At 35.8% G+C, this 72,089-nt stretch overlaps 2 protein-coding genes across 2 annotated transcripts; one reads left to right on the forward strand and one right to left on the reverse strand.

The window, feature by feature from the left end:
* The first annotated feature begins 16,534 nt into the window (after positions 1 to 16,534).
* LOC127074108 (uncharacterized) lies at positions 16,535 to 21,312 on the forward strand. Its single transcript, XM_051015399.1, has 8 exons — positions 16,535 to 16,774; positions 16,928 to 17,053; positions 17,722 to 17,820; positions 19,043 to 19,185; positions 19,663 to 19,771; positions 19,999 to 20,106; positions 20,504 to 20,644; positions 20,718 to 21,312. The coding sequence occupies exons 1-8, from the start codon at positions 16,703 to 16,705 to the stop codon at positions 21,156 to 21,158; spliced, it is 1,239 nt and encodes a 412-aa protein (XP_050871356.1). The 5' UTR covers positions 16,535 to 16,702; the 3' UTR covers positions 21,159 to 21,312.
* Positions 21,313 to 23,044: 1,732 nt separating this feature from the next.
* LOC127074110 (40S ribosomal protein S13) lies at positions 23,045 to 24,879 on the reverse strand. The gene is made up of 5 exons (XM_051015400.1): positions 24,744 to 24,879; positions 24,568 to 24,640; positions 24,320 to 24,458; positions 23,823 to 24,009; positions 23,045 to 23,286 (listed from the first exon to the last, which is right to left on the reverse strand). The coding sequence occupies exons 1-5, from the start codon at positions 24,764 to 24,766 to the stop codon at positions 23,253 to 23,255; spliced, it is 456 nt and encodes a 151-aa protein (XP_050871357.1). The 5' UTR covers positions 24,767 to 24,879; the 3' UTR covers positions 23,045 to 23,252.
* Positions 24,880 to 72,089: the final 47,210 nt, after the last annotated feature.

Raw genomic sequence — 72,089 nt, forward strand, 5'->3', positions numbered from 1 at the left:
AAATCAGGGTGTTCACTTGACTTCACTACAGAATCTCACATATACTAAAAGTACCAGCGTTAGAGAAAAGAGTTTGACAGAGAGAATGTATAAATCTGGAAACACCACCTTTATTTAAATGCAAAGTTTTCAAATTCCTTTTATGATTTTTTCCCAATTGCTTTCATATTTATTTTACCTGCATTTTCACTTTATTGTTGTTCATACAACACTTTTGTGTTTCATTACTGTTGAAGTTACTCTTTTTTTATCTTTCTACAACTATTTCGACCACGTCAAAATTAGCCTTTTCTCAACCAACACTACAAAAGTACAATTTTTTAGCACTATGTCATAGGATTCTCTAGTTGATCCTGCAAGTAACCTTTAAATAAGAGACTAGCGGTTATTTATCAAATTTCAGCATAGATACTTGGTGCCTATGTCTTACAGTCAAATTTTAACATACCTGATTCATAAAGGGTGGGTTACACCTAAGGCCCTCGGGCCTATGACACCTCTATATCCACCTAATTTTGATGTAAACGCTAGATGTAAGAATCATGCTAGATCACATGGGCATACTACTGACAACTATAAGGCCCTTAAATACAAGGTGCAAGAGTTGATTGATGCCAAATTATTGACTTTCAAAGAACAAGGTCCAAATGTGAAAAATAATCCATTGCCTAGACACCCTGGTCCCTTTGTCAATGTCATTGAAGAGCTTGCTGAAACTAGATTGATAAAAGAAGTAGGTAATGTAAAGACTTTTATACTGATCATCTGTGAAAAGTTGACTTAAGTGGGTTAATTCAAGAAGTTCATAGCGTCTATGAAGTATGTCTATCCTCTCCAGATGAATGGGAATAATTAAAAATATGTCTGTAAGAGTTGATGAATCAAGGGGTGGTGCAAATAAGTCATGCAAAAAGCGATGAGAGCATCGCCACACTTGAACCTCTTGATATCCCATACTCAGGACAAAAGGCTCAAGAATCTCCTCTAGTCATCTATTTTCTAGAATCGTTTCCTTTCGAAAGCATTAAGGTAGTACCTTGGAACTATAATGCTACAACATATGTGGGAGATAAGCCACGGATGCTAGAGCCTAATGTCACAAATATAGTTGACATCAGAGGTATGACTAGTAGTGGTAGAGTGTTCACTCCTGAACAACTACAAAAGAGGATTCCCGAGACTTATAGGGGCAAAAATGTCTCAAATTCGAACACAGAGACAAGGCATTCAAAGAAAGCAATACCTCAAGAGGAAGCCAAAGAATTTATGAGAATCATCAAAAAAAAGTGATTACAAGGTGGTGGATCGTCTAAGTCAGATACCTTCTAAAATCTCAATGTTATCCTTATTATTAAGGTCTGAGGCACAGAAAGATCCTTTATTGAAATTTTTGAATTAAGCTCATGTCACAAGGGACATAACCGTCGACCAGTTTGATGAGGTGGTAGCAAATATTAACGCCAATAGTTGTTTGGGTTTCAACAGTGAAGAATTACTTGCATAAGGGCAGACCTACAATAAGGCCTTGCATATATCGTGAAATTTCAAGACATCATCCTCTTGAGAGTCTTAGTGGGCCTTGGTTCATCTTTGAATGTCATGCCTAAAACAACTCTTATGAAGCTAAATGCTGAAAGGACCTTTATGAAGGCAAGCACATTAGTGATCAAAGCTTTCGATGGGTCAAGGAGAATGGTAATTGGAGAAGTTTATCTGCCAACAATGGTTGGACCTCATACATTCATGACTACTTTTCAAGTAAAGGACATACATCCTGGTTACAGATGTCTTTTGGGATGACCTTGGATCCATGCTACTGGAGCCGTTACCTCGACACTTCATCAAATGTTTAAATTTATAGTGGGTGATAAATTGATAATTGTCGATGACGAGAAAGAAATGTTGGTCAGTCACCTCTCGTCATTCAGATACATCGAAGCAGATGGAGAAACCCTGGATACACCCTTTTAAGCCTTGTAGATTGTCGTCGTTAGCTGAAAGCACGACATTCAGAAGACGGAGATGTCCCCCCATCTTGAGAAAATTTCTCAGCTATGATAAAAGAGGACAAAAACCGGCAGGTTGGGGATGTTTTTTAGAACTTCCCAATGACTAAGGATTAGGGTTCCAACCAATGACTAAGGAATCTCTAAAGACTAATCAGAGACATATTCACAGTATTCAAGAAACCTTTTATAGTGTTGGACTCAACTATGAGGGTCAAGTGGCTATGATTGAAAAGGTGAAAGAAGAGATACCCGACTTGGTGTGTCATTGTCTCCTAGATGCTACTCTTAATAATTGGAAAGTTGAGATTTTAGAGATCATTTCCGTTTTAAAGTAATTTACTATTTTTTAAATTTTTTTGCTCCGCCCAAGGCAAATGGATAGATATGTAAGGCACCCTTTTGTTTTAATGATTTTTTTTATCATGAATAAAATTGCATTTTTGTGTTCAATTGGGCTCATTTTCCAGTCTTCAAAATAAAAAGTGGAAATATTTGCTCCACTTTTCATTTTTTCTTCCATTTCCATCATTCCTAAAATGAAAAATCATCCTCATGCAGATTAATAACTAAACCCACTGAAAATAACACTACTATAATCCATTACGACTTTAAATTCCTGATTAACCAAGCAGAAAAAGATGGTGAGGACGATTCTGAGTTTCTTGAAGAGTTAGCCAAATTGTTGAAACAAGAGGATAAAATGATCCAACCTCATAAGGAACCAGTGGATGGTATCAACCTGGGAACTAAAAAGGACACAAAAGAGGTTAAGTTTGGAGCTTCTTTGGACAAGGTTGTGAAGAAAAGGTTGGTTGAATTACTACAAGAGTACGTGGACGTGTTTGCTTGGTCATACCAAGATATGCCAGGACTAGACACGAACATTGTCATGCACAAGTTGTCACTAAAGTCAGAATGCCTACCGGTGAAGCAGAAACTAAGAAGGACCGAACCCGACATGTCTCTCAAAATCAAAGAAGAGGTAGAAAAAAGTTCTACACATGTTTCTTGGTTGTTGCAAAGTATCCGCAGTGGCTTGCCAATATTGTGTTAGTCCTGAAGAAAAATGGCAAAGTAAGAATGTGTATGGATTACCGAGACCTAAATAGAGCGAGGCCTCAGGACGACTTACCTATACCTCACATGGACATATTGGTAGAAAATATTGCTCAATTCTTGGGTCTTTTCCTTCATGGATGGCTTCTCCGATTATAATCAGATCAAAATGGCTCCTTAAGACATGGAGAAAACCACATTCATCACCCATTGGGGCACCTTTTATTTCAAGGTAATTCATTTCAGATTGAAGAATGTTAGGGCAATATACCAGAGAGTGATGGTGACTCTCTTTCACGACATGATTCATAAAGAGATATAGGTCTACATCGATGACATGGTTGCCAAATCCCAAACAGAAGAAGATCAATTGGTCAATCTGCAAAACTTGTTTGATCGCATAAGAAAATTCAAACTGCATTTAAATCCTGCAAAGTGTACTTTTGGTGTCAGATTCGGAAAGTTACTGGGGTTCATAGTTAGATAAAGAGGAATTAAAGTCAATCCTGATAAGGTGAAAGCCATACAATACATGTCAGCTCCGAGAACTGAAAAAGTGGTTCGTGGCTTCTTGGGAAGATTGAATAACATTGCTAGATTCATCTCGCATTTTACAGCCACCTGTAAACCAATTTTCAGATTGTTGAGGAAAAGTTAAGCCATCAAGTGGAATGAAGATTGTCAAGGGGAATTCAATAATATCAAAGAATACTTACAAGAGCTATCGATCTTGGTACCCCTATTATAGGGAGACCCGTAGTTATGTATTTAATAGTACTCGATGGATCAATGGATTGTGTTTTGGGGCAACAAGATGAAAACGAAAGAAAAGAACATGCCATCTATTACTTGAGCAATAAGTTCATAAATTGTGAATCCAAATACTTATTACTTGATAAAAATTATTGTCCACTTGCACGGGCCGCCCGACGCCTAAGGTAGTACATGCAGACCCACACCATGTGGTTGATATCTATCATACTCTAAAATTTGCCCTACCATTTCATTCAATTCATCTAGATTATAGCCTCTTGGTTTCATCTGCATACATTTACTCAAATCACTCATTTTTAGTCAAGAGCATTCATCCATATGCATACAACCATTGATTTCATCATTCATTTGCATAAGGTAACATCATGGTTCAAAAAGTTCATGATTTCAACTATATTGTCTCAGCATTTGGGATATTAATAATTTGATCATATGACTATGATTGGTGCTCTTATTTTTGCCTATTGGAACACTATGTTGTGAACTCCAAATGGATGCTATTACTAAGGTTTTGTTGTGCTTACTTATGGATCAAGTCATTTTGGTATTATTACTTGGAAAAGAAGAAATTGAAGACATTCACATAAAAGTTAACTTTTGGTTAACAAAGTCAACCTTGGAAGGTTGACTTTTTGTTGACCAAGTCATGTTGATTTGACCATTACTACTTTCCTTTGCATTATGATTTCAATTGGCTATTGATTCTTACATGATTGAAAGAGGATTTTAGATTCAAAATTCAAAATTGCAAAAATGGAGGGAAGTCTTATCCATTACTTGAAAAACAGGTTATCCATACAAGTCATTACAAAATTCAATCACAAGTTGACTTCAAGTACAAGTTACCAAGCCATTGCATTTAGAATTAGAAAATTACCAAGAAAATTAATTTTTTAGTACAATTGACTTTTGGTCAACAATTGACCATTGACCTTTGACTGACTATGACTTCTAAACAATCCTCTCTAGACCTATTCTTATTTAAGCCTTCAAGTCTTCACCATATTTATGGCCAAATGGATTCAAGTGTAACCAAGCTCCTGTAAAAAAAACCATTCCCAACCTACAAAAGGGACTTGCATTAGACCTGCTAAGCCACCATAACATGCTAAAGCCATCCAACCTGCAAAACTAAAAGCATTCACCAATAATACATATATCATGGCACACATCATGCAAATTCAGCTCAAGATAGTGACATTTCATTTAAATTATGCAGCAGACCAGATATTCATCATTTCAAAAATTCAAGATCCACCACATGGCATACATCATGTTTCAAAGAAAAAAAGCACATACACAATGCAAGATCAATACAATGCCTACAATTCAGCTATGCACTAAGAACACCACATACAGTTTTGCACCTATCATCATCCTGCTCAATGCAAGCAAATAGAGGACATCGTAAACTATAACCTACTGCAGCCATAACAATTTAACATTCATTAATATGTACCACCAAATTGTTCATGCATTCACCATCATCCTTTGATTCATAAAACCATGCAATCATGATTATTCAATTTCAAGTATATATTCAGATGAAAATTTCATCAGGCATACACATCTACTATGAAATCCAAATTCAAGTTTATCAAATAGAGTTCACAAACATGCACAAAATGAAAACATAGTTCAATTCATGATTTGCATCCAAAGTTCAACTAAAAAAGCATCTAAAGCAAACATAGTGCAGTTCAGAGATTCATTACTAATTAGCTTTCATTCTCATCAACCTCATATGATAGTCAACACTCAAAACCTCAATTTGTTGACCCTTTTTTCTAAACTCAACATGTTTCACTACTAAACTTAACCCTCCCACAAGTTAACCTAACAACTAACTTTGCAACCATTCTAACAAACCTTAAACACTCTAACAAATTTCAAAACTAACTTGAACTAACTTTAAACCTCATTAACTAACACATAACAAACTTACAAGCATCTCATAACCGCATAATAAACCCTAAACCTGATTTGTAACTAGCTACTACACATTTGCCACCTGTCATATGCAATTACCAAACTGCCCTTGGATCCTATTTTCCCTCCAAACCCATTTTAAATCATAACTAACTCCTAAACCTAGAAACAAACACACTTTACATTACCTTTTTCTCTCATTAAAACTAGTTTAAAACAAACAAAACCCTTCTCAAATCTTATACTCTCAACAAACACAATTCACCACAAGTTCTTCAATCAATCCGCACCCTCCTTCAACTTTGATCCAATGGCTCTAACATTCAATCCTCAACTTATCCATCCATCCATTTTCTACCCTTGATAACTTGAGACCTAGGATTACTATCCAAGGGCTATAATTCACCATCCATAACTAACTCTTAATAGAATTTCCCTCTCACTTTGCACTTAACCTCACCGATAAAAACCTTACTTCATTACCTTCATTCAAAAGAAAAAAGAAAAAAAAAACTTCAATCACCCTATTGTTACCATGCCAAAATCCATCAAAAACCTCTCAAACTCACTCTAAAGCTCTCATTCCAGATTGATTATAGCTTCACATTGAAGCTCTGGATCAATTCAGCAATAACCTCCACAATATAACCCTAATTAGGTTTTCTCATCATCCTCATCACTAAGCTTCTATGAATCTCTCAATTACTCAACTCTCGACATCACTACCTATCCTATTCAATCTGCAACACCACAGCAATCTCAACAACAACCGCACTACAACATTCAACAAAAAATTAAAAAAGAAATGAAAAAGAAGAAGAAGACTGGAGTTGGGAATTAAACAAGTATCTTACGTAAATTTGCATATTCCTCTAGGTTTCTATTAACGTCTTCCTCAACTTCTACTTCGACCAGGGCCAATCTCTGCCCTATTGGTAAGCCTTGGCCTCCATTCTTCATCTTTCTTGCAAACTTCTGATACCATGTGGTAGAGCTTGCTTGTATGAAAATGAGAACCTTAAGGTTGTTGCTCAATTTATTGTATCAATGTGATTTAAGTTCTTTTTGAAGAATTTTTAGGGTTTTAGTGTGTGGGGAAATTAAAGGGTTTTAATTAGGTGTTGAGAGGATTGGATGTTAGGGATGACCAGAGGAGGTCGAGAGGTGTGTAGTGATGGTTGAAATTATGATTTGGGTGGAGCCCAGCTGCCTTCGGTGCGGCAGGGAAATTTCTGGTGACTAAAAGCTAGGTAAATATCTTCATTAGTTAGTGGCGTAAGTGTCGTCATTCATTCTATAAAAATCGTAACAATGAGTTATAAGTGCACTTTAAACATACAAATTATTTAAACTAAAAAATAATGCAAATAAACAAGAACACTCTTAGACAACGATTCTGATGAACGTTTGTACTAAAGCTTCTGACTGTGGCTCTGATTGAAGAGCCTCTGAAGGTGTGTCAAGCCTTCAAGATTCTGTGCTCTCAAGTTCTAAAGACTCTAAAGAACAAGATCTGAAGACCAGGTTCTGAGGAATTGTGTCAAGACTCTCATTCTCTCATGATCCTTTTTGTTATTTATCCAATATATAATATATTATATGAAAAAATATCAGCAATGTCGACTTCATGTAAGTTTCATTGTATTCTATTATGGACATAATTTATCGAAATATCTTTATTTTCATGAGTTTCAAGTACCTGATAAATCTCTTCTGAAGATAAAAAATTTATTATGTGTGAAGATTCTTTTAGATTTTCTATATCCTCACTTGGGCTATCTTTATTCTTAGCTCCTTTTCTTGTTCGGGGATTTTTATCTTTGTAATCGATTGGTTTGCCACGCTTCATGCATGGTTGAGACTCATTAGATTGTCCAATAGGGATATCTATTTTTATTGGAGCATTTGCAAGTGGTATATATGATTTAGTCACACTTTTTGGATCAGTGGATGCATATGATAATTGATTTGCTAAGTTTTGCAAGTGAATTATCTTTTGAACTTGTAATTCACATTGTTTTGTCGAGGATCAAGATGAGATAATGATAATTCGTTCCAACTGATCTCTTTTTTCAGCTTCTTATTCTCTCCCCCTAATGTTGGAAAATTTGATTCATCAAAATGACAATCAGTAAAATAAGTTGTGAATAAATCTTCGTTGTTGGTTCAAGGTACTTTACAATAGATGGTGATTCATATCCAACATATATTCACATCCTCCTTTGAGGACATATCTTAGTGTGTTGTGGTAGAGAAATTTGAACATACACCACACATCCAAAAATTCTTAGATGGGAAATATTAGGTTCTTTACCAAAAACTAATTGTAAAGGGGAAGGGTGTGATAACCCGTTGGCCTGACACGAATCAATGTTCCAGCATGCATAATTGCATGTCCCCAAGCACAAATTGGGAGTTTGCTTCTCATAATAAGTGATCTTGCAATTAATTGTATACGTTTAGTAAATGATTCTGCAAGTTCATTTTGTGTATGAACATGTGCTACTGGATCATCAATGTCAATTTGAATAGACATACAATATTCATTAAATGCTTGAGATGAAAATTTTGCATCATTATCAAGACGTATTTTCTTGACATGATAATCTGGGAATTGAGCTCTTATTCAAATTAGTTGAGCTGACAATCTCACAAATGCATGATTGTGAGTTGACAATAAACAAACATGTGATCATTTAGTTGATGCATCAACTAAGACCATAGAATATTTAAATGATCCACATGATGGGTGTATTGGCCCACAAATATCACCATGTGTACGCTCTAAAAAATTAATAAACGCATTTCCAATTTTTGTTTGTGATGGTTGAATTATCAGTTTTCCTTGTGAGCAATAGTTGCATGAGAACTTATTTGATTAAATAATTTCTTGGCTCTATAATTGTTGACCACATGAATTTTCAATTATTTTTTTCACATTATATAACCGGGATGACCCAACCGGTCATGCCAAATTACAAATTTATTATTATTTGTAAACTTCTGATTTACAATGACATGTGCTTCAATTATACTAATATAAGTGTAATACAAGCCCGAGGAAAAAGTCGGTAACTTTTCCATTACACATTTTCAGGACAAATTTTTGTGTGTAATACAAAGATATTTGATACCTCCATCATCTTTTGTTTCAATATGGTATCCATCTAGGCGAATATCTTTGAAACTTAATAAATTTTTATTAGATTTAGAGGAACATAATGCATTCCCGATATGTAATATTGTTTCTCCACATAACAACAATACACTAGCTCTTTCGAAAAATTCAATTATTGTTGAGGTGTTAGATATAATGCTGACATCAGTTTTTCGCTTCATTAGAAAAGATAAATATTTTTTATCTTTGAAAATTGAATGAGTAGTTGCACTATCAGCTAGGTAAATATATTCATTAGTGGCGCAAGTATCGTCATTCATTCTATAAAAATTGTAACAATAAGTTATAAGTGCACTTTAAACATACAAATTATTTAAACTAAAAAATAATGCAAATAAACAAGAAAACACATTTTATTATCATTGGAAATTAAAATTCAAAAACATTGGAATTTAAAAAACATCTCTATCTACTTTAAAAAAATTGAAAATTAAAATTCAAAAACATTCATAAAATATATTATAATAGCTAAAATAATTAGAGAAATTCTATAACTTCTATTTCTTGACACTTCCATCTCCAATAAGGTGGTCAACTTTTCCATCTGGATCAGCAAAGAAATCATCAATCTCTAAGTGAGTAACATCCATATTTTCATAATCTGGATCGTCATCTTCATTAGCAAAATGTGTCTCAATCTTTATATTTGTATTTTTTTAGTGATTTTTGATTAAGATCAACAAGGTATTTTTGTGTACGACAAGTGTGACTCCAATGACCTTTTTCCCCACAACGATGACAGATATATTTTATTTTTGTTACTCTGACCATCTTTTTCATTCTTTTTCGTATATTTTCACTTCTGGTGAAAATATACGTTCTTATGATTACCATTGCGACTGTGATCAAAACTAAGACCACGTGCATAATTATGGCCATGACCACGACCGCGACCATGCGCACGACCACGATTTTTCACATAGTGGCAGTATCTTGTTACATTCACTTTTGAGAATGAAGTTGTACCAATGGGACGAGCCTCGTGATTTTTCATCAAGAGCTCATTATTTTGTTTAGCCGCAATGAGATAAGATATCAAGTCAGAATATTTATTGAACCTTTATTTCTCGATATTATTGTTGTAGGAGTACACTGGATGCATGTAAAGTGGAAAATAGTTTTTTCTAACATATCTTCATAAGTTATTTCTCTGCAAATAATGTTAGCTTAAAAGTTATTATAAACATTGTATCATTATAATCGTTTACACTTTTAAAATCTTGCAAGCGTAAATGCATCTAATCATAACGAAATTTTGGTAGGATGACTGTTTTTTGATGATCATATCTCTCTTTTAAATTTTCCCCACAAAATATATGAGTCAGTTACAGTGAGATACTCATTTTTAAGGTCCTCGAGAAGGCGATGACGAAGAAATATCATGGCTTTTGCCTTTTATTGATTAGATGGTGTGTTTCCTTTTTTAATAATATTATCGTGACCTTATGTGTTTAGATGAATTTCATCATCTAAAGTCCAAGGAAAATAATTATTTTTCGAAATGTCAAGAGCCTTAAAGTTAAACTTTGTAGGATTTGACATACTTAATTCTATCATAAATTTAAAATTAAAAAAAATAGATAAATATTAAATATAAAATATTAAAATATTAAAATTCAAATAATTTATAATGATTCAAATTAAGCAACAATTGATATCGTGATATCGTAACAAATTGACTTAAAACACTATATGACACCCAAGATATAATAATTTAGAACAACTCATCCTAGATTCAAAAATAATTAATTCTATGATCCCATAATAAATTATATATGACAATATCAAATAATATATTCAATTTTATTGTAATAATATGATTTAAAATGAATTCAATTAGTCTATCATACTATCATATTATACGTGATCAAACATGAATCTAATTTTTACATTTATAAACAGAAAATGGTTAAATAGTTATAAAATATTATTATCTCTTATAAACCCCGATTTAAAATTTCAATCAATATGAGTACTTTATTCTCTAATTTTATGGATTTTATAATGCAAATAAGCATCACACACAAAAGGTTATATACCATTAATAGGATTCATGTATTTGCAAATAGTCATAATAGTCATAATATGTATTTAATGTTTTTGATAATAATTTGTTTTTGATATTCTTCAAAGGTGTTTGATAAGTTCTTCAGAAATTATATGAATAATTTATTTTGTTATTATTCAGGATGTTTGATTATTCATACAATCCTTCTGAAATGCATAAAAATCATCATTAATTTTATTTTTCATTTTCTAATCAATATATCTATAAATAATCAATAGAAAACCTATAATATAAAAAAAATACTTTCTAAGTTTTAGAGTTTTGTGCTAATAAGATATTATGAAATAAGGAGAAAGAAGATAAAATAGAAGAGAGAGAAACAAGAATAATTTGTCTATATTATTTTATTGGTGTAATTTTCTACAATAAAATTGATCTTATTTATAAGACACCGTATAAACAATTTAATAAATACAATTTATTATAAAAAGAATGAGATTATTGGGAGACAAAATATCCAATTATTTATAACAGTTTTTTAAATAACCATATTTTTCAAAAATAATACGAAAATAACCATTATTTCAAAGTATTTACCAATATAACCACTTTTCCAAAAAAATGAACCAATGTGTCATTTGCGTTGGCGCATGCAATGATTCAGTTGAACAAAGGCGCCCCTAGGAGTAGCGCATGCATGTCTAATTCGCCACATACAACGGCACGTGCATAATCCAATAAGTGGATGCGCCAATGCATGTGGCTACTGCTCCCTTTGCACGTCTATAAATACAACATCATCATCCCATCATTTTTCACACATCTCCTTACTATCTCCTTCCATTTTTCTTCAATCTACTTCCATTTTTATTTAAAATATCTTCATATATGTGTCCTTATATTCACAAGAGAAATGTCAATTTAATTTTTCGATAGTGCAGCCTTCGATGAAGATTCGACTTTGGAATTAGGATACGTTTGAACATCTTAACATGACCTTGCATCGTTGGTTTGATGGAGAAATTATAGAGGGTGAAAAGAACAGAAGAATTCAAAGTTTTATGACTTTATAAATGGAGGATAGTAAGTTGGAAGGATCATGTCGAACCTTTGAACATGTCACTATAACATGGGAGCAGGGCATACGAAAGGTTTGGAACTTTTTGCAGTCACACCAACCTCTATCTAGTTCCACTCGATAGTGTCCCATCGGCCTGCCTTCATTGTGACCATTGACTCAGCAACATTATACCGACATTTAGTACGGTCAAACACGGTGACCACATGTGTGTTAGCTTTGGCAACTTCCTCTTTAATGAATTTCATTGAAGCATCACTGAATAGCTGCCTAGATTGTAACACTGAACTCCATTTGGAACATCTGATCTCAAACAGCACCCCTAGCCTAAAATTGGTTGCTCTCACTAAAGCGGTTATTGGGAGGTTTCAAATGCCTTTGAAGACAGAGTTCATTGATTCCATGAGATTTGTTGCCATGCGGCCCCATCGTTGGCCATTGTTATATGCCCTAGTCCACTTCTCTAATGGAATATTGTTGATCCACCTTACTGCGTCTACATTTGACAATTTGATGTCTTTGTGGTAGTGTTTGAAGGAAGGTTCTGTTAATGCATACCCTGCGTTGATAACCTTCTTCCGCAGCGTTTTGTCTTTGATCTCCCACATGAAATTTTGAGCGATATGTCTAATGTAGTAGACATGCGCCGAAGAAGGATCCTGCCAGCCGTTATCAATGTTCTTATAGGAACTCACAATTGATGGGTGTCTGTATGAGATCAAACATAAGTTAGGCCGAGGAGCAACGTGTAATCGTATATTTTTTAGAAAAAAACTTCATCCCCCATCAGTCTCCCCTTCAACTAGTGCAAAAGCGATTGGAAAAATGTTGTTGTTGCCATCTTGCGTCACTGCCATGAGTAGCGTTTTTTTTATATTTCTCGTACAACTATGTTCCGTCAATTTGTATAATAGGTTTACAGAAAGCAAAACCTTTGATGCATGGTTCATACGCCCAAAAGAGTCGGTGGAATATGCCATTACCACTAACACAAGTCCTGTCTGGGGTTTACGTCGGTAATGTTTCCAAATTGACAATATTCCCTGGAGCATAATTTTTAAGTGCCACCAAGTATTTCGAAGTTCTTTCTATGACTCCTCCCAATTGTCGAACACTTTTTCAACTGCCTTAGTCCTAGCTATACATGCCTTCTTGTATGATGGAGTATAATTGTATTGTGTAACAATATGCGAGATTATTATACTCACCTTTAACGATGAATTATCGTTAATGACATAAAAATTTCATCGCATATTAACTGAGAGTTGAGTTTGTGATGGTCTTGCATCGGGTTGGTGATTAAGCAAGTGTGAACTGGACCCGTAGAACCTATCTCCCAAGAATCACTCCTCTTTCGGTAAGATGATGACAACCAGAATAGGCAGAACTCATTACGATAATAGATCTTATACCTCATTTCATTAGTTTGATCAACCCTATGATCAGCTGATAATTCCATGTGATACTTATTAATGGCTCTGACACAGTCTTCTTTTGTTCGAAATTTATCTCCTTCTTTCAATGATCCTTGAATTTGCACATAAGGATTGTGAAATATATCTAGCGAAGGTTCGTCTGCACCCAAATTCAATCTTGCCATGTGTTGAGGTGGACAATAGACATGACTAGCTGGAAATGGCTCTTGCTGGTGGTCGACAGTTTCATCATTCACCATTTCATCAACCAATATCTCATCTTCTTCTTCTTCTTCCTCGTCAATAACATCTACTTCAGCTTGTTCGTCGTCATCAGTTTCACAAAACACTTATGATGGATCAACAAATTGAGACAATTGATTTTGTTCATTTAATATATATAACTCAATATCATTGAACCCAAATTGTTCATGACTGGGAAACATATTACGAACATCGTCATTATCTCGAATCTTCAGCTGATAAAACTTAACTTGGTTGTTTGTAAATACTGATGTTTATCAGTATTTCCATCAAACACACTCAACCTATCTACATTGTATGCAACATACACTCAACCTACCTACTTTGTCAGTAACAGATACTCAAACGCATTCAACAAAATGTCTCTACTAACCATGGATGATGAACATCGAGGAACAATTGACAATATTGCAGCATTTGTAAGCTATTATTTAACTTCCCTAACACTATTATTTATTACTTATTCTTACTTATTTCTTAATTATCTTTTGTTAGGACCCAAAGAGATTTTGATGTCGTGTACATGAATGTGTACCACACGACCCTTTGATAGAACCGTGTTTATGAGCATGCGTTTTGGTAATCTACTCAACATAGTCTCATACGCAGTTGATTAGAAATTTATTCTTACTTTGATAGAAAGATGTAGACCCGAGACCCACATATTTCACCTTCCATTCGGTGAATGTACTGTCACACTTAAGGATGTTTACATGTTGTTGGGTCTATCTACCGATGGTAAGGCCGTAAATGGTAGAGTTAACCAAGATAACTCTATATGCAAGGAATTGTTGGGTGCCCCTTTGTGTGAAGACACAACTACGGGACAAACTTTGGGTCAACCTAGGGGCTAAGGTATTAATTTAAAATATCTTAAACAATATTATTCAAGTATAACATTAAACGAAGAATCGACTGAGTATGAAAAGATAATTAAAGCTCGTTGTTATATTATGATTCTATTTGATAATTTTTTATTTCCTGAAAGTACTGGTAATACGGTAAATATTATGTATTTGTCGTTGTTACGAAACATAAATAGAGTAGGCACATATAGTTGGGGTTCAGCTGTTTTGTCTCATCTATATAGTTCGTTGTGTAAAAATATAAAAAAAACTTTTACGTTTTATTCTTACGCCTATTTGCTACAAGCATGGGGTTGGTCGAGAATGTCGTCACTCGCCCCGTTCAATGAGAAGCCATTCACATTCCCCTACGCAACAAAGTAAGTTTATCTTAAGTCTTCTAATTTGTTAGACTTTATACTACAAGTGACTTTAACTAATATATTTTCAATCTTTTCGATCTAGGTGGTCAGTTCTGCGGATGAACTATAACAGGTGTTCCAAACACGTTGTAGTAGTCTATCGCAATCTTTTAGACCACATTGGATCAGACAATGTATTACTACTAAACAACTCTACTTTTGATTTTAAAAAATTATCAAACTGCATATCCTCTAATCATGTCAATTTTTTATACAGTTTATCTGGAGGTCGTATCTGGGTCTTGACCATCAGGTTAATGACAATGATGTTGCAGTTTGGACAGCAAAAACACCAATCATCAGGTTCACTACTGTGGATATGCACCAGAGTGACCGTGTGAAACTGCAGTTCGGGATGCAACAACAAATTCTAAAACCTCCGACGTGTTTGAGAGATTGACATCAACAAAGAGTCGATGGGCAATGGGATTATTCTGATTTGAGAGACTTTGCTAAAGAGATGTGTCGTCATTGGAGGAATCGACGTCAGCATATCTTAAACGAACCAATCATAAATGATGCTAGACCAACTCAACATTATATGACTTGGTTTAGGTCGGTTACAACGCCACAGTTTGTGTCTGAGTCAAGGTTTTTTATTGATCTACGCCAACGAGCTTCGTCATCATACACCTAACAACAAATCCCCGCCCAACAACCCACCCCACACCATTACCAAACCCAAGAACAATGTCAACCCATCTAAACCCAACGACCAACCTTACACCATCACTATAACATGTACACCTAACCACCAAACACCCAACCTCACAACCAATTCATACCACACACCCAAACTCAAAACCAGGAACCAAACCCTTACCACCAACAACCATACGCAACCACCACATATGTCTATAGCCCTGATAATTCATATGATTCCACCTCATCCCACCATAGCCCTCCATCAATGAACACTCAAAAATCTCACTACCATAGCACTCAACCATTGTTTGACTTTCTTACACCACATGAACCATTGCTTCGTTTCCAAAACGATTCAATGTCCCAATTCGGACAATCATATAGTCCACAAACAACCCAACCATAACGACCCAACTACGACAATATTGACACTGAACTCAATTACGGCAGCGCCTGGCGGCAATCCCCCAGCTATTGGAGAGAAATGATGACAAATTTGTCAAATACCGATGGACCTTCCGCGGGACCTTCACATCAGTCATTATTGCATCATGTCAACACTCAAAAACCTCAAACACCTCAGGAAAATCGTGTGAGACCTCGAAGGAAGGCTAACGCACTGGGATGTGAAACATGGGGCGTTTCGATTGGGCATGTGTCAAACTAAATGACGCATATTTTAGAAAAATATATATTCATTTATTTTAAAGTTGTTATACTTATTTTATTTTTTAAAATATGTTATTTTAGTATTATTTTCGAAAAACATTGTTATTTTAAAAAAAAAATCTTCATGACATTGAATACTAAAAAAATTGTCATCAGTAAATAGTAAATAATGAGGGTAAATAATACTAGTTGTGTGCAGTAAGTGGCTTAATAACCGTAAACAAGTTTAATTTTATAGGAGAATTGCCGCATTTGACTGGATCAGATCAAATAAAATGGTATGATTAAATCATTATTTACATCATCCTCTTGCTGTTGTGTGCTAAATTGATACAATCAAAAAAGGATCGGGGATGGAATCGATGGCATAACAAACTAAGAATCAAAATCCGAATCAAACTAGCTCAACCATGAAAGGCGTCTTTTCGGCGCCCGGTGATTACGTTCACTTCAAATCCCAAGTTCCTCTTCACAAAATCCCTGTACGTTTTTCTCCTTACTACTGTTTATGCATTCATAGTTAATTAGATCCAGTTCAATTTTGTACTGTGTTGATTGAATCGTTTCACTGGTTTTAGGAATTGGGGAAAGGGTTTATTGATTTAGGATAATTCTTGTTTGATGATTTTGTGTAGATTGGAACTAAGCAGTGGCGTTATTATGATTTTGGTCCAAAAGCTGTGCCTCCACTTATATGTCTTCCCGGAACTGCTGGAACTGCAGATGTCTACTATAAGCAGATTATGTCATTATCTATGAAGGTATTGCTACTTTTCACATCCTTTATCACTTTCAATACTATTTATTTTTCATCAAGTGAAGTGAAAGAACTACTTTATTGTATGTGGAAGTTGAAAATTTGTAGTAGTAGTATTGAAATTGCCGTTTTACATGTGTAATCGGTGTTGAAGTTAGTTAATAGATTATTTGCTGCTTGAAAGAGTTACATTACTTTGTTTTCTAATTTTGACTATACAACCATTACATACATGTAAATGGGTCATGAAATTTGCATTATTTTCTAATTATTACCATACAACATAGAGGAGTGGTTAAGATTTGATTTGAGTTAATGATTGAAATTAAAACCTAGTATGTGGTCTTTTGTAGTGGCCGCGTGATCATTTTAGTCTTGACCATCCATGTATGGTCGAGTTTTGCTCCCGTCACTCTTTGATAAAAATAGGTCTCTCACTTTATATGAAAGATATTTATTGTGATGTATATTGAATTGTGCATTAGTAGTACGTTATGTGTAATGTCCTTTATAATAAATAGCACTGCGCGACAAAATATGCATGCCGTATACTGCCTGCTAACACGAGTTAACTAGAGTTCAGTTTATTTGTTGGTTGTATAGCTGTATATGCTTTCAATGATTATCGTGCAATGCAACTCTAGGAGTTTCTAAATTGTTCATTACATGCAGGGCTACCGTGTCATATCTGTAGATATACCTCGTGTATGGCATCATGCTGAGTGGATTCAAGCATTTGAAAAGTTCTTGGATGCTATTGATGTACACCATGTATGATCTTCTTAAACTTCTATTACGCATTGTACTACAAATTGTTTACTTATCAAACTGATACTTAGCATTCTCTATTATCTTTCATGTGTAGATTCTTACTAAATATTATCTCACATAGAGGCTAAGTATATAAATTTTTGGCTTTCGGAGCCATTGTGCTTGATATGGTATCAAACACTCATACAAGTACTCTTTTTGTTGAACAAATGGAGCATTTCATTTAATGAAAAATCTCTTTATTTCGTGTTTGCAGCCAGTTTAAAGAGTTATTTAAACTTCTCTTGAGCTTTTAACAAATTTTCAGTTTTGTGCATCCTCTGTGTTCAAATATTAGGGGAAAAGATATTTTTACTGTGCACTTTTATGATTTTGCAAGGAGCTTTAACATGTTATAACTTTGGATATTGAGTGGGAGTGACTCCGGGACATTTTAAAGATTTCTCAACATGCTATAGAAGTTAAATTGTCCAAACAACCGAAGCCCAAGTGAAAGTCTAACCTTAATCAACTGACAGTCTTGGAGTGTTAGCCCGAGTATGGAATTGTACACTGAAGTTGGGAGTTCGGTTTTAAGAGTTTCCCGGAGTCCGCTACTTAAAATTGTTTTTACAAATGAGCTTGTTATAATTAATTTAATTGACTAGTTCTTTCTCTCTAAATTTTTTAAGCCAAGTCATTTTGCATTATATTTCAAGATCCAGTATGTGAACCTAAAGATATTGCCATCCCTACTAAATTGCAGGCTAGCCTACTTTATTTAAAGCTCTAGTTGTTATTTGAGCTACTAGTTAGTTGTCAGTTAAAATTTATAGAATGATTTTTTTTATGACCTTAGGTAGTTTTTTATAGAAGTCCGAATATCCCCACTTCCTACTGCAAGTGTTTCCGTGAGGATATAGCGCTTTTCTGGAAATGTGTTTTATTTGTTAAGACTTGAGTTCTAGTCCTTCAATTTCATATTTCATTACTAAACTAAAATATTGAATGGTTAATCTCTTTTGCAAGTTAGTTCTATGAATGGTTGGAATTATTTCTTACATAATGTAAGTTAGCTAACCATACATGATTTTAATAGCTTTAACAACAAACTTTCTTCTTGCTTTGTACACTAAGTCCAAATATCTGTCTACGTAAAATATCGTTACAAATTGTTTTGGTAACATGGGTTCAAGTCCAACAGCTCAAGAAAAATTTAGTAAACTGGTTTAATCTGTCACAGATACATCTTTATGGAACATCACTTGGTGGCTTCTTGGCACAACTCTTTGCTCAGCATCGTCCAAGACGAGTTCGGTCATTGGTTTTATCAAATTCATTTTTGGAGACACAAAGTTTCTCTGCTGCAATGCCATGGGCACCAATGTACTTGTCTCAAATTCTGTTGTAGAGTAATGATAGAAATATAGACTTAAAATGAGAAAATTGTCTGTGGTTGTGTCATTTCCATTTATGAAAGATAAACTTAGATGTGTACTGACCTGGTATAATTTTTTGTGAAGAAATGCTTCTTCGATTACATTCCTTACACAAATAGTATTTTATATGAGATATTGTTATAGGCACAATCACATTAATCACAAGAAAATTAGAATAGTATATTTAAATGACGGATTTATTCATGTGGCAGAAGGCAAATGACTCGTAGAAAAATCCGTCATTTTAATTCGGCATATTGCCTCGTAGAGTCAATAGAATATTTAAGAGTCATTTGTCTTCTGCCACATAAATAAATCTGCCGTATAAATATATTATTTCTCATTATTCATCCTGATAGCTCTTCATTAGATCTGTTATGTCCTCCAACTATTAATTGGTCCAGTTTAACTGTTGCATTTACAGTGTTAGTTGGACTCCTTCTTTTTTGTTGAAGCGGTATGTCTTAACAGGAATTCGTGATGGTCCCCATGAACCATTTATTGCGGATTCAGTTGACTTTGTTGTTTCTCAGGTACTCATTGTCTTTGCATAATCTCATGCTTATTAATAGTCTGCCACCGTAGCATTTTTGTATGCTACCAGTTTTCATGCTTTAAGACAACAAAAAGAGTTTACATATGATAAACAAGTGCATTTCTTTAACATACATTTCCTTATCCTGTATCTGATGAACTTTTATATTTGTGTCTTAAATAACTTGACTGATTTACAATATTCTGTAACGTGTGGCCTATTCAGGTAGAAACCCTCTCTAGAGAAGACTTGGCTTCCAGAATGTCGCTGACAACAGATGATGCTTCAGTGGGACCCCTTCTTCTTTCAGATTCATTTATCACTATAATGGATGTATGTCATCTTAGTATAAACTTGCTTATTTCTCTATCATGAAGATCACCACCTTATGAAAATAATTTCTTTTTTGCATGGTACCATTTCAATCTTAGCTATTCTGTTTCTAGATTAATTTGCTGCCTTATTGCCTTCGTGCACCTAGTACAAGCTCTGTGTTCTTTAATGCCTCCCTCTAACTGATATATTGCATTCTATTAGCAGATGTTTCTAAAATTCTCCATAAATAATTTTGTCTATGGCTTCGTCATGAAAATGTGTAGTGTTATAATTATTATGTATGATTGTTTTCTAGTTTGCCATTTTATTATGACACAATTAGTACGGTGTGAGATATTTTATAAATCCACTTTCATCGCTTATAAATCCAATTGTCTTGCATGTTTTCTTGAAGACTAATGACTACTGCGCAATTCCTCTACAACTTAAAGAACAAGTGAGCGAAAGATATCCTGAGGCAAGGCTCGCGTCTTTGAAAACAGGTGGAGATTTTCCGTTCCTTTCACGACCAGATGAAGTCAACTTACATCTTCAGGTATCCATTTTTATATTTGGAATTTATTATGCTCGGAAATTTATGTTTTAACTATTGTCTATTGTCATGATAGTTGCACCTTAGACGAGTTGGGGTGGAGGCTCGGCCAGATTTGGTTCACAGTATTCCTAAAGGTGATATTGGAGGAAGTCCTAGCAAAGAGAATGATGGTGATGAGTCTGACAAGTCACCTAAGGATGATACGGATAAGGATGATAGGGGAGGATCAGAAAATCCATCTTCCGAAAGTGAGATCAGTCCTGCCCCAGAAAGCTCAGAATCCCATAATTTAGACAACCAGCCAGTTGAAAGTTCAGAAGGTTGCAACTTGGATAATGAAATCAACTTGTACGTCTTTCCTGGTGGATTCTTGAAGGAAAAACATGTTGTGCCTCGAGAAACATCTGTACATTTCGCGTGGGAATACATAGTACTATCTCATGTTCTTCGCTACATCAGTTCACTGTACATTATTATCTTGAACTATTCTTTTGAATTTAGGCAAGTTGTGTAAGTTGGACGTCTTTTGGATATATTGTGTTTTTGTGTATCATGGAAACCTAGTGTAGTGTGTGAAAGAAAGTTGTTAAGGTCGTTCTTATAGTGGACAAGATTTCAGAATTCTTGGTGAAGTTAATTTATTTGAAATTTGAAAGGTTGGATGTGAACGGTTAAATCATCAAATTTTATACTGCATGTTTTAAGCTTTTGCTTAACGTTTGAGCTTGAGCTTGGACTTGAGAGTTTAAACACCCCACTTACTTTAAATGAATGTAAACAATGCTTTGAAGGGATTACATGTGCTCAAACTCAACTAATATGTCACGTCATAGTTTTGCCAACTGAAAAACTTAATGGAACGATCATTTAGACGGATACATTACAATTTCATAAATGTATTTTTCAATTTGTAAAATTTTAAAATCATTTTGAAATACATTGGACAAATTTGTCAATTCACTCGAATAATTAATGAACCTAGTCTAACGTCTTGGAACAACAGCTATTGTAAAATTCAATCTCAATGCTCCACAAACTTGGTAACATCAGTATGAAGCAATTGTACTTAGAACTTTGTCCAGAAAAATAGCTTATATTATCATATATCAACCACAATTTAGGGCCAGTTTGTTTTATTTTTAAAAAAAAGATTTTTTTTTTAACTTTAAATATGAATTTTATAAATAAAAAATTCTAAAAGTTTTTTTCACTTATTTTTTACTAGTCAAAAAATTATTTTTATGAAAAACTACCTAAATAGCTTCAAATTTAAATAATTTATTAAAAATTAATATCAAACAAAATATATAATAAAAAGATAAAATACTTAAAGTAACATTTTATAAAAAAAACTATTTAAATTAATTTTTATTTGTAATTTTTTTTAATCATAAACTCTTTTAACAAAGATATATAACACTAAAAAATCATTTGTAAATTTGGACAAGATGAAATTTTCAATACTGATTAATGAAGCGACGTAGGCATGGCAACATAACCCATACCCGTGGGTACCCACCCGAACCCGCCCCGAAGTTGACGGGGAAAATCCGCTTTGACTGGGTTTGGGTTCGGGTTTGGGTTTTCCCCGATTATAAAATATGGGGACGGATCGGGTAATGGGGACACTAGTACCCACCCCGAACCCGCCCCATTTATTTTATTATGTACATTATTATTATTATTTTTTGATAATTTAGAATATTAAATATATGGTTAAAGTTTTGATATTTTAATTTTAATTTATTATTTAAAATATTTGAAATGTATGTATGAAATTTTTTTAAATTGTTTTATTTTATTATTTGTAATGTAATTTTATTTTGGAAAAAATAAATATTTCTATTAAAAAAATTGATTTCATTAAATGAATGGTGGCGGGGGGCGGGGATACCCGAACCCGTTTGGGACGGGTTTGGGTTTTGATTCTCCATCCCCGTTTGAGTTTGGGACGGGGAACGGGGATTGTTTTGGGATTCAGGTTTAGGTTTGGGGGAGATAAAAACCATCCCCGACCCGCCCCGTTGCCATGCCTAAAGCGACGGGTTGATTTTTTTAGCATCTCACCTTATTTCGATCATATCAAGAAAAAATAACAACTTGACTATCTCACTCAAAATATTATCTTCCCAAAACAATAAGTTAAAAAAAAGGATGATTAAGGAATTCACATATTTAAATATTTTTCAATGAAATGTTCAACTATAATGTCATTTAAGTTCCATATCATTAGTCAAAAGTCAATATATCTAACTTGTGAGTTGAGCCCAACACCATCGTATGATTGACATTTTCCCTTTAGCAACCAAATACACAAAAAAAACATCCTTCAAACTATAGTAAAATAATTTCTAATCCAATGCTTCTTAATGTATATATAAATTGAAATTTAAACCAAAATGACAACAGCTAGTTCTTCAATAGATTAAAAGGAACAAGACATCGATAAATAAATTAACTAGTTCAAGTGTCTTTCCCGGACTGATGATTGGATTCTTGGTAAAATAAGTTACCACATCCCCTATCTAGACATAAAAAAAAAACTACACATGATATAGCAAATTTCTATTTGTGACTGCAAAAGAGCACAATACTTCAAAAGAAACCTCTAAGCAACCAGAGTGCTAGCAGTTGTTGATTCGCTGCAAAAGTTACATGAAAAACCGTTAATTACGAGATGGACTGGAGTTATGGCGACAAAAAATGCAGATGTGAGCAAAGCAAACATAAATGTAAAATAAGCAAAGAACCCCAAAAGAATTTCAACATAAACTGACATCAAAGCATCAAATGGAGCATATCCTAATCATAACACTAATATTATCAAATATTTAACATCAGTAAAAGATGGTTCAAAGAATAAGAAAATATAGCTTGATCATTTGTACACAAATATTATCAGATATTTAACATCAGTATAAAATCGTTCAAAGAATAAGAAAATATAGCTTGATCATTTGAACACTGGAAGTTTGTTTTAATAGAAAAACAATAGAATCGGAGTCAAAAAGATAATGCCAATGTGCAAAAAGGACGTACGCCTAAGTGTATTGCTTATGCCTCACTCTTACACCATACTACACATACAAGTTAGCAAGTAACTACTCGAATAATAAACGGAAAAGCAATGGAGTTGGTTAAACTCTACTGGAAAGAACAACCATAATCGGTTACTTACTACTTCCAGACCGGCGGGAGCTTCTTGGTCTTCTTGTAATAGCGAGCAAGCCGATGGATTCTGCTCTCCACAAGAATCAACCTGAACTTAGAGTCCTTATCCTTCCTGTTCCTCTCCAGATGCTTCCTAATTGAAACTGCCTTCTTGATCAAATGGTACAAATCCTCTGGAATTTCAGGTGCGAGCCCTGAAATCAATCATTCCCAAAAACAAACTCATTTCACACATATGCCATCATATTTGTATAAACTACTAAACTAAGCACATGAAAAAACACACAGTTATAATAGGTGTTATATATAAACTATTTCTATAACAGAAAACATAAATCAAAATGTTTTATATAACCCATTTAAGCTGTTTTCACAAGTTAAGCTGGAGAGCAGTATCATAAGTGATTATGCTACAAAGTAAGTTAGAATTGATCAATCAAAACATGCATATATTCTGAAATGACAAATTCCAGTAAAAATCATTGCAGACAGAAAAGAACAAACCGTGAGCTTTGAGGATACGAAGGATTTTGCTGCCAGTGATACTCCTAACCTGAGCAATTCCATGAGAGTCACGAAGAATGACACCAATCTGAGATGGAGTCAAACCCTTCTTTGCAAACTTGCAAATAGTTTCTTCCACCTAACAATCAAGTAAAAAAAATTACATTTTTATTGAAGTACATAAAAGGGATAATAAGCATGATAAAAGAGCAATTACAAAAAAAAATGCAAACTTTAGAGAGATTTACATCTTGTGTGGTGGTCTTTAGCCAGCTTGGTGCTGTCCTCTTGTATGGCAAAGCAGAAGATGAAATACCCTTACTGAAACCAAAAATTGAAACAATAAGAACAGAAAATGGTGGTTGTTGAAGGAAGAAACAAAATTGATGGTGAAAGAAGAATGAGAATGGGATCGGTGACGAACCCTCGACTGTGCATACGCCCCATGGTTGCTGAAGCCTTGAGCTGCTCGCTTTGAAATTAGGGTTTTGATTCTGAAAAACGCGATTTTTGTTTAATCTTAAACCCGATATATTCTTGCTCCACTTCGGTAGATTTTATAATTGTCCTCATGCTACGTCGTTTTGTAAATTGAAATATAAAAATAAAAAAATAAATTTTTTACCAAAGTAAAGTAAAAAGAGATATTTTCTTTTTCTACTAATGGTGTTTTTGTAACTCTTTTTGGAGTTTTTCTCTTCATTGTTGATATGTAGGTTGTAATAATCTTCATTAGGATGTTTTTTTATCATTATTTTCTTTCGTAATACTTTTTTTTTGTCCCTAATCCCGTATATTCTTGTTTTCAAGGGTATGTGTGTTAGGATTTTAAACCTACATTGTTGAGGAATCTAATTGTCTTCTCGTATGTTAATCTTATTTTCATTGTTAATGATTCAGCATATACTTTTTTTTAAGAATTCAAGTATTGTGATTTAAACTTCTTCATAGATAACTAGGGTTCTTTCTTAGCTTGACTTGGAGAAAACTGTAATTGGGATAGTATTTGGCTTTAAAAGTTTTGGCACCCAAAGAATTTGGGTTGGTACGAAGTCATCATCCATGTTTAGCCAGTATAGCCTCATTAAAATCCTAAAGAATTTATGAATCCCATATTCATTTCTTGCTTATGAGTACTAATAGTTTCCCATTTTTTCTAATTGACCTTTTTATTATCTTCCTTGTCTCCCCACCAGAAATTAGCCATAAGTTGCTTCATCTTCTTGCACAAAGTTTTGGGGATGAATAATGAGCTCATTACATAGATTGGAATGACTTAAGCAACCACTTTGATAAGAGCGACTCTGCTTGCAAAAGATAAACTCTTAACTTTCCAACTCTTAAGCTTCCTCCTTATTTTGTTTATAATGTAGTTAAAGGGTTGAGTTTTTGAGTGATTGATTTGTGTAGGAAAGCCTAGATAGGAGTTAATCTTATTAGTGATGGGAATGTTGAAATGGTTCTTGAATTTCTCAATGTTATCTGCAATGGTGCTTTTGCTAAACATAATCTCTAATTTATTAAAATTGATCTTTTGGCCAGATGCCTCTTAGTATGTATTTAAAAGGTGTATGAAAGCTTTAGCTTCTCTTGTCTTGCCCTGCAAAATATGAGACTATCATAAGCAAAGAATAAATGGGTAATTTTTTGGGGTATTTCTAGATATTGTTATGGCTTTAGTGGTTTTAATATTTTGAGCATTAGTGATTAGATTAGACATAATGTCAACACAAAGAATAAATATGTAAGGAGAAAAAAGATATCCATGTGTGATTCCTCTACTATGAGAGAAAATGTTTGATTGTAGGATGACCATTGATGAGGATGGAGAAAGAAATTATGGTGATACAGTTCATGATGGTCTTGTGTGTGGACCTTCCTATTAGAAATGTTTTGTATGATATCAAAAGTAGAATATTTTATCATTTATATATATTTGGCGGTATTCTCTGAGTCTAAATGTGCATCTTAGTATTAAGAAACTTATGAATGGTTTAGAAAATGTCTCATGCATTAAAACAGATTTTTATATGAAAAACAGTTATATATGTCGACACGTGCATATTATGAGTCGACACATGTGTATTATTTTTAAAGGTTGTAGTTTTTGTAATGCATGAGTCGACACATGAAGTATTTCAAGTCAACACATAGAAGAAGAGGATGATGGTATGGATAACCATGACCAGAATCTGATTGAAGGAATGATAAGTAAGAATGAGAGCAATCTTCTAGCATGTGCTACAAATAGCAAGGAGCATAGAATGATTACTTCAGGCTCACAATCTGTAAAGGATAGATTTTCCCTTATTTAAGAGAATCTCGATATGGAACAAGTTGCTGACAAATTAAGAATCTTTATGATATTTGTTATTGAAGATGGAAATATCCATGATTGTCTATCTCTCCTTATTTATGCATTATTGTTTATGTTTCAATAACTTGTTTCATAATGTTTCAATAACGATGATGAAGTTGAAGTGAGCGTTGCAAACTTGTGTGAAATATCCAAAATGATATCCTTTCAAAATTAACATAAGTTTCCAGCTCTCACTTCAGCTTCATCCTCCTTTTATTGTGGATGCCATTATGAGAAGGGTACATTTATGAAACATTCTATGAGTTGATATGTTGTGGTTGTTATTATTAAAAGTTGTATGTTGTATGTAGTGTATGATATGTGTTGATGATTTCGTTATTTTTAATAAGAGTTGTTTGTTGTTGATGAATATTATTGATGAATGTTGTTGTTAATGTTTGTTTAAAAGATGAGTTTATTATATCTTATGTGGTTTGAGTGTTTTTCCAAACCCTTACCGAATATATAACTTTTTCAAATTGCATTGGAAAATTATAATATGATAGATAAAGTTATATTAGAAAACAAGTACACGTTCAATTCTAGACAAGAATTCTCTAGATTGTTATCTGCATTTTGTTCTTTAACTGTTAGAACTTTATTTAATGCTTGTAGTTCCTCAACCTCCCGTTTCTCCATCTCTAATTTTGTTTACAAAGTAAATAATATTTTGCAAAATGAACTAGAGGTGAAGGAAGGAGAGTTTGAAGAACTAGGAGAATTAAACAAAGTTCTAATTGTTAGAGAGAAAAATGCGGATAAGGAGTTAAAAAACTCTTGTCTAGCATTGAATGTGAACTTGTTCTTCTAATATAACTTAATTTGTCATATTATAATATTTTATAGCATATTGAAAAGTTATATGTTTAGTGAGCATTGGCGAAATAAGTATTCTACATAATTTATAATAAACTCAGTGTATATATCACAACAGTTGTTTATACCAACCATTGTTGAATGTTATGCATTAAAGAATATCACAACGGTTGATTAAAGTAATTGTTATGGTAGGTAGTGTTACATAGTTTATAACCGTGATCGCATGACCATGATGGAAAGAATCATACATGCATCTACCTCTTACCTCACAATGGTTGGTCAGGCATGGTGGTATCCCTTTTTCAATGGTTGTGAAATGACTTTTACTTGGTAGTGCCTGGAATTGAGCAAGATTAAAGATGTTGGATATCATCCTGGATTTCAAGCAAAGCTAATGAAGGATGATTCAGGTGATAAAGAAGATATATCATATATCTTGATTATCATAATGGTAACTTAGTCACTAACTCAAAAGAAGGACGAGCTAGTAGTTCTTGGTTAGTGTGAAGAATCTAGAAGGCTTCTATCAGAGATAGATGCTGAAGCAAATGTCTTGGTAATTATGCTCAACATTCAGAAAAGTATGGTTGTCAAAATATTTAAGGGACTATGGTTTTCAAAAGAAATTTTGACATTTGAAGAAACGATCCAACTACTGAAGGAAGTTTGTGTGACAAGCAAGGAAAACCTCATGATATGTTTCGCTAGAGACGATAATAGTAATGGATCTTTCTCTCTTGTCAACAACATAATGTCTTAGGTCAGGAAGGAGAAGATCAATTCTACTGAATACACTACTGCATGGAGCAGTGGTAAGAAATTACTCTAGATAAAGCAGATGTTGAAGAAGTATGTGGGATAAGATGTCATGACATGTGTCTCGAACATTGTCACTAAGTCATTATATGCAGTCAACTTTGAAAAAGGGGTTTGAATTAGTGAAAATCAATAGCAATCAATGTTAGGGAGTTGTGCCAAAAGAGAAAAAACATTTTTCTCCTCTAATACCACTTTGACACAAAAATTAAGGTGGATTATTTTATTATCTCAAGTGTGGTATAATTAGGTTGTCGTTACAAGCAAGAAAGATAGTCTTCTTGATTTCCCCTACTATCAAATTACATATCTCTTTCTTCATCTTAACATGAATCAAAATTTTGATTATTTTTATGGTGGGAGCGCTCCTATCAAAGAAATCGAGGTTCCCAATGATGTTGCAGATAAGTTGGATTCCTAGTTAAGCCAGACCAAGGAAGTTGGAGATGTTAGGAGCAACATCACCATAGTTGAACCTTCTGGTGGAACATCCAACCCTAAGAAAATAATGCTCTCAAATATTCATCATAAGAAGATAATGAGGATAAAGGTTGCAGATGTTGAGCTAATGGAATCAAATCAAATGACTCAAATTATTCAGAGTCAGATGAAGACAACCTAAATTGGCTTTTGATCTAAGGAGCTGATGTTTGGAGATTTCTTCCTAAATATTTCCTACTTATATATTAGTTTTGTTTGCCCTTGTATCTGGATGTGTTTGGTTTTGTAAAGGCTTTTTAGCTTATTTTATCTTTGTATTATTAAATCAGATCTAATGCACGTGCATCTCTGGATGTTGTTCTGGCTGTTTTCTCATGTTTCTGGTTGTGCATATGCTTACATACTAACCTTGCATGACTGACTTCTTTGAAGAATTAACCCTCAATGCATGCTGACTTATTTGAAGAATTAACCCTTTGCTAAATTATGGAAAAGATGGGGAGTAATGGTAAGAAGTGATGTATTTGTTGTATACATGTAAACCTGGTAATTATTTAGTACTGTCTGATCAGGAAGTACTAATGTTATGCTCCATGCTGGAGTGTTGGGCAAGACATATGGCCCTTTGTATCTGTGAAAACAGATCTTTGTTAGTAGTATTCCTTACATATTTTGATATCAACTACTAATTGATTATGTATGCATGACTAAGTATGTAAATGATTGCATGCTGATATATGTTAGTTAGTATGATTGTATGCTACTAACTATGAACTAACTAGATTTATGCATGACTAAGTCTGTGAATGATTGCATGATTGTTTGTTTGGTTTGGAGTAACTAAATGGATTATGTGTAAGCACCTGAGTGTTGATGATTCTGACTATCCGCTACTAAAGCTTAACTCTGATAATTGGAAGATGGTTGTTGATGTTGATTGTATGCTCTGATAGTCCAGTAGTTCTACTGGTTTCACTTGGAAGAAGTGTTATCCCGAAGAGTTGTTTTGCCACAATTTTCCAAATGGGGGATTGTAGTTTCTAGTGGATTAACTTCATTTATAAAAACAACAACATGGAGAAGTGTCCAAGTATTCAAGATTCGTCTAGCTTGCTTAAGATGTAAAAAAGACACATGTTGGGCACGATGCTCCAGCATGTTGGTATGGCATCTGAACCTTGCTCAACAGGCGCCAGAATGTTGTGTTTTGGATGAATATTTAGAAAAGATTCAGTTTTATTTTATTGACGTTATTTAACATTATGATTATGTGATTTGTTTGACAAATGGATGAAGATTAATTCAGATTTAAATGAAGATTTAAATTTGAATTTGAATTGAAACAAGTGACATCTTGTTGGAGATATTCGAGGAACAAATCAAATATCCAATAGATTCTGCATTAATTCTAGATGGAGTAAAAGATATTATCAAAGGAGAAAAACTCAGAATAATTATGCTATATAAGGAGCTCAAAACCTACATTGGAAGTTGTACATCCCATAATTTGCTGAGGCCGAGCTTTTGAGAACTGAGTATGAAAAGGCGAGTAGGTCGGGTAGTCATAACCTTACACAAGTCGGAACCCGATTAGGGTTCACTTAGATATAAAGTAAGCAAGTCGGAGTCGATCTCATGATATCACTGACAGAAGAACAAGTCGGATCCGACTTCAGTGCTAGGAAACCATATGGACAGTCACAAGGATGATTACGAAATGCTTCCATGATTACATGGGAGTTACATAAATTGATGGAGGAGGCAGTAGACATTATCCATAGTCTCCTTAATGAGGGATATGGAGAAGCATACCTTTAAAGGATAATTGACGAGTAAATCAATATAAAAGTAAACTTCCCACATGAGGGAAAGGGACAACAACTAATACCTCATAAACTAGTAAGACGATTATTATCTCTCTTGGTTACTTCAGGGAGATTTATTCAAATAGTGTTTAGCAAGAACATTTGGCACCCACCGTGGGGCCCGATAAAACTTTCTCACGCCTCATACGAAAAACATACATTGCACCATCATCAAAGCTATGTCTGGATCATCTCCTAATGAGGATCACCATCCCTCAGACATGGCTCATCTCCCAGCAATTGGGGAGAACTTGTGCCAGCAAAATGAGTCTCTGCAAGAAAGTGTCCATAATTTGCAACAATCACAAAGTAAGAGGGGGAGGGGGGAGGATGAGGAAGATATCCTTGATCCTCAACCTCTATCAGAAATGATTTGTAGTGATCAAGTCCCAAATAATTTCAAGCCACCACCTTTGCCATCTTTTGATGGAAAACTGATCCTCAAGAGCACATAATATCACTTAACAATCAGATGTCAATAGCCAGGGTTTCCGACTCCTTGAAATGAAAATTCATGGAGGGAAATTTCAAATATGTGACATTATGTTGGTATATGAGTTTGCTGAGACTATCGATTACCAGCTATCAAGACCTGACTAAAAGGATGATGCAACACTTCCTCTCTAGGAAACATAAAAATGTGACTACCACCAGTTTGTTCAATGTCCGACAAGGGCCCTCTGAGTCCCTACTAGAATACTTGGCGAGGTTCAATGAAGAAACCATCAAATTCTCCCACCCAAATCATGAGATGTTCGTGGGGTCTTTTCAAAACGGTCTGAAAGTCGATCACTTCAACGAGTCATTGGCGCATAAGTCAACCACTAGCATGGAAAAGGTCATGAGTAGAGCATAATATTATGTTAAAAGGGAGGAGAGTGACATGGAAAAGAGGTCCCAGGATGCTAAATAAAAAACACAATCCAAACACGAAGGAACCGGGACCATAAGAGAGTACTGTAAGACCCCAATTTTGACCCTAAGATCCATCATGCTACCTCATCATATGCATTAGCATTGGGATCACACCTTGGCATCCTCTTTACCCCTCACTCATTGGGTTTACATTGGGAGATATCACCAAGCTGAAGGAGAAAAGCGATCCAAAATGCAGCGGAATTTAAAATTTCTCCTTTAGTGATCCTTACGAATGGGCATGATCAGTGATAGAATCATTACCTCTTGTGGCGATTGTAACCTTTGATGCAGATCTACGGAGCGATCACGAACGTTGAACGATGACAATGCCTCTACTCAGTCCACACGAACAGATTCCTTCAATCTCAGTGCTAGCTGCTACGAATGAAGGCTTTGAGTGTGAGAGAGAGAAACAAAATTGCAACTGCACAAATGCTTCTAAACAAGGGTTCTATTTATAGAACCACTTGTGTGGGCTGCAAGCTAAAAAGCCCATTCAAGTCTATGTGGCCCATATCTTATAATATGCCAAAATCATTAAAGCACGTGGTACCTTACCATATTTCGTATTCTACTTAAGTACACCGTACCTTACGATGTTCTATAATTCACATAAGTGCATCGTACATTACGGTATTCCTTAGTTACTTTATCTCTCATCAATCTGTCCTTTTGTGTGTGACCCTGTAGGTTTTCGCGGAATTGGCAATTATATTAAATCACGTATTTAACATAATAAACAGTGAGCGGTATCTAGCAACACATCACTGCTACCCAAGACACGAAAATGTCATGTGATTTGACAAATCCTTTTGTGATAATACTTATGTGTACAATTACACTTTTACCCTTATGTCTATATTGAACACAAGGCATAGACTGTGTCATCCTTGTCCAGTTCAATATTGGGCCCATAGACATTTATCCTGTTACGCATGATGGGCAAATTCCATCTAGGTCACTCATGTCCCTTAGCATGCTTCGTGGAGTACCCATCAACTATCTTTATGGTCATCCAGTTAAGGACAATGTTTGATCAGCAATAAGGCACTCGACTCTACATCTAGGATCCATAGTGGTTTCAGGTTGAAGGGTGGTATACACCATTATCACCATGAGAATAACTTATGGCACTTTGCATAACATTCTATATAGTATTCTCATAGCGGGTCAATCCAGTATAAATATTACTCTTAATATTCATACATATGTTTAAGACCTGATAACTCCTTATCCATGATCCATGAGATGTGATCATCAGTCTATATACATAATAGTCTTAATGATTTAATGTTATCCCACTTCACAATAAAGCTCGATTATGGATACTTTAAGAATAGTATCCTTATGTTTAATGTGATCTCATGATTAAGTCACACTTGATACATTAGATAGACTATCTATTTTAGGGACTTTATTAGACAAACATAATAAAGAAAAAAAGCCTTTTATTATTAATAAATAATTTGATACAAGTACCAAAAGTATTGGCCTCTAGGGCTTACACCAACACAAGCACCATGTGATTGTATCATACTTTGTATTTTATCATCTTTACTAACCAAAATACCAAAATATGTCTTTGCATTTGTCTACTTCTTTTGTAGGTAAGACACGTGATCACCTTTGATCTATCAAGCTCATATCTAGGGTTTAAGACCCTCATGACCAAGATCTAAATCAAGAATGGGTCTACAATGGATTTAGACATCATATATGAGTCCATATGATCTTTACATGTTATTTTTGTCAAGAAAGCATTAAGAGTTTGGATTTGGTTTGCCTTGGAAACCCTAATTCATTTGGGTATCTTGTGTAACTTCTTCACCAAGCTTCTTTAACATTTGATCAAATAGTTCAAAGGATACTTCAAATTTCATCGTCTTATGCATATATGATCTCCTATGAGTCCCAAAAGTCAAGAGAAGGGCACGTTAGCAAGTTGGTTCATGGTGGTTGACTAGAGGATTTCATCTGATCAAAACCGGGGTCCCCTAGACCCTATCTCCTACAATTTTTATCATATGAAAATGATTCCAAGAGAAAGGTTACTCTAAATGACATTCCAAACAACTTTCAGGTTGAGGTCTAGAGCTAGTTTTTCTTTGAAAGTCATTTTTTATGTTGATAGATTATAGGTCATTTTGTCTAAACCCTAATTTGGAGGTCAACTTCCCAAGGCCATAACTTGCTCAATTGTTATGATATGAAATATTTCCAAGTTTCATAATCAAATTCAAGGTGCATAATTCAACTTTGATATTTGTAGGAAAAGCTAATTCAACTTTTATGAGCATTTGATATGAGGATACATTATAGGTCATTTTGGACCAATACCATTGAACAAGTGATTTTCCTCAACTTCAAAAATGCATAACTCATTCATTTTAAATCTAAATGAGGTCAAATTTATGACCTTTTTGGAGGTATTTGAAAGATCTACAACTTTGATGAATATACTTTTCTCATTTGAATCCCACACAAAACGTTAGCCAAGGTGGAATAAGTGAACATATGGCTTGACACTTAGAAAAAGTTTTGATATGTTAAAAGTTCCAAACTTCCACCTAAAAATTCACCATGATACAAGTTTCAAATGGAAAAGTGTTAAACATAAGAGTTATTCCTCTTGATCTAACCTTTCCAAAAAGTTCAATTTCATCCATTTTGGACAAGATTTGGATGGTCTACGCATGACTTGAACATGGCATCATCATTTGGCAAAATCAAAACTTCAAACAACTGTACACATTTGCCTTGCATTCCAAGTTGATTTCAGACTAATTCAAACTTGATTATGGACCTAAAGGAGTAACTTCATGGGCCTGTACACGCCCATGCAAACATGCATCATCCATTGCCAATCTTGGAAACTCACTTCAAGGGTGCATGTAACACTTGCTACAGCTATAAATAGAGGTCTCTAGGTTCAGAATTAGAGATCCCGGCGCACCAACTTTGCTCCAAGATCCCAAACCCTTCCATTTGAGAGGATAATCCTAAGAATTTTCTTTGAAAATTGAGTTTGAATCTCACTGTTTTGAAATTCAAAACTCCAGGGATCCATATCCTTTGGTTGATTCTAGTATACTTCTGCAAGCTTCCTGAGTAAGATCAAGCAAGAAACAAAGCAAGAGCAATCGAATTTTGAACTGCATTGAAGGTATTTTCTAGAATTTTTCATCTCTTCAATTCTCACTCAATTCTCCATAATTCTCTTGGTTCCTTGGTTGTCTGAAGTCCTACCAATGTAGGCAAGAAGATTGAGTTGCTTTGAGGTCAAATCGAAGTAACTCAAATCATACACCTCAAATTTCAATTCCATGTATCTCTCAATATACTTCGAGTTAGGATAAATTGAGGTCATATTCGTGCTTAGTGCCATTTTTACTTCAAAATCATGTCCTTCTTTTTTATTTTAGTGATGGTTATGATTGGATCAGTCCGGCGAGGCTCGCCTGAGAAGGTGATCAGAGATTTGCTCTGGTGGTGAGTTGGCAAGGTCCAGAGCCATAGGATCTATTCAAATTGTTTTAATCACGAGCGTTGATTTTGATTACCACTCATGTGGTGCGCTGACCCAACTCCATCATTGAACGCGCATTTGTGACCACTTGATCTGCCACCTTAATTAATGAGGGAGATCAAGTGGTCCATGTTTTTTCTAATTATTTGATTTTCATTTTATTTGTGTTATTTTCATTAATTCATATTAACTTTAATATTAATCCAAAAAATATAAGAGTTTCACCAAAAAAAATTTAAATAAAATCCTCTTTCATTTTCTGAATTAAAATTATTTTTTGGATCATTAATATTTTTCATAATTTAATTGATTTTGTGAATATTTTTAATTATTTAAAAATAGTTTTAAGTTTCCAAAAATGGTGAATTTTTTTCTCCAAGGTCCTTTGACCTTGCTTGACCTATGATAAATCTCATGACCATTTCTTTGGTGTTTTGGTGAGATTTTAGGAAATTGACCAACCATAATTTAATTCAATGCATATTTTAATTATTTTTAATTGATTAATTGTCAAATAAATTGTGTAGAGCCATTTTAATTGACTTGTGTTGTTGGGCCTTGGTCAAGGTTGATTTGACTTTGTTGAGTTAAGATAATTGGATTTAGGGGATTGATGAAATATACATTTCATCTCCCAAAATGAATGAGTGATCTTAATTTGATAAAAGTCCTCCTTTGACCAATTTGTGTTGATTCCATTCCCCATCCCTCTTCATCTTATTCCCCTTCTTTATTCATTCATGTCATGGACCTATGATATCTCAAATATCCTAATGCTAGTTTATTGCAAAATCAACATGAGTATGGATGAGATTAGGTCCACCATTTTGCATATTCTTTTTGTGTGTGGTATGTTTCATGAGCATAGTCCATTATACTATGTCTCGAACATGCATTAACACCAAAATTCTATTGCCCGACCTTAAATAGTTGTGACTTCTACATAAGTCCAATTACGATTGCTTAACATAGCGCTAAATTTGTGACACAAAAAAGCATAACATTCTAGTAAGTGATATTGTTAGTCTCCCCTCTTTCATGGTATTGTGTGGAAACTTGGCCTTTTTTCTTTTCTTTGGAATATGTCTTGGTTCAAGGATCCATGCTTGTGACAACTGGGTTGAGTGTTCTCCAAAGAATGACTTAAACAAAACAAAGCAAAAGCAATACTAATTTCTAATCAACTAACAACTAACATTTAATTTCAAGTCATTTACTTTTATGCACTTTAAACTTTGAGCTTTTATTCATTTGCCATTATTCATACCATTTAAATTGTTTATTTTAATGCCATTTTTACTTTGCCCACTTGGGCCATATTTTGTGATTATTTTGTGTTTGTATATACTTGTTTGTTTGTGTGGTCTTTTGACCTTAATGTACATAATAAGAACAAAAAACCCTAAAAAACTTGTTGTGTGGACTGTTGGTTTGATATGAGACGATTGGACTTAGAATTTAGGCAACATTCCCTATGCAAAGGACTTGGCCAATGCCAATTTTCATGAAAACCAATTGCTTATGAAGGGAGCATTCATATGATACAATATGAGAGATCCATTTAAGTTCATCTTCACCATGATCATATTTGAAGTTGTTACTTTGAACCTGTGTCTAATGTCATCTTTGAAGTCATCTGATACATGGGAATTTGGAAGAAGATCGTGGAGTTGTTAAGCTTGTATGTGGCTATCTTTATTTGATGCCTTGCTCTTCATTTTGCTATTTGTGTATTGATATTGCTTGATTCTAAAGTCCAAGGGATATTTGGGTTTCTATATGACATTCTTGTCTGTTGGATTGCAACCCATTTGTCAGATTATTTCAACTTTTAGCTTTTAAATTGTTGCTTAGGATTAGTCTCTTCAGCTCTTCCCCACTTCTTTAATTTCAAAAATCCCTCCCTTCTTTTTAAAAATCTTCTTTGTTTGTGATTTCTAAACTTGGACCATATTGCAAATTAGAAACTTTGGCTTTATGCCATTGCATTTTCAAACTTATTTTCTTAATCAAACTTGTAAATAAACCTAACTATACTTGACTTAAAATTTCAAAATCCAAAAAGAACTAACACTCATTCAAACCTTTTTAGGCCTTTTGTGCCTTTGTTAAACTTAAAACTTTTGTTAAAAGCAATGCACTCACTTTGAAATTGTTACCACGAACTACGATGTTTTAATCCCTCATTTTATGTTGGTACATAGGCACAAGTTTGAAGGTCTTGTCAAACAACAAAAATATAAATTATGAATTCTTTTCTCATCCTTCCATTCTATTTATTGCAAACATCATTTGTACAAAAATACATATGCACACAAAAAGGGATCCCTAGGAGTACCTAGGACACTTTGGGTGCTAACACCTTCCTTCTGTGTAACCAACCCCCTTACCTGTAATCTCTGGCATTTTATTAGTTTTGATTTGAAAACTTCTTATCTTTTGGGTTTTATTCGTACTTTTCCCTTTTCCCTTGGAAACAATAAAAGTGCGGTGGTGAATCTGGTTTAATTGACGTCTAGCTTATCCATAACTTGATGGTCATGAATTTACCGCTAAAGAAATTAAATGGTGACTCTGCTTGGTAGTAGTCCTCAGTAGGTTTATGTTAGGGACCAATTGGTACTACGTTTTATATCATTTTATTGGTCCCTTTTACCAAGTTTTGATGTAATTACACACTTTTTATTCTTATTAGTTCGTATAAATGCAATTACGTTTAATTTATTGTGTTTTGAATAGTTATTTCACATTTCTATTAGTTTTGTAGAATTTTTGGATGAGAAAGCTTTGGATTGCAGCATCATAATATGGAAGATTTTGGATGAAGCTTGTAAAGCAAGGAAACTAAGGCAGCTTCAGTTCGCCCCGCGAACCCTGCGAATCCAGCAAACTGATTTTTGGGTCAAAAGTGCTGTTTTGAAGGCCAGCTGGTTTTGCCATTTTGGTGTTTGCCTTGGGATAGCTTTTCTGCTTTGGATGGAAATGATCAATTAAGGAAATGTCAACTCTTTTAGGAGAGAAAAACACATTATTCATTCATACACAATTATTCACACATTGATATTGAGAGATTTTGTAAGAGAGAAAAACAGAGTTTTTCTTCTTTAATATTCTGCTTTGTAACAATGACGATGAGGAGCTAAACTCCCCTTTTGTCAAGATTGGAGGTAGTAGCTATTCTCATATGTTTATGTATTCCATTTGATTTATATATATGATAAAGATTGTTGATGTATTGAATACTGTTTTTGCCCTAAGTTGAAAACCAGATTTGAGTAGTTGTCGAGAGAGATTATTTGAGTCTTGACATAAAACAAACTTTCAAGTAGTGAATAAGTTGTAGAGATAGATTTATTCATTACTCTTCTTTGGTATTAAGCATTAAAGATTTCTATATTGATAGTTAGGTGGAGAGATCGTCTAAGGATCAATATAGTGATTATCACAATATCATTTAGACATAAATGACTTTGAGAGGATACTTGAACATCATCAATAATCTTGAATCTATTTATTTATCATAAGGAATCATAAGCATTTGAAATAATGAACTCCAATCTTGCCAAGCTTTTCCATTAGATTAAAACCATTTTACTGTTTTTAGTGACATTTACTCACAAGATAACTTTCCAACCAAAACAACCTTGTTACTTTCTAAACTTACAACATTTGGATTATAGAACGGCGGTAATATCAACCAATCTCTGTGGATACGATATAAAAATATTTGCCGAAGATATACTTTTCAACAAATTGGCGTCGTTGCCGGGGATTGGTGTCGATATTACAAGCATTGCAATAATTCATTGTTTTAAGTTTTGTTACTTTTATTGTTATCCCTCTTTTGTTTCACTTGGTTTGTTAGTTTTGTAGATTCTAGTGCATGCGAGGAAAAGCAACCGAGGAGCAACTTCAATTTGATCCTGAAATTGAAAGAACACTTCGGAAGCTCAATAACAAAACACGAAGAAGAAGGAAACTAGCCGAAGAGAGGAACCGGAGAAAAGAAGCATCTACTTCCGCACTTGTTCCGATCGAAGAAGTGGTGGTAGAGGCTTGTGAAGGAAACATGGCGGATGACAATCGTACCGAAATGTCCGCTAATAGTCCAAGAAGAAATGCTCAATTTGCCCGTGGAGGAAGAAATACGGAGATGAAGACCGGAATCCTCCAACTTCTCTATGCAAATCCATTCACCGGAATGGATCATGAAGATCCGTATACCCATCTCATCAAATTTTATGAGATTGCGGGTTCTACGGGAATTGATGAAACGGGTGAAGAAGCACTATTCAAGAGGATGTTCCCACACTCCTTAGTGGGAAAGGCAAAAGAGTGGTACCTTGATCAAGCAGCAAGAGTGATGACGGATTGGAATTTTCTAGAAGAAAAGTTCTTAGAAAGATATTTCCCTCAATCCCGATTCATGGAAGCCAAAACGGCTATTGCGGTATTCACTCAAGGAAGCAACGAGTCTCTAAATGAAGCTTGGGAAAGATTCAAGTCAATGTTGAGAAAATGCAAGGGTCATGGTTTTGATGAGCTCACTCAAGTCCATATTTTTCTAAATGGGCTCCAATCAACTCACAGAACACTTTTGGATGCTACCGCGGGTGGCTCTCTTATGTCAAAGAATGCGGAAGAAGCTAAAGTCATTATTGATCGGATGGCACTCAATGATCGCCAAAGTCAACATGACCGTAGCCCTTCACAACGTAAACCGGGAGTTCTTGAGTTAAATACCAATGACGCCATTCTTGCTCAAAACAAGCTACTCTCTCAACAAGTGGAGTTGCTTACTCAACAAATGGCCAAGCTTCCACAGCAAATGAAGGAAATTCAAGGGTGTCAAGTTCGACATCAAGTAGCATGTTGCGAATTATGTCAAGGAGATCACCCTACTGGTTTTTGTCCTCCACTAGAAGAAGTAAGCTATGTGAACAATCAAAATCAAGGTTATCAAAGGAACAATCAAGGTTATCAACCATCAAGGTTCAACAATCAAAATTTTCAGCAGCAAAGTCCTTACCAACATCCAAATTCTCAAGGACAACAGTCGCAAGGAGGAAGTTCCAAGCTAGAGGATACTCTTCAACAATTCATGCAAGCTTCCATGGCAAATCAGAAGAGTAACGAAGCAGCAATTAAAAATCTGGAAACTCAAGTAGGCCAACTTGCAAAACAACTGTCGGAACAAACTGCAGGATCCTCTTTCTCCGCTAACACTCAAACTAATCCAAATGAGCATTGTAAAGCAATTTTTACAAGAAGCGGTAGAGAGTTGACAAGTGGAAAAAGTGAGAAAATCACATTAGAAAATGATATGGATGCTATGCTGGAAAATGAGGATGTGGCTTGTGGGAAGGAGAAAGTGGCAAAAACTGCTCAGTTCGCGTCGCGATCTTCCTTCGCGCCGCGAAAACAGCAGAACCAGCAATTGATGGAGGAACAACAGTGTGAAGCGGAAATGAATAAGGAAATCGAACCAAGAAAGAAAAAAAAGGAGACAAAGGAGTGAATGTCATTCCAGTTCAACATCTACCATATCCGCATGCACCGTCAAAGAAGGATAATGCTAGACACTATGCACGGTTTATGGTCATTTTCAAACAACTTCAAATCAATATTCCATTTGCCGACGCATTAGAGAAAATGCCACGGTATGCAAAGTTCATGAAGGATATTCTCACAAAGAAAAGAAGACATGTGGAAGATGAGACAATCTTGCTCGATGCACGTTGTAGTGCCATCATTCAAAAGAATCTCCCAAGAAAGGAATCTGATCCGGGCCGAGTCGTTTTACCGGTAACCATTGGAGATACCTATATTAATAATGGCTTAATTGACTTGGGATCTATCATCAATTTAATTCCCCTATCCATTGTCAAAAGATTGGGAAATGTTGAGATCAAATCTACAAGGATGACTTTACAACTAGCTGACAAGTCTACCACTTCACCATATGGAGTTGCTCAAGACATGTTAGTGAAGGTGGACAAATTCTTGTTTCCGGTAGATTTTGTGATAGTAGACATGGATGAAGATCGTGAGGTTCCTATAATTCTTGGAAGACCATTCATGAAAACGGCCCGAATGATGATTGATATTGATGATGGACTAATGAAAGTGAGGGTGCAAGATGAAGAGGTAGCCTTCAATCTTTTTGAAGCCAAAAAGCATTTTAATGTTAAGCATGACTCCTTCCGAATCGATGCCACCAAGGAGGGACTAGTTGAGATCGCAGACCAGGTTCATGTTTCTAATCCATCAGAGAAATCTCTTATCCGAGTCTACAAAGTTTCGACCAACAATGAAGGAAAAGAGATGGAAGCAATGTTGCATGAATTAGAGTCTCGTGGAGAACTTGTTTTTCATGAAGAGGTAAACGAAGGCTTGGATATGACAAAGGAAGTGGAAGAGCCAAAACTAGAGCCAAATTTGAAGTATTTGTTCTTGGGTGATGACTGTACTAAACCGGTGGTCGTTAGTAATACATTGTCCATAAAAGAGGAAGACAAATTGATTCAAGTGCTGAAAAAGAAGGAGGTTGTCAAACTATTGGAGGCCGGGATGATTTGTTCTATCTCCGATGGTGAATGGGTGAGTGTTGTGCAAGTAGTTCCGAAGACGGGTGGTATCAGATTTTATCGAAGGTTCATCAAGAACCTCTTGAAGACAACAAAGCCCTTGAGGAAGTTGCTCAACAAAGCCGGATCGTGAAGACCGTTGAACCGTCAAGCTCTAAATGACGTTAAACAAAGCGCTTGTTGGGAGGCAACCCAACGTTGTAAGTCTGCATTTTTTTTTTCTGTTGTGTGAGTTTCTGCTGTGTTAAAATTTGAAAATTTGGGTTCTGTTTTTTGCTGTTCGCCCCGCAAACTGAATTCACAAGTTTCAGTTCGCGCCGCGAACAAGGTTCGCCCCGCGAACAGTGAGTGGCAGAACCAAATTTTTTTTTGAAATTTCCTTCAGTTCGCCCCGCGAACTGAAAAAAAAAAATAAAAAAAAAAAAAGAAATTCCTTCGCCCAGCGAACTGAGCGTGGCAGAACCATTTAAGTTCTGTTTTATGTCATTTTCGTTTCATTCCTATTTTCACAAACTTAGGAGACTCTTTCAACAACCTCGTTGCTCCACTTCCAAACCTCCAAATTTCAAAACTTCTCCTCTCCATTCCCTTCCTAGGAGGATTTTGTTGATTATGATAAGTGGCCTGAGGGCAGACCAATTTTTTTTGGGGGTGCAAGAAGTGGTGCTACCCATGGCGATGAAATGAAGGAAGATTGAGGAGTTTGTTGAATTATAGGGTTTGTTTTTATTTTGAGTTTTCTGTGTATTATTACTGTTTTTGTTGAATTTTGAACTTTGGTTTGTTAGTTGTTTTGATAATTGCATGAATACTTTTTGAGATTTAAGTGTGCTACAATCAAATTGGTTTACCAACATTTTTTGTTTAATTGTTCTTACTCTTAAGTCAAGCTTAAAGCAACCGAGAAATGATTGCAAAGAAAGAAGCATAGGACACTTCGAATGGTGATGATAAGAATTAGTGTCGGCATTTCAAGGTACACTTTATCGCTTTCTAGATTTAACATGAGTAGTTTGATGGTGTGTGCAAATTTCATATCATAAACTCATTGAAATGTATGTCATCTTTGAATCAAAATAGGACTTAACCAATTGTGAGGAAGCTTTCCATTGTACACTAAAAAGCGGGAAACCGAGCATTATTTTAACTCATTCTTATCATGCTAAATCATGCATCAAGCTATTTTTGTGTGAAAATTTTGAAAATGATAGAGGCATTGTTTATGAGAGAAACCATTTGACCAAAAAGTTTGAATCAACTAACCTTGTGAGGAATAATCCTTAGTTAAACCCCTTTGAGCTTATTTTAGGATTCATTTGATTGATCATTGTAAAATCAATTGAAATTTTTGGAATAAATGAATCCTAATTTCTTTTGTATCAGTTGAAACCTCAAATCGAGTTGTTTGCAAAATTTTGCCTTTTGCTTATGTCTAAGTAGGGAGCATTATTGAATAAATTTGGTTTTGGAATCTAAAGTTGGGGAAAGTAAAGTGAAAAGTTGATTAGAAACTTGGAAAAGTGAGTTTTTATGAAAGGGTAAAAATATGAAAAGTAACAAGAAAAAGAAATCACCCTTGAAACCATAGAGCAAAGGAAAAAAGAATATAAAAAAAAAAGCAAAGAAAATGCTCATGGTTGTGTGGAATTGAAAAGAAAAAGAAAAAGAAAAAGATAGGGATCAAAGAAAGGGAAATTGTGTAGAGTTAAATGTTTGAGAATGCTCCCTTAGGATAGGCAACTTTGTTGAATTCTCTTAATCATATCCTTTCTTGTAACCTAAGCCACATTACAACCTTGAAAGACCTCTTGATTCTCATTTTTCACATGATTTGGTACTTGTTGTGATAACCGCATGATTTGAGTTGTTGTTGATTTAATTGCTTGGATGAGTGAAAGTAACCCTTCATGTTATTCATCATTATTATGATGTGTGTGTAAGTTTGATTCAATTTTGACATATATGGCTTTGAATTCCTTGGAATGATTTTTGCACTCTACCATTTCCCTTATTCATGTTTTGTCTAGAATTGAGATAGGTGAATTGAGAAAATGCCAAACGCTTTTGAACCATTTGAATGTCCTTGGTAAATCCTTGTTTCAATCTTTTGTGTCATTGCTTTGGTTGTAAGGGTGGAAACTTTTGTTTAGGGACAAACAAAATGCTAAGTTGGGGAGAGTTGTTGGGGACCAATTGGTACTACTTTTTATATCATTTTATTGGTCCCTTTTACCAAGTTTTGATGTAATTACACACTTTTTATTCTTATTAATTCGTATAAATGCAATTACGTTTAATTTATTATGTTTTGAATAGTTATTTCACATTTCTATTAGTTTTGTAGAATTTTTGGATGAGAAAGCTTTGGATTGCAGCATCATAATATGGAAGATTTTGGATGAAGCTTGCAAAGCAAGGAAACTGAGGCAGCTTCAGTTCGCCCCGCGAACAAAGTTCGCCCCGCGAACTGAATGAGACAACATCAGTTCGCCCCGTGAACAAAGTTCGCCCCGCGAACCCTGCGAATCCAGCAAACTGATTTTTGGGTCAAAAGTGCTGTTTTGAAGGCCAGCTGGTTTTGCCATTTTGGTGTTTGCCTTGGGATAGCTTTTCTGCTTTGGATGGAAATGATCAATTAAGGAAATGTCAACTCTTTTAGGAGAGAAAAACACATTATTCATTCATACACAATTATTCACATATTGATATTGAGAGATTTTGTAAGAGAGAAAAACAGAGTTTTTCTTCTTTAATATTCTGCTTTGTAACAATGATGATGAGGAGCTAAACTCCCCTTTTGTCAAGATTGGAGGTAGTAGCTATTCTCATATGTTTATGTATTCCATTTGATTTATATATATGATAAAGATTGTTGATGTATTGAATACTGTTTTTGCCCTAAGTTGAAAACCAGATTTGAGTAGTTGTTGAGAGAGATTATTTGAGTCTTGACATAAAACAGACTTTCAAGTAGTGAATAAGTTGTAGAGATAGATTTATTCATTACTCTTCTTTGGTATTAAGCATTAAAGATTGCTATATTGATAGTTAGGTGGAGAGATCGTCTAAGGATCAATATAGTGATTATCACAATATCATTTAGACATAAATGACTTTGAGAGGATACTTGAACATCATCAATAATCTTGAATCTATTTATTTATCATAAGGAATCATAAGCATTTGAAATAGTGAACTCCAATCTTGCCAATCTTTTCCATTAGATTAAAACCATTTTACTGTTTTTAGTGACATTTACTCACAAGATAACTTTCCAACCAAAACAACCTTGTTACTTTCTAAACTTACAACATTTGGATTATAGAACAGCGATAATATCAACCAATCTCTGTGGATACGATATAAAAATATTTGCCGAAGATATACTTTTCAACAGTTTAGCCTACTTTTTTATGTGTATATAATTGCATATTTGATGTTTGTATACTTGTTTGTGTGATATAATCTGTCTGTTGTGCTTGGTGATCTCTGAGTGGTGAGATAAGTTCTAACCTGAACTTGAGTGCAATTAAGATAGAAGGATGGTATAGTCATGTTCGACTTGTGTGGAGTAGTCCTTAACAAGTTGGCTTGAGACCCATCTACTCAATGGAGACCCTTTTGGAGTTATGAATGTTACACAAGTCATTTGTGGTTAGGCATTACTATCTCTGATTTGGGATCCGAGAAGCTGAGGACCGTAGAACATTTAACCCCTCTTGGCCTATTTAGGATGTAGTGCGGAGACTGTTCAAGTGTAGACTTGATAACAGTTGTTACGTGATACTACACTCAAACGAGTTTCTCTTGAGAATATTATGGGTTGATGAGTCAGTCATCCTAACCTATAATATCTGATAGATGGAATTAAGACTCTGGGAACTTTTTATAACATGATCTACAGGTTTTATCCTTAGTTCACTCCTTTGGGATGGTTCTTACCCAGACTCCATGCTCGTGACTCACAACAAACCCTTGATTCTTGGTTGATCCAATCAAGTCTTGTCAATATAAATGCAACTTGGGTGTTTATAAGGTGAAAACCATAATCCACCAAAATGGATGATTGATCTTGACAATGACTTGATTCATCCCTTGACCTTTGTTTTCCATGTGTATGATCCCTTATTTGTGATTGTTGAATTCATGCATTCATGCGCATCATAACATTCATCACACCAAAAATTTCAAGGAACTGAGGTCTTATTTATAAATATTTTCAGACCATGGATTGTGGGCGAAGGAACACTAAGAAGTACAGTTTCAGATGCCCATATTTGAAAGAGTTAAGGAAGCTAGCATCTTTTGTATTAAATCCCTTGGACTTCAAACAACGTCATGGGAAGCTTCTATCTATCTTGTCTGCCGATGTGGTTGAAGGACTCTTGAGTGTATTGGTTCAGTTCTACGATCCTCTCTACTGTTGCTTCACTTTTCCTGATTATCAGCTTATGCCTACGTTGGAGGAGTATGCCCATCTCTTGGGAATACCTGTTTCTAGCAAAGTGCCTTTTAGTGGATTTGAAGAGATTCCCAGATCTCATATTATAGTTGAAACTCTTCACTTGAAGAAGTCTAAGATTGAGGCTCATTGGATGAAGAAAGGAGGATTATTTGGATTGACTTCTGAGTTCCTCATCAAGGAAGTTACTGCCTTTGCTCAAGCCGGGAGTATAGATGCTTTTGAAGCCATCTTTGTGTTGCTCATCTATGGTTTAGCTTTGTTCCCTAACATTGACGGTTTTGTCGATGTTAACACCATTAGAATCTTCTTGATTGGGAATCATGTGCCTACTCTGTTAGGAGATATGTACTTCTCTTTGCATCTAAGGAATTCTAAAGGTGGTGGAATGATTGTGTGATGTATTCCTCTTCTGTACAAGTGGTTTATTTCGCACTTGCCTCAGACGCCTGCTTTTGTGGAGAACAAACAATGTCTACGGTGGTCTCAAAGGCTTATGTCTCTCACTAATGACGATATAGTTTGGTATGATTCTTCATTGAGTAGCTTGGAGATTATTGATTGTTGTAGTGAATTCTCTAATGTGCCTCTCATTGGTACACAAGGAGGAATTAACTACAACCCTACTTTGGCTCGTCGTCAACTTGGGTTCTCCTTGAGAGATAAACCTAATAACATTTTGTTAGAAGGTCTTTTCTATCAAGAGGGTAAAGATCCCCAACATTTGAAGCAGAAGAGTGTGCATGCTTGGCATAATGTGCATAGGAAAGGAAGATCCGAGCTTGGTCTGTGCAATTGTGTAGCTTTGGAAGCTTACACTATTTGGGTGAAAAAGAGAGCTTTGGAATTGAAGATGCCTTATGCTTATGAGAGACCTATGTATATGGTTGTGGTTGAGCCATTAACTCTCCCTAACCAAGATGTAGAGGAGTTGGAAGACGCTCTCTCCAAGATGAAGCAAGAGAAGGATATGTGGGAAGAACGTTTCCATGCTTTGAGCAGAAAGCATGAAGAGTTGCAGCTTGAGTCTAAGGACAAAGATGCGCTTATTGAGCTACTTGAAGACCGAGTAACAAAGAGACAGAGAGAACCAAAGGTTTCATCTTCCTCTAGTATGCCTCAGCCTTCCGTTGCTTGGAAGAAGATTGTTGATCAGCTTGTCCTCGAGAAGACTCAGATGAAGGCTTCTTGTGAGACTGAGATTCGACGCATTCGAAGGAAGTACGCGCCTGCAGCTAGGTCTTCTGACATTGTTGTTAGAGATCCTTAGGATGACTAGTCTCCTTTTCTCTTGTATTTTCATTTGGTTTCTGAAATTGTACTCAGTGTAATCCTTCCAATTATATAAATAAAAGAGATTCTTTAGGGTCAATCAAATTGTTACAGTTGTTATTATTATATATCTGCAAATAAAATAGTAAGTTCCTTGAAAAATAAAAACAATCAAGCATTGCATTTCATGCATCATTTGCATAACATGTTTCTCTTTCACCAGATGTCTTATTGGTATTTCTTATGTACTCCAGCCAAGCTGACTCATCAATACAATACCCGCACCAATCACTCAAAGATTATGGAACATCTAGAGCAAGAGAATAGAGACTTGAAGGACGAGATTGCCCGTTTGACTGCCATGATGGAGTCAGTATTAGCTGCTCATATCCAATCTTCCCCAACGCCTGTAACTCCTCCTCCTCAGAGGATTGTTATTTCAGAGGTTGCTACCTCTACCATTCCTGCCACTGCTGCGCATTTTGCGCCTAACATGCTTGCCGGGTTCCCGTGGGGAATGCCGCCAAAATTTATGCCTGAAGGTTTTTGCACCTACCTTTGCTTCCATGCCGGCATCTAGCCTGGTCATGTCTGTGCCACCACCAGTTGTGCATACGCTACCTCATGTTGAAGACACCATCTATCATTCTGAGCCGTATGAGGGCCCCGATGTGTATGAAAAGATGGATGAAATGAAAGACCAATTCCTTGAGCTGCGAAAGGAGTTAAAAACTTTGAGGGGTAAAGATCTGTTTGGTAAGAGTGTTGCGGAACTTTGTTTGGTTCCAAATGTCAAAATCCTGGTGAAGTTCAAAGTGCCTGACTTTGAAAAGTACAAAGGGAATACCTGTCCACTCAGTCATCTTGTGATGTACGCCAGAAAGATGTCGACTCAAACTAATAATGATCAGTTATTAATCCATTATTTCAAGACAGTCTGACAGGTGCCGCATTGAGGTGGTACATGGGTTTGGATAGTGCAAGCATCCGTACGTTCAATGACTTGGGTGAAGCATTGGTAAAGCAGTACAAGTATAATGTGGACAGGGTGCCAAATAGGGACCAATTGAGGTCATTGTCTCAGAAGGATAAAGAGACATTCAAGGAATATGCGCAAAGATGGAGAGAGCTTGCCGCTCAGATTACCCCTCCTTTGGAAGAGAAGGAGATGACCAAGATTTTTCTCAAGACCTTGAGCTCATTTTACTATGAGCGAATGATTACCAGTGCCTCTAGTGATTTTACCGAGATGGTGATCATGGGGATGAGGCTAGAAGAAGGTGTCCGAGAGGGACGGTTATCTAAGGAGGAAGCTTCGACCAGCAAGAGGTATGGTAACAATTTTGCTAAGAAGAAAGAAAGCGAAGCTAATGCAGTATCTGTTGGGAGGCAAAGGAGGCCTCATGTCAGAAGAAGTCAACCACCCCGTCAACACCATCATTAAGTATCATCTGTCATTCCGGTATTTTCGAACAGTCAATCAACACCAGTTCTACAACAACGTCAACAACAGCGACCGTAACGAACAAGCACCTACAACAACAACAATCATCAACAACAACACAACTTTGAGAGGAAGAAGGTCTCTTTCGACCCAATTCCTATGACATATGCTAAATTGTATCCATCATTGGTTCTCAAGAACCTTCTGCAACCAATAAACCCACCTCAAATCCCTGAACCACTTCCATGGTGGTACAAACCGGAACTCCGTTGTGTCTTTCACCAAGGATCTCCCGGTCATGATATTGAGAATTGCTACCCCCTGAAGTATGAAGTCCAGAAGCTGGTTAAAAGTGGCATGGTGTCCTTTGAGAGCCGCGCACCGAACGTCAAAGCTAACCCACTACCTGCCCATGGAAATTCATCTGTTAATATGATGGACAACTGTCCTGGGGAATTTAAAGTATTTGATGTACGCTTCATCAAGGTCCTTGGTGAGGATGCACAAGGATATTTGCTTGGTTAGCGAGTGTGAGCATGACCATGATAGTTGTGCTATTTGTAGTGTCAATTCTAGAGGTTGTATGGTTGTGAAGAGAGACATCCAAAGGTTGATGGATGAAGGTATGATTCAGATTACCCAGTCTCATCATGTAGATGACAATGTGAATGTTATAGTCCATGTGTTCAAAACTCCAGAAAGAGTAGTGATTTAGTACGACAACAGTAGTAGTAACAATGTCAGCAATAGATTGGTATCATCGTTGGTTATACGGTTAGCGGGTCCCGTCCCGTATGCATCTGATAAGGCTGTCCCATATCAGTACAATGCTACCATGTTAGAGAATGGTCAAGAGGTCCCTTTACCTACGACTAGTTCTGTTGTGAGCATAGCTGATGTTACTAAGGTGACCCACAGTAGTCGAGTTTTTGGGTTGGTGTTCCCAAAGAATATGGAAGATATATCTATTAATAAGAAAGTTGATGTGCCTGTGGTAGATTCTGTTAGTGCTCCAAAGTGTCAGTCTGGTGAATCCAGCGACTTGAAGCCTAACGATGACGATGAGGTACTTAGACTGATCAAGAAGAGCGAGTTCAATATGGTGGAGCAGCTGCTCCAAACTCCCTCCAAGATTTCAGTGTTGTCTCTGCTAATGAACTCAGAAGCACACAGAGAAGCACTGCAGAAAGTCCTAGAGCAAACTTATGTGGAACGTGATGTTACGGTGGATCAGTTTGATCATATTGTGGCTAATATCACTTCCTGCAACAACCTCAACTTTTATGATGAAGAACTCCTTGAGGAAGGTAGAAATCATAACTTGGCTCTACAAATTTCGATGAATTGCAAGGAGGATGCTCTGTTAAATGTGTTGGTTGACACCAGTTCTTCATTGAATGTACTTCCGAAATCAACTCTATCAAAGCTGTCGTACCAAGGAGCTCCTATGAGATATAGTGGCGTAATCGTCAAAGCTTTTAACGGTTCTCGCAATACTGTGATCGGTGAAGTGGACCTTCCAGTGAAGATAGGTCCGAGTGATTTCCAAATTACTTTTCAAGTAATGGATATCCACCCGGCCTATAGTTATTTATTGGGAAGGCCATAGATCCATGAGGCATGGGCCGTTACTTTAACGTTGCATCAGAAATTAAAATTTGTCAAGAGTGGGAAACTAGTTATTGTTTGTGGGGAGAAGGCTTTGCTAGTGAGCCACCTGTCATCTTTCTCTTACGTAAAAGCTGAGGATGAGATTGGAACTCCATTCCAAGCTCTATCTATTATTGAGGAAAAGAGAGTTGGGGCACCCATGTCCTCATATAAGGATGCGCAGAGAATTGTTGAAGATGGCTAGTCTAATCAGTGACGGCGAATGGTAGAGGTCTCCGACAACAAGAGCAGAGCCGGTTTAGGATTCCAACAAGGTTCATCAATGGCTAAAGTTGAAGATGTGCAACCCAGTTTCCGTAGCGGATGGTTCATTCATGGTAATGAACAACACTTAGCTGTTGTGATCGAGGGTGATGAAGATGAAGACTGCACCAATTTTGTGACGCATGGAAAAGCTTGCAACAATTGCACTGTTGTTGATGTTCCTATTATTGTGCATCTATCTAAGTAATTGCTTTTATTTGTTTTTGAAAATCCTTCTTCTATGCCTAAGGGAGAAGTGAACATTGTTTGACATTTTCAAATTTGATCATCAATAAAATATAATTCTATTCATCCATATCTATGATGTTTTTGTTTTTACTTTTTGCTTTATTCTAAAAATGGTAATCATAAAAAACATAAATAAATAAATAAACTTGTCCATTTGCATAATATTTGGTACCAAATCACTTATCTAAAATCCAAATATCAAATTATTATGCAGGTTGGTTTCTAAACCCATTGAATACAATGATCCTTCTCCTTCTCCAAATTTTGAATTCCTTGTGTTTGAGGATGAGGGGGAAAGTGATGAGGAGGTATCCGATGAATTATCTCGTCTACTTGAGCACGAGGAAAAAGCCATTCAGCCATTTGAAGAGCAAATTGAGTTAGTCAACTTGGGTTCCGAGGATGATGTGAAGGAAGTCAAGATTGAGTCTCAACTATGTCCAGAAGTGAAAAAGGGTTTGATGGATCTTCTTAGAGAGTATTTAGATGTGTTTGCTTGGTCCTATCAAGACATGCATGGTTTGGATTCTGAGATTGTGGAGCATAGATTTCCGTTGAAGCCAAAATGCCCGCCAGTCAGCAGAAGTTAAGGAGAACTCATCCTGATATGGCGGTAAGGATCAAAGAAGAAGTGCAAAAGCAGATTGATGTCAATTTCCTTGTTACTGTTGAATATCCGCAGTGTGTGGCCAATATTGTGTCTGTTCCGAAGAAGGATGGAAAGGTTCGTATATGCGTTGATTATAGAGATTTGAATAAAGCCAGTCTGAAAGATGATTTTCCTCTGCCGCACATTGATATGTTGGTAGATAATACATCTAAATTCAAAGTCTTTTCATTTATGGACAGATTTTCCGGATATAATCAGATCAAAATGGCACCCGAAGACATGGAGAAGACCATATTCATTACACCCTAGGGAACATTCTGTTATAGAGTGATGCCTTTCGGTTTAAAGAATGCTGGTGTAACTTACCATAGAGTAATGACTACTCTTTTTCATGATATGATGCATAAAGAGATCGAAGTCTATGTTGATGATATGATTGCTAAATCTATTGATGAAGAGGAATATGTTGAGCATTTGTTGAAGCTATTCCAGCATTTGAGGAAGTATAAACTCCGCTTGAATCCCAATAAGTGTACATTTGGTGTCCGTTCTGGTAAGTTGTTGGGTTTTTTTGTCAGCGAGAAGGGTATTGAAGTTGATCCTGCCAAGGTCAAAGTAATACAAGAGGTGCCTGCGCCCAAAACTGAGAAATAAGTCAGAGGTTTTCTCGGCCGCTTGAATTATATCTCAAGATTCATTTCACACATGACTGCCACATGTGTGCCTATATTCAAGCTTCTTCGGAAAGATCAGTCTTGTGATTGGACCAAAGATTGCCAGAAAGCTTTTGACAGTATCAAAGAATATTTGCTTGAACCTCCAATTCTGTCTCCTCCTGTTGAAGGAAGACTGTTAATCATGTATTTAACTATGCTTGACGATAGTATGGGTTGTGTTCTTGGTCAGCAAGATGAGTCTGGAAAGAAAGAATATGCTATTTACTACCTCGGTAAGAAGTTCACCGATTGTGACACTCAGTATTCTATGCTTGAGAAGACTTGTTGTGCATTGACTTGGGCTGCTAAGCGTTTGCGTCAGTATATGTTGAATCATACCACTTGGTTGATATCCAAAATGGATCCGATCAAGTATATTTTTGAGAAGTCTGCTTTAACTGGGAGGATTGCCCGTTGGCAGATGTTGTTATCAGAGTATGATATCGAATACCGATCTCAGAAAGCGATCAAAGGTAGTGTCTTGGTTGACCATTTGGCTCACCAACCAATTGAAGATTATCAGTCAGTACAATATGATTTTCCCGATGAATAGATCTTGTACCTGAAAATGAAAGATTGTGATAAACCATTGCATGCAGAAGGGCCAGAATCTAGTTCCCGTTGGGGCATGGTATTTGATGGAGCTGTTAATCAATATGGTAATGCCATTGGCGCAGTAATCATTACTCCTTAAGGCACTCATTTTCCGTTTACAGCTAGATTGACTTTCAAGTGTACAAACAACATGGTTGAGTATGAAGCTTGCATTATGGGCCTTGAAGAGGCCATTGATCTCAGAATCAAGTATTTGGATGTCTATGGAGATTCAACTTTGGTTGTGAATCAGATCAAAGGTAAATGGGAGACAAATCAACCCGGTTTGATACCATATAGAGATTATGCGAGGAGGATTTCAACTTTCTTTACAAAGGTTGAGTTTCATCATATCCCTCGAGATGAAAACCGGATGGTAGATGCTCTTGCAACGTTGGCTTCAATGATTATGGTGAAGTATTGGATTGAGGTTCCCAATTTGACTGTGATGCGTTTTGATAGGCCAACTCATGTATTTGTTGTTGAAGAAATCAAAGATGAAAAGCCGTGGTATTTTGATATCAAATGTTTCCTCCAAAGTCAGATTTACCCGTCTGGAGCATCTTCCAAAGATAAAAAGACTTTGAGAAGATTAGCCGACAACTTCTACTTGAATGGTGATGTATTGTATGAGGGAAACTTTGATATGGTTTTGCTCAGATGCATGGATAGACACGAAGCAGACCTATTGATGACTGTAGTCCATGAAGGTTCCTTTGGTACTCATTCCAATGGACATGCAATGGCAAAAAAAATGTTGCGAGCAGGTTACTATTGGCTAACAATGGAATCTAACTGTTGCAAGTTTGTGAAGAAATGCCACAAGTGTCAAATTTATGCAGATAAGATCCATGTTCCTCCGACACTGTTGAATGTCATTTCCTCTCCATGGCCCTTCTCCATGTGGGAATTGATATGATTGGCATGATTGAGCCCAAAGCTTCGAACAAACATCATTTCATTGTGGTTGCTATTGACTACTTCACAAAATGGGTTGAAGCGGCATCGTATGCAAATGTAACCAAGCAAGTTATTGTGAGGTTTATCAAGAATCAGATTATATGCCGATATGGTGTGCCAAGTAAGATCGTTACTAATAATGGATCGAACTTGAATAACAATATGATGGAAGCTCTTTGTAAAAACTTCAAGATTGCACATCATAATTCTTCTCCCTACAGACCTTAGATGAATGGGGCTGTTGAAGCTGCGAATAAGAACATCAAGAAGATCATCCAGGAGATGGTTGTGACGTATAAGGATTGGCATGCAATGCTCCCATTTGCTTTGCACGGGTATCGTACATCCATCCGCACTTCAACAGGGGCAACCCCTTTCTCACTTGTTTATGGTATGGAAGTTGTACTCCCGGTGGAGGTTAAGATCCCATCATTGTGTGTGCTGATGGAAGCCAAGTTGACTGAAGCTGAATGGTGTCAAACCAGGTATGATCAGTTGAATTTAATTGAAGAAAAGAGATTAACGACCATGTATCATGGTCAGTTATATCATCAAAGGATGAAGAAGGCATTTTATAAGAAGGTCAGACCTCGTGTGTTCAAAGAAGGTGACCTTGTGCTCAAGAAGATTCTATCTTTCAAACCAAATTCTAGGGGCAAATGGACTCCTAATTATGAAGGCTCATATGTTGTTAAGAGAGCCTTTTCAGGCGGTGCTTTGATTCTTACAACTATGGATGGTGAAGAGTTCACTCGTCCTGTGAATGCTGATGCAGTCAAGAAATACTTCGCCTAGAAAAAGAAAAGAAGAACTCGCTAAGTTGAAAACCCGAAAGGGCGGCTTAGGCAAAAATGAGCTCGGTGGATTGAAAACCCGAAAGAGAAATCCAGGCAAAAGTTAGAGACATAAAAGTAGAAAGAATTATCCCGATAAATTGAGTACCCCATCTTGGGGAAATTTATGCAAAAAATAGGAATTATGGCAAGTAACTGCATTCCGCTGATCTTCACTTTTGAAAACTTTCTTGAGCACATTGTCGGATTCTGATCCCCAGTTGCGGCCAAGAGCACAGTGAATATCAAGAGTTGGTAGAAGGATTAGTGATCATTGTATTCAATGTAGCCCTTTTCCATGTAAATTACCATTTTTCAAACTTTTGTAAAGATCTATGGAGTCTTGTCATTTACAGACTACCATTCTATTGAATAAAGTTGAGCTTTTGTCCAATTGTTTCTACTCTTATTTAATTCAGCCAAATAAATTTAAATTTTTATTATGATCACTTTTTGAAATTTAATTTTAAATCAAAATTATATTTTTTCTTAAACATATAAAAGCGTTAATTTTAAGCAATTGATTTCATTAAAGGGAATATCAACGGTGGTTTGAAAGCGGTAAGCCCTAAGTGTGGAACATTATTAGGTTCCCTAAGCAGTTGGCATGTTTCCTCTTTCATCCTCGGCAGTATGATGTCATCCGATGTTTGTTGATTTCGCCAGCCAGTTAATTCACCGTTATCCCCAACGGAGTTTGTGATTGTACTCCCTCGTGTTGCAGGCACTTCATTATAACAAATTTCGGCAAAATTTTGATTCCCCACAAGTCGCCATCAGATTTATTCCCAGTCAGAGTTTCATCCTGGTTTCTGAGCAGCTATTGTGTTTATCCCCTGCAGGGTTGTCTCCCATTTGATATGGTGTCGACCTAAAACCCCCGCAGAGTTGATAACAGCTTCCTCAACAAATCTCCTCCTTTCCTCCCCAACTAGGGTTGAGCCTTTGATATGTTTGAACTTTTCTCCAACAGTTGTTTCCCTCTTTAGTGGATTGGCTAGGAATTACGTTGATGATTCAGATCAACGATATTTTTGTATCCTTTGTGATCATTTTGTCAGCATAAGCATTATATATACATATACATATACACCCATATAACTTTATTACTGAATTATTACATCTTGTGATTTTTGTTCTCTACTATGGTGGTACTTCATCCTCATACAAGTTTGGTGTGTCTGTCCTCCTTCAATCATAAAGTGTTAGCCCCCTAAGCAGAAAGACTTTAACCTTTCTCCTTTCCCCACTGAGTTATTTCCTCGTGGATGTTTGTTATTTCAGTTTCTTCCCCAGTTGATTATCTGGATGGAACCACTCCCTTTGAGTTAAATTCTTATTGGGTTGAGTCTTGATTGGCCATTTCTTTTAGATCTTACCTAGAGAAATGCTTTTTGTCCCCTGAGGGTTCATTACCCCATAATTGGTAATATTCTTCTTAGTTGGCAATTTTGTTACTTCTCGCCCAGTACCCGACAAAAGTAACCACTTTTTCCCTAGTGGATTCATTTTCACGTTTCCCAGGAAGTATATCCTTGATATGTTCATCCTAACCGATGACGAATATTTTCTTCCCCTTCTTTGAGTCTATCCTTGATATGTTCATCCTAACCGGTGACGAATATTCTCTTTTTGGTATTCTACCCAGTAAAAAGATAGTTGTAATCCCTATTTTGTTTCCCAGAGAGTTAATCCTTGATATGTTCATCCTAGCCGATGACGGGTTTCCTTCTCTTTGCGGTCTTCTGCCCAGTAACCGGTAGTTGTAAATCCCATTTTTCTCCCCTTTGCAGAGTCTATCCTTGATATGTTCATCCTAACCGGTGATGGGTATTCTTTTTTTTGTTTTTTATCCAGTAACGGATAAATATAATTCCTATTCTTCCCCCGGAGTCTATCCTTGAAATGTTCATCCTAACCGGTGACGGATATTCTCTTTTTGGTATTCTATCCAGCATTTGATAGATGTAATTCCTACTTTTTATTCAGGTGGTTTATCCTTGATATGTTCATCTTAACCGATGACATGTATCCTCCTCAACGTCCTCAAGCAAGTTAATCCTTGATATGTTCATCTTAACCGATGACAGATTTTCTTTCCTCTGAGTCTATTCTTGATATGTTCACTCTAACTAGGGACGAATATTCTCTACTTTTGGTCTTCTGTCCAGTAGCCAGTAGTTGTAAAGCCTATTTTTTAGCTTTTCCCCAGCAAGTCTATTCTTACCTAGTAGCCGATAATGGATACACCTCCTGACGGTCCTCAGCGAGTCATCCTTGATATGTTTACCCTAACCGGTAATGAATGTCCTTCCTGTCAGATTTTGTTATCTCCGTACCCAGTAACTAGTAATGGATAATATATCTCTGCTCCTCCTGTGTTGAAGGTATTTTTCTTCCCCAGTCGAGTTGAGTGCGTGCTCCGTAGTGAAATCGTTGTTCCTGCATGGTTCAAGTATTTCAACTTTGTTCTGATCTACCCGTTTCCCCTGTAGATGTTCCTTTTGTCCCCCGGGCTGAGTCTTTCCAATTTTCATGGAATCCCTCGTGCCCCCCAGTAGTTTATAAGTCGTAGCCTGGCCTACACATAACCATTTACTCCCCTCAGAGTCTCGGTCTCCCTAGTGAGTTTTTCCTTATGGAATGCATTACGCTCCTGCGGATCTTCGGTCTCTCTGAATTCTTTTCCTTTGTAGCAACATTTCCCCACAAATATTTCTTTTAACATTCATATCATATGCATCATGAGGTCTCTTAGGGACCAAAATTTGTTCCTATATGTTGTTATTTAAGCTCATTCTACTGATTCGATACGAAGACTTTAACCTTCACCTTCTCAGTTAGAATGTCCTTAAATATGGGCAGCTGTAAGACCCCAACTTTAACCCTAAGATCCCTCATGCTACCTCATCATATGCATTAGTATTGGGATCACACCTTAGCATCCTCTTTACCTCTCACTCATTGGGTTTGCATTGGGAGAGATCACCAAGCACCATGTGATTGTATCATACGTTATATTTTATCATCTTTAATAACCAAAATATCAAAATATGTCTTTGCATTTGTCTACTTCTTTTGTAGGTAAGGCACATGATCACCTTTGATCCATCAAGCTCATATTTAGGGTTTAAGACCCTCATGACCAAGAGCTCAATCAAGAATTGGTCTACAATGGCTTTAGACATCATATATGAGTCCCTATGATCTTTACATGTTATTTTTGTCAAGAAAGCATCAAGAGTTTGGAATTGGTTTGCCTTGGAAACCCTAGTTCATCTGGGTATCTTGTGTAACTTATTCACCAAGATTCATCAACATTTGATCAAATACTTCAAAGGTTACTTCAAATTTCATCATCTTATGCATATATGATCTCCCATGAGTCCAAAAAGTCAAGAGAAGGGCAAGTTAGCAAGTTGGTCCATGGTGGTTGACCAGAGGATTTCATCTGATCAAAATCGGGGTCCCCTAGACCCTATCTCCTACAATTTTTATCATATGAAAATGATTCCAATATAAAATTTACTCTAAATGACATTCCAAACAACTTTCATGTTGAGGTCCAGAGCTAGTTTTGCTTGGAAAGTCATTTTTTATGTTGAAAGATTATAGGTCATTTTGTCTAAACCCTAATTTGGAGGTCAACTTCCCAAGGCCATAACTTGCTCAATTTTTATGAGATGAAAGATTTACAAGTTGCACAATCCAATTCAACGCATCTAATTCAACTTTGATGTTTGGAGGAAGATCTAATTCAACTTTTATGAGCATGTGATATGAGGATACATTATAGGTCATTTTGGACCAATACCATTGAACAAGTGATTTTCCTCAACTTCAAAAATGCCCAACTCATTCATTTTAAATCTAAATAAGGTCAAATTTGTGACCATTTTGGAGGTCTTTGAAAGGTATACAACTTTTATAAAGACACTTTTCTCATTTGAAGCCCACACAAAAAGTTAGCCAAGGTGGAATAAGTGAATATATGGCTTGACACTTAGAAAAACTTTTGATATGTTAAAAGTTCCAAACTTCCACCTAAAAATTCACCATGATACATGTTTCAAATGGAAAAGTGTTCAACATCAGAGTTGTTCTTCTTGATCTAACCTTTCAAAAAAGTCAAATTTCATCCATTTTGGAAAATATTCGGATGGTCTGCGCATGGCTTGAACATGGCATCATCATTTGGCAAAATCAAAACTTCAAACAGCTGTACACATTTGCCTTGCATTCAAAGTAGATTTCAGACTCATTCACACTTGATTATGGACCTAAAGGAGTGACTTCATGGGCCTGTACACGCCCATGCAAGCATGCATCATCCATTGCCAATTTTGGAAACTCACTTCAAGGGTGCAAATAACACTTGCTACAACTATAAATAGAGGCCTCTAGGTTCAGAATTAGAGATCCCAGCGCGCGAGCTTTGCTCCAAGATCCCAAACCCTTCTATTTGAGAGGATAATCCTGAGAATTTTCTTTGAAAATTGAGTTTGAATCTCACTATTTTGAGATTCAAAACTCCAGAGATCCATAGCCTTTGGTTGATTCTAGTCTACTTCTGCAAGCTTCCTGAGTAAGATCAAGTAAGAAACAAAGCAAGAGCAATTGAATTCTGAACTGCATTGAAGGTATTTTCCAGAATTTTTCATCTCTTCGATTCTCACTCAATTCTCCATATTTCTCTTGGTTCCTTGGTTGTCTGAAGCCCTACCAATGTAGGTAAGAAGATTGAGTTGCTTTGAGGTCAAATCGAAGCAACTCAGATCATACACCTCAATTTTCAATTCCATGTATCTCTCAATATACTTGGAGTTAGGATAAACTGAGGTCATATTCGTGTTCAGTGCCATTTTAACTTCAAAATAATGTCCTTCTTTTTTTATTTTAGTGATGGTTATGATTGGACCAGTGCGACGAGGCTCGCCTGAGAAGGTGACCGAAGATTTGCTCCGATGGTGAGTTGGCAAGGTCGAGAGCCATATAATCTATTCAAATTGTTTTAATCACGAGCGTTGGTTTTGATTACCACTCATGTGGCGCACTGACCCAACTCCATCATGGAACCCGCATTTGTGACCACTTGATCTGCCACCTCAATTAATAAGGGAGATCAAGTGGTCCACGTTTTTTCTGATTATTTGATTTTCATTTTATTTGTGTTATTTTCATTAGTTCATATTAATTTTAATATTGATCCAAAAAATATGAGAGTTTCACCAATTTTTTAAAAATAAAATCCTCTTTCATTTTCTGAATCAAAATTATTTTTTGGATCATTATTAATATTTTTCATGATTTATTTTATTTTGTGAATATTTTTAATTGTTTAAAAATAGTTTTAAGTTTCCAAAAATGATGAAATTTTTTCTCCAAGGTCCTTTGACCTTGCTTGACCTATGATAAATCTCATGGCCATTTCTTTTGTGTTTTGATGAGGTTTTAGGAAATTGACCAACCATAATTTAATTTAATGCATATTTTAATTATTTTTAATTGATTAATTGCCAAATAAATTGTGTAGAGCCATTTTAATTGACTTGTTGAGTTTGACTTGTGTTGTTGGGCCTTGGTCAAGGTTGATTTGACTTTGTTAAGTTAAGATCATTGGATTTAGGGAATTGATGAAATGTACATTTCATCTCCCAAAATGAATGAATGATCTTAATTTGATAAAAGTCCTCCTTTGACCAATTTGTGTTGATTCCATTCCCCCTCCCTCTTCATCTCATTCCCCTTCTTTATTCATTCATGTCATGGACCTATGATATCTCAAATATCCTAATGCTAGTTGATTGCAAAATCAACATGAGTATGGATGAGATTAGATCCACCATTTTGCATATTCTTTTTGTGTATGGTATGTTTCATGAGTATATTCCATTATACTATGTCTCTGACATGCATTAACACCAAAATTCTATTGCCCGACCTCAAATAGTTGTGACTTTTAGATAAGTCCAATTACGATTGCTTAACATAGTGCTAAATTTGTGACACAAAAAAGCATAGCATTCTAGTAAGTGATATTGTTAGTCTCCCCTCTTTCATGGTATTGTGTGGAAACTTGGCATTTTTTCCTTCCTTTGGAAGATGTCCTGGTTCAAGGATCCATGCTTGTGACAAATGGGTTGAGTGTTCTCCAAAGAATGACTTAAACAAAACAAAGCAAAAGTAATACTAACTTCTAATCAACTAACAACTAACATTTAATTTCAAGTCATTTACTTTTATGCACTTTAAACTTTGAGCTTTTATTCATTTGCCATTATTCATACAATTTAAATTGTTTATTTTAATGCCATTTTTACTTTCCCCACTTGGCCATATTTTGTGATTATTTTGTGTTTATATATACTTGTTTGTTTGTGTGGTCTTTTGACCTTAATGTACATAATAAGAACAAAAAACCCTCAAAAACATATTGTGTGGACTGTTGATTTGATCTGAGACTATTGGACTTAGAATTTAGGCAACACTCCCTATGCAAAGGACTTGGCCAATGCCAATTTTCATGAAAACCAATTGCTTGTGAAGGGAGCATTCATCTGATACAATATGGGAGATCCGTTTGAGTTCATCTGCAACATTATCATATTTGAAGTTGTTACTTTGAACCTGTGTCTAATGTCATCTTTAAAGTCATCTGATACATGGGAATTTAGAAAAAGATCATGGAGTTGTTAAGCTTGGAGGTGGCTATCTTTATTTGATGCCTTGCTCTTCATTTTGCTATTTGTGTATTGATATTTCTTGGTTATAAAGTCCAAGGGAAATTTGGGTTTCTATATGACATTCTTGTCTGTTGGATTGCAGTCCATTGGTCAGATCTTTTCAACTCTTAACTTTTAAATTGTTGCTTAGGATTAGTCTCCTCATCTCTTCCCCACTTCTTTAATATCAAAAATCCCTCCCTTCTTTTTAAAAATCTTCTTTGTTTGTGATTTCTAAACTTGGACCATATTGCAAATTAGAAACTTTGGCCTTATGCCATTGCATTTTCAAACTTATTTTCTTAATCAAACTTGTAAATAAACCTAACTATACTTGACTTAAAATTTCAAAAGCCAAAAAGAACTAACACTCATTCAAACCTTTTTAGGCCTTTTGTGCCTTTGTTAAACTTAAAACTTTTGTTAAAAGCGATACACTCACTTTGAAATTGTTACCACGAACTATGAGGTTTTGATCCCTCATTTTATGTTGGTACGTAGGCACAAGTCCGAAGGTCTTGTCAAACAACAAAAATATAATTAATGAGTTCTTTTCTCATCCCTCCATTCTATTTAATGCAAACTTCATTTGTACAAAAATACATATGCATATAAAAAAGGGCTCCCTAGGAGTACCTAGGACACTCTGGATAAGTTTGTTGTGGTGTTCATCGATGATATATTGATTTATTCGAAAAGTGAAGAGGATCATGCCAAGCATTTGAAGGCTGTGTTATCCATGTTGAAAGAGAAGAAGTTGTTTGCTAAACTCTCTAAATGTGAATTTTGGTTGAGTGAAGTAAGTTTTCTTGGACATGTGATTTCGAGTGGTGGTATTTCTGTGGATCCTACGAAGATTGAAGTTGTATCTCAGTGGGAAGCTCCTAAATCTGTTGCTGAGATTCGAAGTTTCCTTGGTTTGGATGGTTATTATAGGAAGTTCATTGAAGGATTTTCTAAGTTGTCGTTACCGTTGACGCAGTTGACTAGGAAAGGTCAAGCTTTCATTTGGACTTCGCAGTGTGAAGCGAATTTTCAAGAGCTTAAGAGAAGATTGACTACGGCTCCTATTTTGATTTTTCCGGATCCGTTAGAAACTTTCGTTGTGTATTGTGATGTGTCTTTGTTGGGTTTGAGAGGTGTTCTGATGCAAAAAGGGCAAGTGGTAGCTTATGCTTCAAGGCAACTTAAAGTTCATGAGAGGAATTATCCGACGCACGATTTAGAGTTGGCCGCCGTTGTGTTTGTGTTGAAGCTTTGGAGACATTATTTGTTTGGATCGAGATTTGATGTGTTTAGTGATCACAAGAGCTTGAAGTACTTGTTCGATCAGAAAGAATTGAATATGAGGCAGAGGAGATGGTTGGAATTCTTGAAAGATTATGATTTTGGTTTGAATTATCATCCTGGAAAGGCGAATGTTGTAGCCGATGCATTGAGTAGGAAGTCATTGCACATGTCTATGTTGATGATTCGAGAGTTTGAATTGTTGGAGCAATTTAGAGATTTGAGTTTGGTTTGTGAAGCGACGCCGTCGTGTGTTAAGCTTGGGATGTTGAAGCTTACGTGTGGCATTCTTGACGATATTAGAGAAGGTCAAAAGTCAGATTTGAAATTAGTCGATGTTACGACATTGATTAATCAAGGAAAAGGTGGTGACTTTCGGATTGACGAGAATGGTATCATGAAGTGTCGTGATCGAGTTTGTGTTCCGGACGTTGCGGATTTGAGAAAGAGGATTCTCGAGGAAGGGCATAGAAGTGGTTTGAGTATTCATCCTGGTGCTAATAAAATGTATCAAGACTTGAGAAAGATGTTTTGGTGGCAAGGTATGAAGAAGGATGTAACGGAATTTGTGTATTCATGTTTGACTTGTCAAAAGTCAAAGATTGAACATCAAAAGTCGTCTGGTTTGATGCAACCGTTATCTATTCCCGAGTGGAAGTGGGATAGTATCTCTATGGATTTTGTTTTGGGTTTACCGAGAACAACGAGTAATTGTGAGGCGATTTGGGTCGTTGTGGACAGGTTGACGAAATATGCTCATTTTATTCCGATGAGGATGGATTATTCGATGGAGAGACTTGCTAAGTTGTATGTCGAAAGGATTGTGTGTTTGCATGGTATTCCGTCGAGCATTATTTCGAATAGAGATCCGAGGTTCACTTCGAGATTTTGGTAAGGTTTACAAAGTGCTTTGGGTACGAAGTTGCGGTTGAGTTCGGCATATCATCCATAAATTGATGGTCAAACGGAGAGGACTATTCACTCACTTGAAGATCTTTTGAGGTCTTGTGTTTTGGAACAAGGAGGAAATTGGGATAGTTTCTTGCCTTTGATCGAGTTTACGTATAACAACAGTTTCCATTCGAGTATTGGAATGACACCTTTTGAGGCTCTTTATGGTAGAAGGTGTAGAACTCTTTTGTGTTGGTACGAATCGGGAGAGAGTGCTGTGGTTGAACCCGAGTTGATTCAAGAGACTACGGATAAGATTAAGATGATTCAAGAGAAGATGAAGGCTTCTCAGAGTCGGAAAAAGATTTATCATGATAAGAGGAGGAAGGCTCTTGAGTTTGAGAAAATGAGCATGTGTTTCTTCGAGTTACGCCAATAACGGGTGTTGGTAGAGCTTTGAAGTCGCGTAAGTTGATGCCGCGTTTCATTGGTCCTTATCAGATTTCCGAGAGGGTAGGTGAAGTGGCATATTGGATTGCATTACCACCGTCACTTTCTAATCTTCATGATGTGTTCCATGTGTCTCAATTGAGGAGGTACATTGCAGATCCATCGCATGTTGTTCCATTAGATGATGTTCAAGTGAGGGATAATTTGACGATTGATACATCACCTATGCGAATTGAAGATCGAGAAGTGAAGAAGCTTCGTGGTAAGGAGATTGCTTTGGTGAAAGTGATATGGGGCGGAGTCGCCAATGGCAATATTACTTGGGAACTCGAGGATAAGATGAAGGAATCGTATCCGGAGTTGTTCGTTTGAGGTATTTTCGAGGCCAAAAATATTTTAAGTGGGGGAGAGTTGTAACAACCCAATTTTTAGTATTTATTTCTTATATTATTATTATTATATTTTATTTTATTTATTTGGAGTGTTAATTAATTAATTGGTTGTTAGGTAGTGTAATAATCGATTATATTAATTAATTTGGGGTGTTAATTAATTATTTCATTGATATGAGATATAATGAATAATGGAATTAATTAACTTGGTGTGTTATTGAGTTGGTTTGATTTATTTGAATTAAATAGAGATATTTAAATATTAGGTCTTATTGGGCCTATTAATTAAATTAGAAGTATCATGCTTAAGCCCAAATAGAATACTAGTATATAAGAGGTGAGGAGAGTGAGAATTAGGATTCATTTGATTATTTGACAACAATAGAGAAAGAGAAGAGGAAAAGTAAGGAGAAGAGGGGAAGAACAAGAGAGAAGCTAGGGTTTCCAGAAAATTGAAGAGGTAAGGGGGAGAATCCTTGTTATTATGGGTTAGTATGATCGGGTCAATGGGTAGATGTATGTTTAGGTTAAAATCCCTAATTTTGTATGGTTGTTTGAAATTGTTAGGTTGATGAGTATTCTCGATTTGTGGTGATTTGATTGTGTTAAAACTGTAAATTAATGTTATATACTTAGAGTATTGTATGATTCATAATTTTCTGAACGTTTGGCTTTTTACGGAATCGAAATCGGAGGTCCGAAAGTCCTCCAACGATGAAAAATGCAGAAAATTCTGCATTCTGTTTTATGTTAACCGGTTACCCACCGAGCGTTAACCGATTACTTGCTTAAAAATCTGCGCAGGAAATTGATTCTGTTTTATGTTAACCGGTTACCCACCGAGCGTTAACCGGTTACTTGCTTGAAAATCTACGCAGGAGTTGATTCTGTTTTGTGTTAACCGGATACCCACCGAGCGTTAACTGGTTACTTGCTGTGAAAAATGAAAAATTGAGATTTTAAAAGTTGTATTCATTTGAAGTGAAATCTAAGTGTGCGTATTTGATAATTAGCCTATATTTGTGAATGATATATTGTTATGAATGTGTATATGTACCATTGGTGGATAATTCATAAAGTTGAATTATGGTGATATGTGGAATGTTAAGATGGTAGAGATGATCTTAATTGCATATGTGTTGGTATTTCTACATTCATTCATGGCATGGTCGGCTTCATAGTGGAAGCGGTGAAACTGTGGGTTCACATGGTAGCATACGTTGATCCTTAATTGGAAATAGGCGTAGTAGTAGACGGTGATCCTTAATTGGAAATAGACGTAGCATATGTTGATCCTTAATTGGAAATAGGCGTAGTAGTAGATGGTGATCCTTAATTGGAAATAGACGTAGCATACGTTGATCCTTAATTGGAAATAGGCGTAGTAGACGTTGATCCTTAATTGGAAATAGACGTAGTGGCTTTGATCCTGTCCGGATCGGAAGCGTGGCTTAGATTCTAGATATTGAATCGGAAAGCGGTGAAACATTGGGTTCACATTGAGGTACCACATGCATAGAGTCACATGTCTTGCATTGAGTCACATTAGAGTCATGTGAAAATTGAATGTATGCGTTGAGGTGATTGTGATGTGTGTATGAGATATGGTAATTGAAGTTGGTGACGTTTAGATACATAACTTGGCAAAATATGTGATTGTGTGATAATTGTAGTTATGTGTATATTTGGGAATATAGTATTGAATTTTAATATTATACTCCTTGAGTTTTGATGGATGTTTGAAACATGTGAATTAAATGTTGGTTAATATTATTTACATGGTTATACGAAGTGTGATGAATTCCTTTAATTGTTGCTTTAACCATTGTGCTTTATTATACTTCTTTATAATGATTTGAATTCTCACCCTTCTGTTGGAATGATGCTTTACACGGCATCGTGCAGATACTCCAGAGTAGTATTGCTGAAGTAAGTGGACGGTAGCTCACTCGAGATTAGCAGGAGAGTTTCTGTATTTTAGTTTGAAGACTGGGTAATGAGTCAATGCTCTAGTCATGTAACACGGGGTAGATTGGTAGTATCGAACTCATATCTTATTTGGATATGTATTACGTTTTACTTGTGAACATATTTATTTGAAATTTGCTGTTTGAGAGGCCATAATGCCAAATACTCTGGATATGGTTTTATTTCATCTTGAGGAGATTATTGAGAGATGATCATGGTATGGGACATGGATCGTGTTATGAAATGCATGAGTATTCATTGTTTTTCGCTGCGAATGCATATGCTTGAATATTCATGATAAGTGAGATGTGTTATTTTAAATGACCAAGTGTATTGTATATTGATGATGAAGGATGTTGGTTTTTGAAAGCTTTTAGTTTTTGAAAACGTCGATGTGACGCCCTTTTGTTTATATGCGTGCTTATTTACTCTGATTATATGTTAAGTATTTTGGGGTAGAAAAAAGGGTGTTACATTAGTGGTATCAGAGCAGGTCGGTCCGTCCGACCAGGTTGTTTAATTATGGTTGTTCCCTAGTATACGACTGTAAGACCCTAATTTTGCCCCTAAGATCCCTCATGGCATCATAACATTGCATTGCATAGCCTCAAGGATCATTGAGCATCTTGGTTCTCTTTGCCTTTGGGTGGGACTCCTTGTGAGTGGTTTGAGATCACCAAGCATGCTTGAATTGTATATCATTGCTTTTCTCATTTTTGTTTACTAACCAAAAGCCCAAAAATATGTCACTAACATCTTTTGGTTGTAGCTTGAGCAATCACAAGATCAAAAGCTTCAAGGAGGTCATTGGTACAAAGACATTGGTCAATAGGAGATGAAAGCAAGCATGGTAATGGTTCCCAAGGCTCTCATTCATCAAATATGCCCTCTAATGTCTCAATTCATCATTTTTGATCAAGGCAAATCAAAGGGTTTGAGGTTTGTTCCCCATAGAAACCCTAATTCATCTGTGCCTTGCTCATGAAGCAACCTCAGCCCATAGTCAAATACAATCAAGGGAAGTTTTTTAATTCATCATTTCATGCATATTTGAACTTATTTGAGTATCCTCAATCACCAATTCATCAAGATATGAGTTGTGGACTTGGAAAGTTGATCAGTCAACTCATCTGACTATTTTAAAATGCACTGAGACCTAACTTTGCATGTGTTGGTCAAATGGAGAGGGTTCCAAAAGTAAAAATGTTATTAAGGACAATATGAACAACTTTCATGTTCATCAAAAATTGATTTGAAGCTTGGAAAACCATCTGCCATTCCAATACATTATAGGTCATTTTGACTGAAACCCTAATTTTAGGTCAACTTCCCAAGGACATCACTCACTCATGTTTTATGATTTTGAGTTGGTATCAAATGCATTGGAAATCTTATGATGTCTGCTTCAAATGTTATGTTGAACAAAATTTCAAAATCTCAAAGGAAATACATGTGATAATGCAAGACATTATAGGTCCTTTTGGGTCAAAGGCATTAAAAGTAAAAAAAGTCCAACTTCAAGTGCCCATGACTCTTTCATCAAAAATCCAAATGATTCAAAATTTAAGTCCATTTTGATTTTCTTAAAAATATGTACAACTTTGATGTTGGAGGTTTTTCCATTTGGATCATGCATCATCAAAACAGAAGGGCTTGAAAGTTGGCCAATTTTAGAAACCTTGCCTTGACATGTTTTGCACATCACCCTTCAAGCTCAAATTTCACTAATTTCCAAGGCCCAAATGAAGTTTTGATCAACATGACATTTGTTCCTTATACAATAAGCTTTCCAACCATTACTCATAAGCTTGCATTTTGATTTTGGACATGGCATTTTCGAAGGCTTCATTGAAATAGTGCATTTTATGAAAAGCATTCCAATTGCCATGCACGATCCATTAACATCCAATCTGCACGTCCAATTCATATTTGGTGGTGTATATCTTGCAATTCCAATTAGAATTGGGCCCTCCATGCGCCTGTACAGGCCCATGCATGGAGGCCCTCTTCTCCCATGCACACGAGTTTGATGATGCTTGCAGCTCCCTCTATCTATAAATACATTGCCTTGCCCTCTCAATTCTTCAACCTGAAGGCGCCTGAAACTCTGTTGAATTGAATCCACACCCTCACACCAAAGGAACTCTCTCTTTTCTCCAAAAATTTTAGATCTAGAATTCAGTTTCCTCGACTATTTTCTTGGATCTAAAAGTTCCTAGACTTCTTCTCCTTGATCCATTGAACTTCTGTTTTGATAAAGCAAGCGAGGTATCGTGCTCAATTCACCAGAACTCAAGCTTGCACTCCAACTGGTAATTTCCTCGATTCTCTTCATCCATGGACCTTTTTGCTTGGATCTAATGTTGGCTGAAGTCCTCTCAATAGAGACATTTGATTCGTGCTTTCAATTTTGCAAAAACATGAAGTTCATAATGAACACCATCATACTTCCAGCTCTGATTTCTCCATTTATAGGGATCTAGAGTGGAAGTGCATGGTATAGGAGTGATGTACATCACTACCTCTTTCGATTGATATATAGATCGCCTCATTTGGTGGCCATTTGCGTTTTTGCATTTTTTGAGGTTGGCCGGAGAAGACGGTGGCGCTGGCCACCGTCTGGTCTCCAAATTGAATCTCAGCCGTGCATTTCATTTTCCAGATTCAATCATAGCCGTTCCATGTTATGACTTTTTAATAGGCAGCGTGTGGTTCAGTTGACTGAAGCGCATGGTGGATGCGCGTATGTGGTCCACTTGATTGGCCAGCTCATTTAATGAGCTTCATCTAACGCTCCGTGTTTTTTCATATTTTTATTTTCTGATTTCATTTCCTTTTTATTTTTTTAATTCCATTTCATTTCCAAAATTCATATCTCCTTCATTATTGGTCCAAAAATTATGGGACCAATTGCATTATTTCTCTTTTAATTTCTAGTTTCTAAAAATGATTTTTAATATTTTTTATTTTATCATTTGCTATTTTTTAGTAATTTTCTCTTTTCTGGTTATTTTTAATTCATTTTAAATAGTTTTTGATATTCAAAAAATACAAAAATATTTTCCTAACCTATTTGAATGATGATGGATCTATGAAAAGTATTCTCATCAATTTTTGAATTGATTTGAGATTTTAGTTCAAATAAGTTATTTTTATTCATTTTTAATTGATTAAAAATAGTTTCTGGCTTTTAAAAATGCTGAAATTTTTTGTCAAACTTTGTTTGACCTTGTTGAACATAGGATAAATCACTTGGACCTTTCAAGGTTGATTTGAAGTGATTTTGAAGTTTGACCTTTCCATTTATTTTAATTCAAGTTTATTTTTAATATTAAAAAAATTCCAAAAATAGTTTATTCATTTCTTGACTTCCAATCTTCATCTCACTTCTGTTTTTGATTGTTTGACCTTGACTTTCAATGTTATTGGTCAACATATGAGGATTGGTACATGATATTTCACTTAATGCATTTATATTTCTTTACTTTTGCCATTTCCATTCTTCATCATTCATCTCCTTCTTCTTCTTCTTCTCCTACTTCTTTTCTTTTTGATCAATGAGTTAAAGGTTGATAAGTTAGGATTGATTAAGGAGATTTAACATTCCTTGATTCAAATCTAATTCATCTTGATCAATTGATCAAGTGAATGGCTTTGCATTAAGGATATGTTGTCTTCTAAATCATGCAAAAGGCTTAAACCAATACAAGATCAATTCTCATTTTCTTTTTTGGCATGGCAAGTTGTTGGGACTTGGTTTACTAATCAAGACTCCTAACTTGTGTTTATTGCCTACATTATTATTGACCGGCCTCAGATAGTTGTGACTTCTACATAAGTCCAATTACGATTGCTTAACATAGCGCTAAATTTTGCCTTATGGCATACTAACTATTAACCATTAACAACTAACTTTTACTTTATGCAATTTACTTTTTATGCAATTTACAATTCTTGCACATATTATTCATTTGCTTTTTCCTTTGCTCATTGGAGCAAATGTTTATGTTAATGCCATTTGCCTTTTGCTCACTTGAGCACATAATTGTGTATATATTATTGTGCTTGTGTTTTGTTTTGTTTGTTGTGGACCAAAGTGCAAAGATATGGACTTAGTTTCTAGGACTTTCCCTATGCAAAGAAATGGAGAATTGGACTTAGATTCTAGGACCTTCCTTATACAAAGTTGGAGTAAAAGGATCTTAATGATGATGAATTAGAAGGACCAAATCTCTAAACTCTCTCTTGTCCATTCTTGTTTTACTCCATGAAACTTTTGATGTGTGTGCTTTTGTGCTAGGAGTTTCCATTTGAGCTTAATTGGAGGACCATTACCATGAGCATCCAAAGTGAGAAATATAAAAGCCATTGGAGGATTCTTGGAAGCATGACCTTGTGTTTGTTTGCTTGAAATATTTGCTTTGTGGTTGCTTATTCCAAAGGATGGGAGCTACTTGGATCATCAATATGATCTCAAGAGAGGAACTCCTAGTGTGGTTTCATTTTCTTATCTCTTCTCTTTTTGTTTCACTTAGGACTTAGCCATTCTTCTTTTTCTCTCCACTCTAACCCAAGCCAAAACTTTTTGTGCAAACATTTCATTTGTTTTCAACATTAGAAACCTAAGCCTTATGATTTTGATTTTCAAACCTCCTTTTCATAACACTTATTTTGAATTGAATCTCGAAGTCAACTTTGACCATTTTTGTACATACTTCTAATTGGTAAATATAACCCATTCAAATTTCTTTTGTGGTTCCAATGGCCACTTCTTAATCAAATTTTTCCATAACCTTTAGCTATTAGGTTTTGCGTTATCTTTGTGGTAGATGTAATACTCACCTTTGTCCTTAGTGATGGACAATGAGCCTTCCATGCTTATTATAGGGTTAACCCCCCACTAGCATGTTGAAGCTATCCTCACATGGTGGACTTGTGGTTTTAGGTTGAGTTTTCTCCCTTTGATAACAAAAGACCTTAAGGCTTTTGGACCAATCAATCCACTCATTTGTTTTGAGATTTTTTATCCCGAACTACGAGGTTTTGATCCTAATCTTTTTTAAGATGGTACCTAGGCAATGGATTCATCCATTCAAACACAAAATGTAAATAACTTGTATATTCTCCTCTCATTTCTTTAATCATGTTTGCACAAATAAATTTTTCACAAAAACAACAACCTTACAACAAGTATGAAAAGGGCTCCCTAGGAGTACCTAGGATGTTTTGGGTGCCTAACACCTTCCAATAACATAACCAACCCCCTTACCCAGATCTCTGTTTCTTTTACTAGTTTTTTGTTAAAACGTTTAGGTTTTTGTTCGCTTTCTAACCATTACTTTGGATAAATAGAAGTGCGGTGGCGACTCGACTTGTATGATTTTACTTGGATTTAGTCAATATCTCTAATGGTAACGAATACCTCGCTACAGAAAAGTGGCGACTCTGCTGGGGATTTGTGCCTAGTGGGTTTTGCCAACTTTTCATGCTTGTTGTATTGTATTGTTTTGTGACATATTTTTGTGTAATTTGGGATTACTGTATTGTATGTAATGATTGATTTGCTTGATATTAATTCCTTGTATGCTTGGTGATCTTTGTGAGATGAGTTCTATACCCGGACTCGAGTGCACTTAGGATAGGAGAATGACGTAGTCTTGTTGACTTGTGTGGAG

Source organism: Lathyrus oleraceus, chromosome 4 (assembly GCF_024323335.1).
Source record: "Lathyrus oleraceus cultivar Zhongwan6 chromosome 4, CAAS_Psat_ZW6_1.0, whole genome shotgun sequence".
Lineage (NCBI taxonomy): Eukaryota > Viridiplantae > Streptophyta > Magnoliopsida > Fabales > Fabaceae > Lathyrus > Lathyrus oleraceus.

Excerpts from the sequence above, each read along its gene's own strand:
- LOC127074108 (XM_051015399.1), top strand. The coding sequence starts at position 16,703 with ATGAAAGGCGTCTTTTCGGCGCCCGGTGATTACGTTCACTTCAAATCC. Across the intron at positions 16,775-16,927 it reads TTCCTCTTCACAAAATCCCT|ATTGGAACTAAGCAGTGGCG; the intron begins GTACGTTTTTCT and ends GATTTTGTGTAG. Across the intron at positions 17,821-19,042 it reads ATGCTATTGATGTACACCAT|ATACATCTTTATGGAACATC; the intron begins GTATGATCTTCT and ends AATCTGTCACAG.
- LOC127074110 (XM_051015400.1), bottom strand. The coding sequence starts at position 24,766 with ATGGGGCGTATGCACAGTCGAGG. Across the intron at positions 24,459-24,567 it reads TAAAGACCACCACACAAGAT|GTGGAAGAAACTATTTGCAA; the intron begins GTAAATCTCTCT and ends CTTGATTGTTAG. Across the intron at positions 23,287-23,822 it reads CTCCCGCCGGTCTGGAAGTA|CGAATCAACAACTGCTAGCA; the intron begins GTAAGTAACCGA and ends TAACTTTTGCAG.